Raw genomic sequence first — 60,948 nt, forward strand, 5'->3', positions numbered from 1 at the left:
AAACCTGCTCCAGAGCGCTCAGGACCTCAGACTGGGGCGAAGGTTCACCTTACATCAGGACAATGACCCTAAGCACACAGCCAAGACAACGCAGGAGTGGCTTCGGGACAAGTCTCTGCATGTCTTGAGTGACTCAGCCAGAGCCCGGACTTGAACCCGATGGAACATCTCTGGAGAGACCTGAAAATAGCTGTGCAGCAACGCTTACCATCCAACCTGACAGTTTTGAGAGGATATGCAGAGAGGAATGGGAGAAACTCCCCAAATACAGGTGTGCCAAGCTTGTAGCGTCATACCCAAGAAGACTTGAGGCTGATATCGCTGCCAAAGGTGCATCAATAAAGTACGGAGTAAAGAATCTGAATACTAATGTAAATGAAATACTTACATTTTTCAGATTTTTTAAAATCTGTTTTTGCTTTGTCATTATGGGGAATTGTGCGTAGATTGATGAGGGGAAAAAACAATTCAATACATTTTAGAATAAGGCAGTAACGTAACAAAATGTGGAAAAAGTCAAGGGGTCTGAATACTTTCCAAATGCCCTGTATGCTAATATCATTACAGCATTATTTGAATAAAAACAAAAAACATGGTTTAAAGGACTTGAGGCACAGTTGTAAATTGTTGAACCTAGAGTCATTTAAAATGTCCTTTTGAATCTTTGCACGTGACAATTGATGATCTGAGTAGAGGGTACAACATGCGACCGCTTTGTGAAGAGACGCCAAGCTCAGAGACGCCAAGTTCAGGGCATAATGCCATTAACAAAGACATTCCCTGCTGTTTTTGGAAAACAGAGACAGATTGTGGGAGCTTCTTGCAGGTGCTTGTGATGATACCAGTATTGCAAAAGAAAATCCATGAAAAAAATGAAAACACGAAGCAGGCCAAACTCTTTGGTCATTTAAAAACCTGATGTACGGTATATAAAACATTGTGTGCTATCGCTTGGAAAATAAATAAATGTGACTCTCGATGACAACATAATGACGTTTGTTTCCAACATTAGGGTTGTTTTCCTAAAGAAGTTACATCTGCTTCGTGTTTTGTTCCCTTGCCACAATACTAACGAGCATCGTGGTACTGGTATCGTCCCGGCCCTAGTGCTTGCTAGCATGCAACAATGTTGTTGCACATGAAGGGTCGGGCTCAGTTCATCCTGATTTGACATTGTCACTCACGGTCATGGAGCTGGGGGTTTGAATTCTTGATGTAGGCTGAGAACTTGGAGAACACGTCTAGGCCGGCTGTGTTAGACTCAGGGCTCCTGGATGCCAGGCGTGGGTACCTGTTGAGGGGGTGGCGGAGGCACAAAACATTTCAGTCAGTTAGGTATCACGAAGAAAACATATTGTCTTCCGAGAGGAACATAAAAAACGAATGTTAAATACATAAAGTATCAAAAGCCTTCATGCAAGTACAGTACATAAACGAACAACATACTCTACAGAGGCAAACAACAGATACAAATGATTCTTCAACACAACAATGGCACATGTAACATAGACCTGGAAGGGTATGAAACGTTGCTTGATACAAGTAGCAACATAACTGTCTGGTGGTATGATCAGAGGATGGATAGAAGGATAAAATGATGGAAGGAGTGATTACTTTGGAGGGGACAGGTTCTCCTCCAGGAACTCTTCTATCTTGTTGGTGTCGGTTTTCACCTCCGTCCCGTAGAGCAGGAAGGGGGGCTGAGCGCCAGGGGCCAGGTCCTTAAGGATGTCTGGTTTCCTATCAAGAGACAGAAAATGACAGAGGAAGAAACAGGAATGCTCTTTAATTATTTGTTACTTTTATTTCTTATTTTTTGTTGTATTTTTCTTAAAACTGCATTGTCGGTTAAGGGCTTGTAAGTAAGCATTTCACTGTAAGGTCTACACCTGTTGTATTCGGCGAGTGTGACAAATAAAATTGGATTTGATTTGAAACAATGACAGAATTAGAGGGAGTAAGAAAGAGGTAGAAGGTGGAGACATATGAGCGTATGTGAAAAATTCATACGTTTGTGACAAAAAAAGGGTTAAGTCCTACTATACTGAACAAAAATATAAAACGCAACATGCAACAATTTCAAAGATTTTACTGAGTTACAGTTCATATAAGGAAATCAGTCAAATTAAATAAATTCATTAGGCCCTAATCTGTGGATTTCACATGACTGGGCAGCGGTGCAGCCACCCCCTGGGGAGCCAGGCCCAGCCAATCAGAATGAGTTTCTCCCCACAAAAGGGTTTTATTGCAGTCAGAAATACTCCTCAGCCCCCCATCACAAGGTGCACCTGTGTAATGATCATGTTGTTCAATCAGCTTCTTGATATGCCACACCAGTCAGGTGGATGGATTATATTGGCAAAGGAGAAATGCTCCTTATCAGGGATGTAAGCAAATTTGTGCATAAAATGTTAAAGAAAATAAGCTTTTTATGGAACATTCCCCGATTTTTTTATTTTAGCTCATGAAACATGGAACCAACATGTTACATGTTTCGTTTATATTTTTGTTTAGTGTAGAAATGAGTTTACATGGGTACAAGATGGTGTATAAAGACAGATAGTAGCTTAGACATGTGCAAATGTAATAGAAATGTATATGTAATAGAAATACAGATTGATAGGTATTAGACCTCTTCATGTCCACGGTGGTGACGTTGAAAGTGACTCCTTTAAGCCACAGCACCATGAAGAGACGCTGAGAGAATGGACAGTTGCCAATGCTCTGGCCATCACTGCCTGCCTAGAATGGGATAGAAGTCCTTATATTATGGTCATTCATCCGAACAAGAAGATCATATACTACCGAAGATCGATAGGGGAAGTCAAACAGGGATCACATGGTTCTAGATTAATTCTAAACATAAATATGGGCAACACTATAAAGTTGCCTACATAAGCAAAATGATTTGGAATTGTACATAGCTTAGATGTAACATGTAAGGTGAGTGAGAATGGAAGTGACAATAATGTGTGTAGTTTAAATGTTTTCATAGGAGGAATTAAACTGTTTTAGTCAAATATACAATGCAATGTGTGAAAGAGTAGGGCCTGTGGGTCTCTTGAAATTTGAATGGTGAGAAAATGGACAAGAAGTCAGCATTTTAAGCTGCTACCACAAGGACATCTTTCATACATGAAAAAAAAAAAACTACACATCTACATATTCACAGAGAAATCATTATAGGTCATGGACCATGAAAGCAGGAAACAATATTCACTATTTTTATATTGGATAATTTCCTCAGAATGACCACACCCCTGGTGTCACGCCCTGACCTTTGCGAGCCTTTTTATGTCTCTATTTGATTTGGTCAGGGTGTGATTTGGGGTGGGGATTCTATGTTCTTTAGTTCTATTATTTGTATTTCTATGTTTTGGCCGGGTAGGGTTCTCAATCAAGGACAGCTGTCTATCGTTGTCTCTGATTGAGAACCATACTTAGGTAGCCCTTTTCCCCACCTGTCTTTGTTTGTTGGCACTATAGCATTTAGCTTCACGGTTGTTTTGGATTGTTTATGTCGGCGTCATATGAAATAAAGGAATATGTACGCTCACCACGCTGCACCTTGGTCCTCTTCATTCAACAGCCGTGACACCTGGGCTGCTCTGGCCAGTTTACTAAATATAGATTTAAGGAGCCTATATGGCATATGTATTAATGTACATTTAATAAGATTCGTACATTTTCTGGCCATTCAACTGAAGTGCCAAATGGAGTACATCAATAAGCATAGTTTCTGTTAATAAATAGCCCAATGTAATTCTATCTTATTAAATATAGGCTATTGCCTGCTATGAAAGCCATTAGGCCTTCTCTAGGCATTCCGTCTTCGAACAAATTCCGCGAAGGACCAGTGACAACTAGTGACAACCTTCTCACCGATAGGTAATCTTGTTTTAGAAATGCTTGGGCTATTATGATGTTTCAGTAAAATAGATGACACCGTAGACTACCACATAGTGACATGTTGATAGCGTAATGTAATGGCGCATTGTTTACAAAGTAACGTGTCCAAGATATGATTATGCATATCAGAGCAGAATGGATTTTGAGCTTACCTTAACAAAAAGTTCAACTTGAAGTCTATCTTCGTCACTCATCTTTTTGTTTCAAGTGTTGCCGCTGGAACTGGAAGACCTAAAGGTGACGCAGGGCAGTTTAGTTTTGGGAGGGGAAACACCTGTCAATGTGCAGTCTTACACACATTTTTTTTTATAGGCCTATTAGGTTAATTTCAATAATAAACAGAAAACCGATGTCAACCAAGGGCTTGGCCGCACTATCTGCTATGACAGACATATTCTGTAGCTTATATAAACGAATACAAACAAGCATCAGAAAATACGGTCTTACTGTAAACCGTTATGACTTAATAGCAACCTTCCAAGAGATTTTGTTGAGTAAGAATGTAGTCTAAATTGTAACAAATGTATAATTTCCTTACCTCGCTCACGTTATGTGTGGGACTTGCAGTAAACGTCTTGTCAGTTTCCCCTCCCTCTGTGTTGCTCGCTACACGCTCATTCCTCCATTTCCTGGTGGTGGAAGGTCCCCGTACAAGCCAATACTCAACTAGCAACAAGTGATGTTTAATACTCCGTTGTTAACCTAGCCGACGCAACTGAACTCCGCCGATTGTGTGTGTACGCGAGAGAGACGTGGAAAAGAGAGGGGCTAAGAAGGGAAGGTGTAATTACATTTCCCCGACAATTAGTCTATAGTAGGACATCTATGCAATTTGGCTTATGAAATTAAAAAAAATAAGCCTACACAACGTGGAAGGAATTGCACCTGTACTAGCCCAAAGGCCGGCAGACCGCGATATTGAGTCGTTTCATCTTGTAATGCAGCCTACTTACTGTACATGAAGATATTTAAATGTCGGTTGTCTGCTCATCGGGTCAGGCACTCAAGCGTCAGTGATAAGCTTATGTAACAGACCTTTGGAAGTGTTGTGTGACACTTAATCAGGTGTTCTGGTGTATTCCTTTTCTGAAATGTGTCATTATGTAGGTAGACAATTATCTACATATTTTCATATTTGACGAATTCAATTTCCTGGAATATTGTGATATCATGACAATTAGGTGGGTTTATTCATATTTATATGCTCTGCGCCAGAAGGGTATAAAACACAAGCTACTATATATAATACCATTGTTATCACATGATGTGTACATAACATTACATTCCTCAGGGGAAACAGATGCTGTGTTTAAATCTTGCCTTTGAGATCAATGAGAGCTGCTTATATATATTGAAGTGCTCATAATGAAAAATGTATATGTAGGTGTTTGCTGTGGTAGAACCCCACTGAATCCGAAATCAAACCCACCAGTCATCTGAATGAAGTACTATTTTCTGGACATTTGACAGCATCGGGCCTAGTCGTGGATTCATCAATGTGCTGTCGTCTCTCTCATGCACTTGATGGCGCTATTGGTTTGAAAGTGAGTTGTAGGGAAACAGGGTGGAGAAAGATTCCATCAGCCTGTCTGCCAGCTGAGTTTGGCTGCCAAAGCTGCTAATGGTGTCAGGGTGGAATCTCCTACTGTACAAGACACATTAACGTAGGCTAATGTGAATAGACACCCAAATGATGCACACTGACACTAGCTTGATGTCCACACACTGGCTCAACCCTTACCCTAGCCATAACCTAACCCTAGATGTTTCATAAGTTTGTCTTTTATTTATTTGACCATTTGCTCAGTTACAGTTTCTTATGTTTGACAGATTGGCAGCCTCCAAACTAAAGCAGTATTTGTTCAACTTATTATCATGCAAACATCCATTATTGTTTCAGCATTTTGACCAAACAGTACATTCTCAATAAAATGTCTGAATATAAAAGTGTAGACGACACTATTGTGTCAACAATGAAAAACAGCTCCTTTTATTTCCGTTTTGTGACACGACTTAATGAATTTATTATTCAGAATAATATTACAGCATTGGTATATGTGTTCAGTAGAGTAGTGTAAAGGCACTTCAAGTTGTTGCATATCATAGTTGCAAGTATTATTCATTTGATAAATGTTATTAAAGTAGATGAGGAGTTTAAAAACAATTCTGAGCTCACGGTGCCAAACCTAGTTAATAGAGGATGGAGACAAAGTAGTCTGAAACCTGTTTAAACAGTGTGGAACAGGTTTAAACAGTGTGAACAGAAGTGTAACAGGTTTAAACAATACTGTGAACAGAAGTCATTTTTTGTCACCGGATATCCAGTCTAAACGCCCCAGGCCATCAGGGCGGCGCTGAGGGCTACAGTCACAGAGACCTGGACGGAGCTGGCCCCGTTACACAGGTCTGTCTGGCAGCATGAGAAGCTGCTCGTGATACCAGCACCAATGATGGTTGCAGTGAAGGTCTTGCCACACAGGTCTGTGTCCAGACAACCACGGGTGTGGAGTTTCAGAGCCCCAGTGGCATTGAAATCTAGATGGAATGAGATGTTGGACAAAACATTAGGAACACCTCTTTCCATGACACAGACTGACCAGGTGAATCCAGGTGAAAGCTATGATCCCTTATTCATGTCACTTGTTAAATCCACTTCAATCAGTGTAGATGAAGGGGAGGACTCAGTTGCACTGATACATTTGAGACATGGATTGTGTTATGTGTGCCATTTAGAGGGCAAGACAAAAGATTTAAGTGCCTTTTAACAGGGTATGGTAGTAGGTGCCAGGCACACTAGTTTGAGTGTGTCAAGAACTGCAACGCTGCTGGATTTTTCATGCTCGACAGTTTCAAGTGTGTATCAAGAATGGTCTACCACCCAAAGGACATCCAGCCAACTTGACACAACTGTGGGAAGCATTAGAGTCAACATGGGCCAGCATCCCTTTGGAAGGCTTTCGACACCTTGTAGAGTCCATGCCCCAACGAATTGAGGCTGTCCTGAGGGCAAAAGTGGGTGCAACTCAATATTATGAAGGTGTTCCTAATGTTTTGTACACCCAGTGAATGCTAATTCATTGCACATTCACAAGTTTTTGTGTACAGGTTTCCTTACTTGCTTCTCCGGTGAAGCAGTTGAGAGTGGAGTTGTCACACACCATGTTTGTGGGAAGGAAACATGTCCCAAAGATCCCCACACTGCACTGCTTACAGGTCAAGGACTGGGCTGTGGAACATGGAGGAGAGGCAAGAGAAGTTGATGAATCATGTGCAGTTCAACACAATACAATACAATACGACACAAACAATGATACAGTAGGTAGATAGGAGAACCTGACTGAACGTCATGAGTGGCATCAGAATGAAAGAAGACAGGTTGACGTCATACCTATAACTCACTCAGCAATTCACAATAAAAAGCTGAAACGTACATGTTTAGACATTCACAGTATGTATAGGTATTAGGTATATACATGAAAATGAGTGGTCGGTTGTATACTGTGTAAATTGATGTTGTACACACAGCGCAGCCCTGAAACTAGAAGTGTGTTTAGTGGCTTCTCTTATCTACACGTTTGCCAATTAAATGTGGTTCAGTCATTACAATAGAGTCAATATCCTCTTATTAGTGAAGGTGCTGCTACCACAGGAGAATAAACTTGTCATACAGTATAAGAACGTTCTCGGTACCCATGGAAAATATCCATCATTTTTACTGGTAATCAGACTAAAACAATAGAAAGCACTCTCAGGTTCTTCAAACTCCTTTGTTGGATACAGAATATGTGACATGCATCCCACGGATGTCTACCACCACATCATATTACAACTTTATAGCCTTAGAAAATAAAAGGTACCTAGTACAGAATTTACGAAAAACCTGAACTAATCAAATCACAACCTATTACTGTATCTGTCTTTGAATATTGCCATAGGAACAGATGAAGCTGATGTGACTTACCCACTGCTATGAAGACCACCAGGACAGTCAGCGCAATCAAAATATTACTCTTCATCTTCTTGTAGGAGGGTAGTGTTTGTTGTTGTCAATAGGAGGCCTAATCGCAGAATGTACTCACTTTATAGAGACTGGAAAGAATGGGGAAATGTCCAGTTTCCTGCTAAAGGTGTGATGCAGATGGAGACTAGAATGAAGTAGAGCAGGTTTTAATGCCTTCCATGAGGGTGCTAAGAGGACATTTGCCTGAAAAGAAGTCTGGAATGCAGACAGTATCTTATCATTTACATCACATTGGATTGCTCAGTCAAAAAGTGGATTTAATTGAACATCTTTGTTTGATTATCTGTTCAATCCTTTCACACACACAAAAATACATCATGTAGTGTCTCGTAGTAGCAGATTTTTTTGAAAGTGTATTTAGTATGATTATTTATTACACATGGGATACATAGAAAGGTTATCTTTGTAAAAGAGTACAGGGGTACATACTCAATGGGGAAACTCACTACGTATGATGATGATAATTAATAGTGACATGGTTGAGAAGAAATTATTCCACTAAAAAGTGAATAGTCACTCAGACGTGTTCCAAATGTAAATACAGTAAAGTGCATACATTGATTAACTGTTCATACCGATGCTGTAGTAGGACGTTGTGTATTCTAGGCCCTAGAAGTTCGGGTGGGACTGTGTAGGACCTCACTGAAGCCCCAGGCCCACGGCACGCCACTGATTTCAGAGCATAATTTGTAAACGTTTCAACTGCATTCAATTATTACTTTTTTCAATTCTACAAAAAATGCACACCCATCAAAATTAAGTTATCGTTCTTCTCTTTCTTGTGATGTACAGTGCCTTCGGAAAGTATTCAGACCCCTTTACCTTTTCCACATTTTGTTACGTTACAGCCTTATTCTAAAATGGCTTAAATATTTTTTTAAATCATCAATCTACACACAATTCCCCATAATGACAAAGCGAAAAAAGGTTTTTAGAAATTGTTGCGTATTTAGTAAAAATTAAAAAGAGAAATACCTTATTTACATAAGTATTCAGACCCTTTGCTATGAGACTCGAAATTGAGCTCGGGTACATCCTATTTCAATTGATCATCCTTGAGATATTTCTACAACTTGATTGGAGTCCACCTGTGGTAAATTAAATTGATTGGACATGATTTGGAAAGGCACACTCCTGTCTATATAAGGTCCCACAGTTGACTGTGCAAGTCAGAGCAAAAACCAAGCCATGAGGTCAAAGGAATTGTCCGCAGAGCTCCGAGACAGAATTGTGTTGATGCACAGATCTGGGGAAGGGTACCAAAACGTTTCTGCAGCATTGAAGGTCCCCAAGAACACAGTGGCCCGCCAAACTAACCAATCGGGGGAGAAGGGCCATGGCCAGGGAGGTGACCAAGATCCTGATGGTCACTCTGACAGAGCTCTAGAGTTCTTCTGTGGAGATGGGAGAACCTTCCAGAAGGACAACTATCTCTGCAGCACTCCACCAAACAGGCCTTTATGGTAGAGTGGCCAGACGGAAGCCACTCCTCAGTACAAGGCACATGACAGCCCGCTTGGAGTTTGCCAAAAGACACCTAAAGACTCTCAGACCATGAGAAACAAGATTCTCTGGTCTGATGAGACCAAGATTGAACTCTTTGGCCTGAATTCCAAGCGTCACGTCTGAAGGAAACCTGGCACCATCCCTATGGTGAAGCATTGTGGTGGCAGCATCATGCTGTGGGGATGTTTTTCAGCGGCAGGGACTGGGAGACTAGTCAGGACAGAGGCAAATATGAACAGAGCAAAGTACAGAGAGATCTTTGAAGAAAACCTGCTCCAGAGTGCTCAGGACCTCAGACTGGGGCGAAGGTTCACCTGGCTTCGTGACAATTCTCTGAATGTCCTTGAGTGTCCCAGCCAGAGCCCGGACTTGAACCCGATGGCACATCTCTGGAGAGAACCGGAAAATAGCTGTGCGGCGACATTCCCCGTCCAACCTGATAGAGCTTGAGAGGATCTGCAAAGAAAAATGGGAGAAACTCCCCAAATGTAGGTGTGCCAAGCTTCTAGCATCATACCTAAGAGGACTCAATGCTGTAATCACTGCCAAAGGTGCTTCAACAAAGTACTGAGCAAAGGGTCTGAATACTTATGTAAATGTAATATTTCCGGTTTTTATTTGTAAAAATTAGCAAACATTTCTAAGAACCTGTTTTTGCTTCGTCATTATGGGGTATTATGTGTAGATTGATGAGGAGAAAAAACAACCAGTCTTGCTTTAGAGCTCTAATAACATGAGGTAGATTGGTCCTACTACTGTGTGTCAATTTGTTACATTTACACACACTATTCATTACAGCAATGCATCTGAAATTTAGCCATACACATCAACAACCATGGCTTTATATAATAACAGAAAGATATGCACCCCACTACAACATGTGTAGCCTGTAGCCGTAGCTGCCATTGGCCTATTCTTTTTAATTTAACCTTTATTTAACCAGTTAGGCCAGTTGAGAACAAGTTCTCATTTACAACTGCATCCTGGCCAAGATAAAGCATAGCAATTCGACACATACAACAACACAGAGTTACACATGGGATAAACAAACGTACAGTCAATAACACAATAGAAAAGTCTATATACAGTGTTTGTGCAAATGAAGTAAGATTAGGGAGGTAAGGCAATAAATAGGCCATAGTGGCGAAATAATTACAATTTATCAATTAAACACTGGAGTGGTAGATGTGCAGAAGATGAATGTGCAAGTAGAGATACTGGCGTGCAAAGGAGCAAAATAAATAAATAACAATATGGGGATGAGTTAGTTGGGTGGGCTATTTACAGATGGGCTATGTACAGGTGCAATGATCTGTAAGCTGCTCTGACAGCTGGTGCTTAAAGTTAGTGAGGGAGATATGAGTCTCCAGCTTCAGTGATTTTTGCAATTCGTTCCAGTTATTGGCAGCAGAGAACTGGAAGGAAAGGCGGCCAAACGAGGAGTTGGCTTTGGGGTTGACCAGTGAAATATACATGCTGGAGCGCGTGCTACTGGTGGGTGCTGCTATGGTAACCAGTGAGCTGATATAAGGCGGGGCTTTACCTAGCAAAGACTTATAGATGACCTGGAGCCAGTGGGTTTGGCGACGAATATGAAGTGAGGGCCAGCCAACGAGAGCATACAGGTCGCAGTGGTGGGTAGTATATGGGGCTTTGGTGACAAAACGGACGGCACTGTGATAGACTGCATCCAATTTGCTGAGTAGAGTGTTGGAGGCTATTTTGTAAATGACATCGCCGAAGTCAAGGATCAGTAGGATAGTCAGTTTTACAAGGGTAGAAGTGAAGGATGTTTTGTTGCGAAATAGGAAGCTGATTCTAGATTTAATTTTGGATTGGAGATGCTTAATGTGTGAGTCTGGAAGGAGAGTTTACAGTCTAACCAGACACCTAGGTATTTGTAGTTGTCCACATATTCTATGCCAGAACTGCCCAGAGTAGTGATGCTAGATAAGCGGGCAGCTGCGGGCAGCGATCGGTTGAAGAGCATGCATTTAGTTTTACTTGCATTTGCACGGAAGGAGAGTTGTATGGCATTGAAGCTCGTCTGGAGGTTTGTTAAAACAGTGTCCAGAGAAGGGCCAGAAGTATACAGAATGGTGTCATCTGCGTAGAGGTGGATCATAGAATCACCAGCAGCAAAAGCTACATCATTGATGTATACAGAGAAAATAGTCGGCCCGAGAATTGAACCCTGTGGCACCCCCATAGAGACTGCAGGCCCTCCGATTTGACACACTGAACTCTGTCTGAGAAGTAGTTGGTGAACCAGGCGAGGCAGTCATTTGAGAAACCAAGGCTATTGAGTCTGCCGATAAGAATGTGGTGATTGACAGAGTCTAAAGCATTGGCCAGGTCAATGAATATGGCTTCACAGTATTGTCTTTTATCGATGGCGGTCATGATATCGTTTAGGACCTTGAGCGTGGCTGAGGTGCACCCATGACCAGCTCGGAAATCAGATTGCATAGCGGAGAAGGTACGGTGGCATTCGAAATGGTCGGTGATCTGTTTGTTAACTTGTTATGGCTGCAGGGGGCGTATTGAATAACTGGAAAGAGGTGCCCATTTTCAAACGGCCTCGTACTCAATTCTTGCTCGTACAATATGCATATTATTATTACTATTGGATGGAAAACACTCTCTAGTTTCTAAAACCGTTTGAATTACTTCTCTAAGTGAAACAGAACTCTTTTTACAGACCATTTCCTATCCGGAAGTGAGATTTCCAAAAGCGATGTCTCTCTTCAAGAGCTTGTCTATAAAAGGGCATGTCACTTAGGACTGTAGAAACACGTCATACACCTTCCCCTGGGTGTCATGCGGAAGTGAGAGCAGAAATGACTTGATTATCTCGTTCTGGGATTGAATACAACCTCTTGGAGTGAGAAGTGCGCCATAATTTTTTTTTGGAAGGCGCGAAGTTGGATCTGGAGTCGCCTCCTGGAAAACCGTCGTTATAGGTGAATATGATCTCCGGCTTCGATTTTATTTGATACATGTCACAATATCATCCTAAAGTATGTTTTTTCAATATAGTTTAATTATATTATTGAAATTTATTCTGGACTTTAGACGTGATGCGTCGCAAGAATTTGTTCAAGAAGGAGCGGTTAGCACCGCACGGCCAGTGTGCTTGCTAATTCAAGAGGGAAATAGTTCGTTCTGGATCCAAATAAAGACGGTTCTGAACAAAGGACCCCTTGGAGAACATTCTGATGGAAGATCAACAAAGATAAGGACCCAATTTGGGATACTATTTCATATATCTGTCGAACTGTGCTATCGCTACCGTTTGACTAGAATCAATGCTGCTGTGTGTTAGCTATTGTAGTAAGCTAATATAACGATATATTGTGTTTTCGCTGTAAAACACTTCAAAAATCGGAAATATTGGCTGTATTCACAAGATCTTTGTCTTTCATTAGCTATCCACCATATATTTTTCTGAAATGTTTTATGATGAGTAATTAGGTAGTTGACGTTGGTGTCTGTATTTTCTCTGGCTACTCCCGTGCGATTTCTGACTGTAGCTATGATGGTGGCTATGATGGTAGCAGTAATGTAAAACTGATTTATAGCTAAAATATGCACATTTTTCGAACAAAACATAGATTTATTGTGTAACATGTTATAGGACTGTCATCTGAGGGAGTTTTTTCTAGGTTTTAGGTTGGTTCTAGGTTAGTTAGGTTAGCTTTGTGCATGCTACTTGCATGCTACCGTTGCTGTGAAAAATGTCTGTCTGTCTTTTGTATTTGGTGGTGAGCTAACATAAATATATGTGGTGTTTTCGCTGTAAAACATTTTAAAAATCGGAAATATTGGCTGTATTCACAAGATATTTGTCTTTCATTTGCTATCCACCATATATTTCTCTGAAATGTTTTATGATGTGTAATTAGGTAGTTGACGTTGGTGTCTGTATTTTCTCTGGCTACTCCCGTGCGATTTCTGACTGTAGCTATGATGGTAGCAGTAATGTAAAACTGATTTATAGCTAAAATATGCACATTTTTTGAACAAAACATAGATTTATTGTGTAACATGTTATAGGACTGTCATCTGAGGGAGTTTTTTCTAGGTTATTTAGGTTGGTTCTAGGTTAGTTAGGTTGGCTTGTGCATGCTACCTGCATCCTACTTGTGCTGTGAAAAATGTCTGTCCTCTTTTTTATTTGGTGGTGAACTAACATAAATATATGTGGTGTTTTCTCTGTAAAACATTTTAAAAATCGGACATGTTGGCTGGATTCACAAGATGTTTATCTTTCAAATGCTGTATTGGACTTGTTAATGTGTGAAAGTTAAATATTAAAAAAAAATTGATTTTGAATTTCGCGCCCTGCACTTGAGCTGGATGTTGTCATAGGTGTACCGGCGTCGGGCTTGCAGCCATAGGCTTTCAAAGACCTTGGAAAGGCAGAGTAGGATGATATAGGTCTGTAACAGTTTGGGTCTAGAGTGTCTCCCCCTTTGAAGAGGAGGATGACCACGGCAGCTTTCCAATCTTTGGGGATCTCAGACGATACGAAAGAGAGGTTGCACAGACTAGTAATAGGGGTTGCAACAATCGTGGCGGATAATTTTAGAAAGAGAGGGTCCAGATTGTCTAGCCCAGCTAATTTGTAGAGGTCCAGATTTTTTCAGCTCTTTCAGAACATCAGCTGTCTGGATTTGGATGAAGGAGAAATGGGGGAGGCTTGGGAAAGTTGCTGTGGGGGGGGGGTGCAGAGCTGTTGACCGGGGTAGGGGTAGCCAGGTGGAAAGCATGGCCAGCCGTAGAAAAACGCTTATTGAAATTCTCGATTATCGTAGATGTATTGGTTGTGACAGTGTTTCCTAGCCTCAGTGCAGTGGGCAGCTGGGAGGAGGTGCTCTTATTCTCCATGGACTTTACAGTGTCCCAGAACTTTTGGGAGTTTGTGCTACAGGATGCAAATTTCTGTTTGAAAAAGCTAGCCTTTGCTTTCCTAACAGCCTGTGTATATTGGTTCCTAACTTCCCTGAAAAGTTGCATATCGCGTGGGCTATTCGATGCTAATGCAGTATGCCACAGGATGTTTTTGTGCTGGTCAAGGGCAGTCAGGTCTGGGGTGAACCAAGAGCTATATCTGTTCTTAGTTCTACATTTTTTGAACGGGGCATGCTTATTTAAGATGGTGAGGAAAGCACTTTTAAAGAATAACCAGGCATCCTCTACTGACGGAATGAGGTCAATATCCTTCCAGGATACCCGGGCCAGGTTGATTAGAAAGGCCTGCTCGCTCAAGTGTTTTAGGGAGCGTTTGACAGTGATGAGGGGTGGTTGTTTGACCGCACACCAATACCGACGCAGGCAATGAGGCAGTGATCGCTGAGATCCTGGTTGAAGACGACAGCAAAGGTGTATTTAGAGGGCAGGTTGGTCAGGTTGATATCTATAAGGGTGCCCGTGTTTATGGATTTAGGGTTGTACCTGGTAGGTTCCATGATAATTTGTGTGAGATTGAGGGCATCTAGCTTAGATTGTAGGACGGCCGGGGTGTTAAGCATATCCCAGTTTAGGTCGCCTAACAGTACAAACTCTGAAGATAAATGGGGGGAGATTAATTCACATATGGTGTCCAGGGCACAGCTGGGGGCTGAGGGGGGTCTATAACAAGCGGCAATAGTGAGAACTTATTTCTGGAAAGGTGGATTTTTAAAATTAGAAGCTCGAACTGTTTGGGCACAGACCTGGATAGCATGACAGAACACTGCAGGCTGTCTCTGCAGTAGATTGCAACTCCACCCCCTTTGGCAGGTCTATCTTGGCGGAAAATGTTGTAGTTGGGGATGGAAATTTCAGAATTTTTGGTGGCCTTCCTAATGGCTTAGTAATTGGTGGAGTACAGGACCTTGTGCATTTCAGGTAAAATAACAACTCAATGTTTATATCCCAGGACAAATTAGCTAGCAACAGCAAGCTAGCTAAATAGGACATATTAGCTAGCAAGTGCAAGCTACCTAGCTAAATTGCCATAAATGTTTAATGCTTTTCGACCTGTCCCCAAATTAATATAATTGGTTCAGAGTTTGTTTTGATATTTTAACCTGCGTGTCGTGATCGCGTTTGGTGCGGGGGGGGCAAAATACATTTATGCACGATGGCGCACGCACGCAGCCGGTTTGGGTTCCGTGTTAGGTCAGCGGCAATTACGTTTGTTTCACCTTATGGCATTCCACCCGCCGCCCTTCACTTCTAAGGCATCTCCACCATTTGTCCAGTACGCGATTCGCGCATTTACTTGGATCAGGGATGGGCAAGTGCCCCCTTTTGTAAGCCCGCGGATCAATTTTACCCCCAAAATTATAAATACAAAATTATTCTAATAATACTTTTGAAACTCAGTCGGGGTCGGGGTGTTGAGAGTTAGAATAGTAGAATACATGTAACCAATGTGAAATGGCTAGCTAGTTAGCTAGTTACATACACACGGTGCAATTTCGAAATTTGCTTGTTCATCAGCAATTTTTCTGTTGTTATGTCAGTCAGTCAGTCACTCAATGAGCCCATATCAGCTAAATTGTTTTAGATTGGTAAATTAGTCTATCCGGCAATCTAGGGCCCCCATTGATTTTGTTAGTCACTCTCGTTAAGATATCATATTAGAAACTGTAAGCATTTCCCTCCACCCTATGTCAAAATGTGTTGAATTGAATGAAATTAAATGTAAAACTGCTAATTTTTCTCTCCTCCCCATGGCAAAACTGGTAGAATTGCATGAAATGAGTTATACAATTTCAAAATGTTCTCTCCGTCAAAATGTGTAGAATTGTAGCAAACTTGCTTTAAAACTAAAATAATTAGATTTGCTGTCAAGAGGAGGGTCCAACAAAATTTCACTTAGGCTAGGGACTCCCTTTATTGAGGAGAGGGGCTCAACTCATTCACCACTCAACCTGGCTGTCTCCAAGAGACACTGTGTGATTGGATACTTGTAACCCACTCATATTCTCATAGAACCAGGGTTACGCAACTTTGGCCCTTGGATTTTTCTTTGCCTCCCAAACCATCTTCCTCACTGTGCATCCAATACCAGGCAAGTTTACCACTGTTAGGGACAGATCGAAATTTACTGTGGGGAGGAGTGGTCCAAAATAGGGGAGTTTTTTTTTGCTCTGGGGAGGTTTTGTTGTTTTTGGGGAGGGGCACAGGGGAGGGTAGTGCGTTTTTTCTCTGGTTTACATTTGCTTTTCTGCTTGTATTTTCCCTATAAACAATGGCTTGACTTACTTTTGATATTATCCTAATACAGTTTAGAAACGTTTGTGAAGGTTTAGTATGGTGTTACTATTATTAAGCTTTAGCTACTGCAGGTCTATGATATAAAGGCAGTGCGCCCAGGCGCTCCAACTGACTCGAGGCGGGGAAAACTGTTTCAGGCCTATCAGACTTACTCCTTTAATCTAACAATATAATGCTTACCTTTAAGCAAAATATTTGGATTGAAAATGAACTAAATAGCCTCCTTCTGTACGTCTACAGTATATCTGTCAGATGCAGTAGCCATCTGACATAAAGAAATGCATGTCGGTGTCGTAACATGCCACCGGCATCTCTCTATCTCTCTGGGGTAAGGCCTAAGCTTCTCTTCCTTTATATGGGCTATATGTCACGCCCTGACCATAGAGAGCCCTTGGTTCTCTATGGTGTAGTAGGTCAGGGCGTGACTAGGGGGTGTTCTAGTTCAATATTTCTATGTTGGTGTTTTGTAGGGTTCCCAATTAGAGGCAGCTGGTAATCGTTGCTTCTAATTGGGATTGTAGTATCCTTAAAGGCTTCTTAGAATTACGACTCATGAGACTTACGTACTGTTTAGTATTTAATTGTAACTTAGATTTACATTATCTATGCACCTGGCTTAAACTACCTGAAGCTTTCTTAATCATAGTTATATAGGCAGACATAGGAAATAGCTACGGATAGCGGGAAGCAAACCCCCGTCTTGAGTCAATACTGCCATCTATTGGTAAATATAAATATACCAGGTTACTACAGGGATCATATTTAGGTAGCCATTTCTCCCACTTGTGTTTGTGGGATATTGTTTGGTTTTGTGCTTGTTGCACCACGTAGTCACGGTTTGTTGCTGGTTTATTGTTTTGTTGAAGAAGTTTCACTGTAATTAAATATGTGGAACTCAACACACGCTGCGCCTTGGTTCGTTTCGTACAACAATCGTGACACTATATATATATTTATTAAAATGTTAATATCATACAGTGGACACCTACGCCTATAGGCCTATCTATGCATGCAATGCCCTCATACATGTAGTGCTCAAATCTCTAACAGCTGAACCATGAGTTGGACAATTATTGTTTTAGGAAAGTAGCCTAAAAACCAACAGAAAAAAATAGGCTATAAAGTTTTGCTACACAAGGAATAGTGTTCTTGTAATTTGTTATAGGCTGTGAAGGTAAATGTGGTTAATTTGGCCAATATCCATCGTTTATTCATGGCGCTGGCTGCACCAGGTCGAATCTGAATGCATATGGATGTCCAGTAGATTTTTCTCAAATGTAAATTAAAATCTTCCCTGTCATGTTTTCCGGCGCCAAATTTTCCGAAACGAAACTCTGAAACGGCATATTGTTATCATGAAGATTTTAGAATATTTGCATGAAAATCTGTCACCAATTGGATGGAAACCTAGTTCGTGCGCTAGTCCAGTGTCACTTTGATTATGCCTGCAGATCATGGTTCACCAGCAGCTCCAAATATCTAAAGAATAAGCTACCAGCCAAACAAGATTGTAAGAATTGTACTTTAACCTCTCTGGGATATTCGGGACACTAGCGTCCCACCTCAACAACAGCCAGTGAAATTGCAGGGCACCAAATTCAAAACAACAGAAATCCCATAATTAAAATTCCTCAAACATACAAGTATTTTACACCATTTTAAAGATAAACTTGTCATAAATCCAGCCACAGTGTCCGATTTCAAAAAGGCTTTACGATGAAAGCACACCAAACGATTATGTTAGGTCAGCACCTAGTCACAGAAAAACACAGCTATTTTTCCAGCCAAAGAGAGGAGTCACAAAAAGCAGAAATAGAGATAAAATGAATCACTAACCTTCGATGATCTTCATCAGATGACACTCATAGGACTTCATGTTACACAATACATGTATGTTTTGTTCGATAAAGTTCATATTTATATCCAAAAATCAAGTTTACATTGGCGTGTTATATTCAGTAGTTCCAAAACATCCAGTGATTTTGCAGAGAGCCACATAAATTTAGAGAAATACTCATAATAAACATTGCTAAAAGATACAAGTGTTATGCATGGAATTTTAGATCCACTTCTCCTTAATGCAACCGCTGTGTCAGATTTCAAAAAAACTTTACGGAAAAAGCACACCATGCAATAATCTGAGTACGGCGCTCAGACACAAAAACAAGCCATACAGATACCCGCCATGTTGTGAGTCAACAGAAGTCAGAAATAGCATTATAAATATTCACTTACCTTTGATGATCTTCATCAGAATGCACTCCCAGGAATCCCAGTTCCACAATAAATGTTTGTTTTGTTCGATAAAGTCCATCATTTATGTCCAAATACCTCCTTTTTGTTTGTGCGTTTAGTACACAAATCCAAACTCAGGAGGCGCAGGCAAGTCCAGGCGAAAGTTCAGACGATAAGTCATACTACAGTTCGTGGAAACATGTCAAACGAAGTATAGAATCAATCTTTAGGATGTTTTTATCATAAATCTTCAATAATGTTTCAACCAGAGAATTCCTTTGTCTGTAGAAATGCAATGGAATGCAGCTAACTCTCACAGGAGCTCGCGAGACTGAGCTCGTGGCACTCTGCCAGACCCCTGACTCAAACAGCTCTCATTCCCCCCTCCTTCACAGTAGAAGCATCAAACAAGGTTCTAAAGACTGATGACATCTAGTGGAAGTCTTAGGAAGTGCAATATGACCCCATAGACACTGTATATTCGATGTGCAATGACTTGAAAAACTACAAACCTCAGATTTCCCACTTCCTGGTCGGATTTTTTCTTAGGTTTTTGCCTGCCATATGAGTTCTGTTATACTCAGAGACATCATTCAAACAGTTTTAGAAACTTCATAGTGTTTTCTATCCAAATATAATAATTATATGCATATTCTAGCTTTTAGGACTGAGTAGCAGGCAGTTTACTCTGGGCACCTTTTTATCCAAGCTACTCAATACTGCCCCCCTGTCCCAAAGAAGTTCTCTTAACCTTTTCTCAATACAGGGGGTGCTGTTTCCACTTTGGAAAATATCGTCTCCAAATTAAACTGCCTCATACTCAATTCTTGCTCGTACAATATGCATATTATTATTACTATTGGATAGAAAGCAATCTCTAGTTTCTAAAACCGTTTGAATTATGTCTGTGGGTGAACCAGAACTCTTTCTACAGCGAAAATCATGACAGGACATGCGAAGGTCTGAAAACTAGGCTCTGATCTCGGATCAGTTTAAAGCTCTGTGTGTGCCCTATGGATCGAAATGAACTGCACCCGCCTTCCCCTGGATGTCAGTAACCAATGAGAAGTGGAATGGTGTTTCTACGTATTTCTCAGAGCTTATAAAAGGGCAAGGAACGAGGTGCGCTCTCTTTTCGACTTCCGCCATTACGCAACGCAAGACCTCAGGATACCATTTTGAAACGCTCAGTTATCGGCCTTAGATATGTCCGTCTGTAATTTAATTCGGTATAGGTGTTAGAAACATCATAACGAATTTATTTGAAACCGATTTATATCAGTTTATGCGAGTATATTGCTATTTTCGGAATTTTCGTAGTATTGCGTTTGAGGATTTGGACATGTGTGTGCCACGTAGCTACTGTTAGCTGCTAGTTCCGAAGTTGAAGTGGACGTTTTACAACAAAGCAACGATTATTTTGGACAAAAGGACACCTTGCCCAAGATTTTGATGGAAGCTCGTCCAAAAGTAAGAGCTATTTATGATTTTATTCCGTATTTATGTGGAAAAATGTAAACGCATTTTTCGGCCATTATTGCGGCACTAGTCTGGCTGCAACGCACACTGTATGTCTAGTAACGTTAATTTTAAAAATCAGCGGTTGCATCAATAACCAATGCATCTTTCATTAGCTGTCCAACCTGTATTGTTTTGGTCAATCTAATCGATAAATAATCGTAAACTTAGGTGCCCTTCCAAGATGGCGCCGGCCAGAATGCATGCCATGTTTTGACTGATTACATAGCATAACCACGATTTGTGATGCTAAATATGCAAATTTTCGAACAAACTCTATATGCATTGTGTAATATGATGTTACAGGACTGTCATCTGAAGAATTCTGAGAAGGTTAGTGAAAAAATTTATATATTTTGGTGGTGATAACGTTATCGCGCTTTTTGCCTGGAATCAATGCTGGGGTGATGTTAGCTCATGTGGTATGCTAATATAACGATATATTGTGTTTTCGCTGTAAAACACTTAGAAAATCTGAAATATTGTCTGGATTCACAAGATGTTGGGCTTTCATTTGCTGTACGCTGTGTATTTTTCAGAAATGTTTTAAGATGAGTAATTAGGTAATACACGTTGCTCTCTGTAGTTATTCTAGTCGCTTTGGGTGAGTTTTGTGATGGTGGCTGCAATGGTAAACTGTGATTTATACCTGAAAAATTCACATTTTTCTAAAAAAACATATGCTATACCATAAATATGTTATCAGACTGTCATCTTATGAAGTTCTTTCTTGGTTAGTGGCTATATATATCTTTATTTAGTCGAAATTGTGATAGCTGCCCATGCAGGAAAAAACTGGTGGAGTAAAAAAAGTTGTGTCTTTTGCTATCGTGGTTAGCTAATAGATTTACATATTGTGTCTTCCCTGTAAAACATTTTAAAAATCAGAAATGATGGCTGGATTCACAAGATCTGTATCTTTCATCTGGTGTCTTGGACTTGTGATTTAATGATATTTAGATGCTAGTATTTACTTGTGACGCTATGCTAGTCAGCTTTTTTACTGTGGGGGGTGCTCCCGGATCCAGGATGAGTACCAAGTAAAAGTTAACTCTGTTTCTTGAACTGCATTGTTGGTTAAGGGCTAGTAAGTAAGCATTTCACAGTAAGGTCTACACCTGTTGTATTCGGCGCATGTGACAAATACAATTTGATCCAACGAGACTCCAGCTATAAATCCTTTGGCAGGTGCCCTGCTCCGAAGTTCAATTGTATCCGCTCAAGTTGGACTTCGGCTGCATATTTTCCGCCATTTTCTTCAAATCTGAAAACGTTGTGAAGCCACGGCCATTTTCTGAATTGCGTTATGGGCCCTAAAAGCACGGAAATAGTATCCACTGCTTGTATACTTTGTATTTTGGCGAATGTTGTATGACATCCGGGAACTTTTGGCATACTAACTATATTCATATTATGACCAATAAGCATACTCTACATACTTAATTTACGTCACAAATAGTATTGTTAGTGTGGTTAGTATGAGTATTTGTACACAGCTTCGGTTTATATTGCTAGTACTCTATGGATTGAGATGATGGTTAATTCTTTAGCTAGCTAGCTGGCTACATGTCTAAACAAAAGGCCCCAAGTTAAAGTGTACTGTTAGCTCGCCTGCTAATGTTATGTGCATGATCTGTGTTGTAATACTATCTCAAAAAGCCATTTCCATTGCTAGTTATAGCCTAATGTTAGCTAGCTAATTAATATTAAATGTAGCTGGTTAGCTTTAACTAGCTTTGACAATCGGTTTTTGTATTGCTAGTACTCTATGGGTTAAAGTGGTTAACTGCCCCTTCATACTCATCTGGAGATAGAGATGAAAAAATGCTCAATCTATGTAATTGTATACTGTATGTATTTACGTAAAAATAGGGACCACAATGGAAATAAGTCCCTGACTTTAATGTGCAATACCGGTCACTTTGTATATGTATGTATGTATATGTATAATATATGTATTTTTTTTAACTGACAAATAAAATCAATCAATCAATCCAAACTGTGCAGCGACCAATTGATGAATGGAAAGAGACATCTGTTACAAAACACCAAAAAGTTTAATGACATTCATAGACTGTCGAGTCAAGGCTTCGATACTGGGTAAGCCTACAAGGTAGGGAGATACGTACAGTTGAAGTCAGAAGTTTACATACACTTAGTTTGGAGTCATTAAAACTCGTTTTTAACCACTCCACAAATTTCTTGTTAACAAACTATAGTTTTGGCAAGTCGGTTAGGACATCTACTTTGTGCATGACACAAGTCATTTTTACAACAATTGTTTACAGACAGATTATTTCACTTATAATTCACTGCATCACAATTCCAGTGGGTCAGAAGTTTACATACACTAAGTTGACTGTGCCTTTAAACAGCTTGGAAAATTCCAGAAAATGGTATCATGGCTTTAGAAGCTTCTGATAGGCTAATTGACATAATTTTTGTCACTTGGAGGTGTACCTGTGGATGTATTTCAAGGCCTACCTTCAAACTCAGTGCCTCTTTGCTTGACATCATGGGAAAATCAAAAGAAATCAGCCAAGCCCTCAGAAAATCAGTCAAGACCTTCCTTCTTTTCACTGTCAATTAGGTTAGTATTGTGGAGTAACTACAATGTTGTTGATCCATCCTCGGTTTTCTCCTATCACAGCCATTAAACTCAGTAAATGTTTTATACTCACCATTGGCCTCATGTTGAAATCCCTGAGTGGTTTCCTTCCTCTCCGGCAACTGAGTTAGGAAGGACACCTGTATTTTTGTAGTGACTGGGTGTATTGATACACCATCCAAAGTGCAATTAATAACTTCACCATGCTCAAAGGGGATATTCAATGGCTGCTTTTTACTTATTTTTTACACATCTACCAATAGGTGCCCTTCTTCAATGCGAGGCATTGGAAAACATCCTTGGTCTTTGTGGTTAAATCTGTGTTACAGATTCACCTCGACTGAGGTAGTCATTCAACAATCATGTTAAACACTATTATTGAACATAGAGTGAGTCCATGCAATGTATTATGTGACTACGCCTGAACTTATTTAGGCTTGCCATAACAAAGGGCTTGAATACTTACTGACTCAAGATATTTCAGCTTTTTATTTTTACTGAATTTGTAAAAAATTGGAAAAACACAACTCCACTTTGACATTATGGGGTATTGTGTGTAGGCCAGTGACAAAAAATGTCAATTTAATCCACTTTAACTTCAGGCTGCAACACAACAAAATGTGGAAAAAAGTCAATGGGTGTGAATACTTTCTGAAGGCACTGTACATTACATTTTAGCAATTTAGCAGACATTCTTGAAGTAATATGGCTACAGGTTCTCCTGCCTCATCTAAAGTGTATTCTGTTGCTATAGACCACCAAGTGCTAACAGTCAGTATCTGGATAATATGTGTTAAATGCTTGATAATGTACAGTGTGTGATTTCAACAGAGGTATATTTTCTGGGTTACTTAAATATTGACTGGCTTTCATCAAGCTGTCCACTCAAGAAATAGGTTCAAACTGTAACCAGTGCCTGCAACCTGATTCAGGTTATCAGTCAACCTACCAGGGTATTCACAAACAGCACATGAATTAAATCATCAACATGTATTGATCACATCTTTACTAATGCTGCAGAAATTTGCTTGAAAGCAGTATCCAGATCCATTGGATGTAGTGATCACAATATAGTAGCCATATCTAGAAAAACCCAAGATCCAAAAGCTGGGCCTAATATAGTGTATAAGAGGTCACACCTGAAGTTTCGTAATGATTCCTATGTTGATGATGTAAAGAATATTTGTTGGTCCGTGGTGTGTAATGAGGAGCAACCAGATGTTGCACTTGATGCATTTATGAAATGTCTTATTCCAGTTACTAATAAGCATGCACCCATTAAGAAAATGACTGTAAAAATGGTTAAATCCCTGTGAATTGATGAGTAATTTAAAAATTCAGCCATGTCACCCGTGATACAAGTCAGTATTCGACATTCATCCATGTCTGAGGACGTCGGGAGGTGACGTGGAAACTGGCGACTAGGTGCAACAGTGAGTAAGTATCTGCCTCTGATTCCGAAGGTTGCAAGTTCAAATCCAGCGAAATAAAAACATTTTTTAAATGTTTTATTTAAGCCTATCGCAAACCTTAACCCTTAAGTCCTTGCCTAACCTTAAAGATTTCGCTTTAATGTCTAAACTTAACCCTAACCTAAAACACTTAGAACTTATTAATGCCTAAACTTAACCTTAAACACAAAATTTGACGTTTGCAACAACTTCGAAATTTGATGTTTGAGAAAAATGGATGAGGGACAAGGAAAAGGGAATGGCAAATAAGTCTGGCTGCACAGCTGATCGTCAAACATACTGTAAATTGAGAAATCATGGGAATAAACTAAACAAAAGAAGAAACTGTACTATGAAACAAAGATAAATTATATAAAGAATGATCTTAAAAAGCTTTGGAGCTCCTTAAATTATATTTTGGGCAAAAAGGCAAACCCAGCCCCATCCTTAATTGAAACAGATGGCTCATTCATCTCAAACCCCACTTATATTGCCAACTATGTTGATATCACAAGTTTACTGGAGAACTGAGACGAAGTAGAGACTCTGGACAGGGTGGATAAGGTTTAATTAAAAGCAATTTATTCAGAGGTAAAGATATCTGAAATAGCGTGCACGGACCCTTTCATCAAGCTCAAATGGAACTATCCGAAAGAAGCCCAGATAACAGAGTGCATAGACATTTTATACAAAGATAGAAAGTAGGTTGAGTCTGGAAGTTCTTGTCCTCTGGTTGGTCCTGATGAGTTGGGCGAGGTCCCCTTCAGGCTAGTATCACTGTCTCATTGGCTCTGAGTAGATTTCTTTGTCTTCAGAAATGTTCAGCTAAAACAGGAGATTAGGTGTGTGCGTAGATGTTCCTATTTTGACATTTCTGTGTGTCTCTGTGAAATGTTCAGACTGAAGAGGAGATTTTGTGTGTGCGTAGATGTTCCTGTCTTATCAGTGTTTATGAAAGGTTTGCTTCAGCCCTCTGTCCTTGAGTATGTGTGTGTCTCAGTATCTCGTGATATGCAGTACCAGGCACCCTTTTCTTATCAGTCTTTATGAAAAGCCTGTGTCAGCCATCTGTCTCTGGGTGTGTGTGTGTCTCAGTATCTGCTTATGAGTTTGTGAGAAACCCTGTTTGGAAAGAAGTTAGTTATAACAATGTAATAGCAAATATGCTTGTGTTGTAATAAATGATATTTATTACAACTACTTTAATCATTTTTTATTGGCAAGATTAGCAAACGTAGGCATGACATGCCAAAAACAAACTCTGAACCTACACATCCATGCATAACTGACCAAATAATGAAAGACAAGCACTGTAATTTTGAATTCTGTAAAGTGAGTGTGGATGAGGAGAAAAAAGTATTGTTGTCTATGAACAATGACAAGCCACCTGGGTCTGACAACTTGGACGGAAAATGACTGAGGATGATAGCAGACTATATTGCCACTCCTATTGGCCTATTGGCTTCAATCTAAGCCTACAGGAAAGTGTGTACCCTCAGGCCTGGAGTGAAGCAAAAGTCATTACACTACCCAAGAACATCAGAGCACACCTTTTCGGCTTAAACAGCTGAACAATCAGCCTGCTACCAACCCTTAGTAAACTTCTTTAAAAAAAATTGTTAGACCAGATACAATGCTATTTCACAGTAAACAAATTAAAGGAAAAATTCACACAAAACCACTCATTCCTTTAATTTACAGTGTTAAATAACGCTAATATGTGAAAACAATATTTTTTGTGAACAAATGTTTTATTTTGGCGTTATAATAATGTTGTGGAAATCTGTTGCAGCTCAGGTCGACGACAAAATACACAATGCAATTGTCTCTCTATGGGCTGGCTAGCTAGCTAGCAAATGTAGCTACATACAATAATACCAAACACAATATCAGCATGTAATGTAACTAGTTAGCTGTAAAATCGCTAAAATATGATCAATGGCTCATTCGAGAGAAGACGACCTCCCGAGTTATAACATCGGTCAGTACTGAAATCTGACATGTATGACAGACATTTTCACCATCTAAAAGTTGGATTCTTTTTTACTTCCAGAGTAGTGACAGCAACTTTATCACAGTGCTACGTCATACCGTCCGGATTTCTACCTGCTTGAATGCCAATAACTCAGATATACATGAAATGACCTAGGGAATCGACAGAACATCATTAGAGGTCGACCGATTAATCGGAATGGTCGATTAATAAGGGCCGATTTCAAGTTTTCATAACAATCGGTAATCGACATTTTTGGACACGGATCATGGCCGATTACATTGCACTCCACGAAGAGACTGCGTGGCAGGCTAACTACATGTTATGCGAGTGCAGCAAGAAGCCAAGGTAAGGTGCTAGCTAGCATTAAACGTATCTTATAAAAAACAATCAATCTTAACATAATCACTAGTTAACTACACATGGTTGATGATATTACTAGTTTATCTAGCTTGTCCTGCGTTGCATATAATCGATGCGGTGCCTGTTAATTTATTATTGAATCATAGCCTACTTCGCCAAACAGGTGATTTAACAAGCGCATTCGAATATTCGAAAAAAAAGCACTGTCGTTGCACCAATGTGTACCTGTCACGACTTCTGCCGAAGTCGTTGCCTCTCCTTGTTCGGGTGGTGCTCGGCGGTCGACGTCACCGGTCTTCTAGCCATCATCGATCCATTTTTCATTTTCCATTGGTTTTGTCTTGTCTTCCCACACACCTGTTTTCAATCCCATCCATTACCTGTTGTGTATTTAACCCTCTGTTTCCCCTCATGTCTTTGTCAGAGATTGTTTATTGTTAGTGTTGTGTTTATGTGTATAGGTGCGCGACGGGTCTTCGTACCCATATTTGTTTATGTTCTTTTCTTATGAGTGTTATGGAGCATGTTACTGGGACATTCATTAAAAGACTCCATTTTACACTCCGTTTGACTCTCCTGCGCCTGACTTCCCTGCCACCTATACACGCGACTCTGACAGTACCTAACCATAAACATCAACGCCTTTCTTAAATCATTACGCAAGTATATATTTTTAAACCTGCATATTTAGTTAATATTGTCTGCTAACATGAAATTCTTTTAAGTAGGGAAATTGTGTCACTTCTCTTGCGTTCTGTGCAACAGAGTCATGGTATATTTTTTATTTATTTATTTCACCTTTATTTAACCTTTATATGCAGCAGTTTGGCTCGTTGCGAACTGTGAAGACTATTTCTTCCTAACAAAGACAGCCAACTTCGCCAAACGGGGGATGATTTAACAAAAGCGCATTTGCCTTTCTTAAAATCAATGCACAGAAGTATATATTTTTAAACCTGTATATTTAGTTAAAAGAAATTCTAGTTAGCAGGCAATATTAAACTAGGGAAATTGTGTCACTTCTCTTGCGTTCATTGCATGCAGAGTCAGGGTATATGCAACAGTTTGGGCCGCCTGGCTCGTTGCGAACTAATTTGCCAGAATTTTACGTAATTATGACATAACATTGAAGGTTGTGCAATGTAACAGGAATATTTAGACTTATGGATGCCACCCGTTAGATAAAATACGTAACGGTTCCGTATGTCACTGAAAGAATAAACGTTTTATTTTCGAAATTATAGTTTCCAGATTTGACCATATTAATGACCGAAGGCTCGTATTTCTGTGTGTTATTATGTTATAATTAAGTCTATGATTTGATATTTGATAGAGCAGTCTGACTGAGCGGTGGTAGGCAGCAGCAAGCTCGTAAGCATTCATTCAAACAGCACTTTCGTGCGCTTGCCAGCAGCTCTTCGCTGTGCTTCAAGCATTGCACTGTTTATGACTTCAAGCATATCAACTCCCGAGATTAGGCTGGTGTAACCGATGTGAAATGGCTAGCTAGTTAGCGGGGTGCGCGCTAATAGCGTTTCAAACGTCACTCGCTCTGAGACTTGGAGTAGTTGTTCCCCTTGCTCTGCATGGGTAACGCTGCTTCGAGGGTGGCTGTTGTCGATGTGTTCCTGGTTCGAGCCCAGGTAGGAGCGAGGAGAGGGACGGAAGCTATACTGTTACACTGGCAATACTAAAGTGCCTATAAGAACATCCAATAGTCAAAGGTATATGAAATACAAATGGTATAGAGAGAAATAGTCCTGTAATTCCTATAATAACCTCAACCTAAAATGTCTTACCTGGGAATATTTAAGACTCATGTTAAAAGGAACCACCAGCTTTCATATGTTCTGATGTTCTGAGCAAGGAACTTAAACGTTAGCTTTCTTACATGGCACATATTGCACTTTTACTTTCTTCTCCAACACTTTGTTTTTGCATTATTTAAACCAAATTGAACATGTTTCATTATTTATTTGAGGCTAAATTGATTTGATTGATGTATTATATTAAGTTAAAATAAAAGTGTTCATTCAGTATTGTTGTAATTGTCATTATTACAAATAAATAACGGAATTTAAAATAATAAAAAATCGGCCGATTAATCGTGTCAGCTTTTTTGGTCCTCCAATAATCGGTATCGGTATCGGCGTTGAAAAATCATAATCGGTCGACCACTAAACATCACTCAGAGATGCACAAAAACAATATAACATTCAAAATGGGTGAACCTGGGCAGGGATTCCTTTAACAACTGACTTTCAGCATGCTGTTATGGGATTTTTATGAATAATGACTAAATTATGTATACATTTAACTTAGAACTATAACTAAACAGAATACTACTATGTTACTGTATGGATGTATGAATCTTATTATAATCATAATACTGAATATAATGTGTGTAGTTTTAGTCAAGAATTAGAACAAGGACTTTCTGTTCCTTGTTAGAAACAAATGGAGCTATCGTCAGACCGGCTGGAATGCTGTGTTCCTTACAGGACATTCTGTCCCCACCCAGGGAGGGAAGAGACCTTGGGCTTGTAGTAGATTGTATAACAGGTGGCAGACAATGTATGGCAGGAAGACTTGTGAACTATATTGTCATTGTTTCTGAGAGGAGGAGGGACATTTATGACAAAATGTGAGGTATATAGACCAATGTACAGGAAATGATAGGCAGAACGTTCCCGTAAATAAATATTTGACTATTGTAGACTGGGCCTCTGTTTGTTTTTATTTCTATCAGTATCTTACAAATCCTCATATAGCAGACTGAGTAATTTAATTGAATTGGTTAAAGAATATGAGAATTTAATTATCCTAACAATGCTTATAGGGAAGGGCATTCAACATCTACAGCACTTACAAAAATGACTGATGATTGGCTGAAATTGATAAGAAGATTGTGGGAGGAGTTTTGTTAGACTTCAGTGCAGATTTAGAGATTATTGATTATAATCTGCTGCTGGAAAAAATGTATGTGTAATGGCTTTACACCCCCTGCTATATCGTGGATTGAGTTACCTGTCTAACAGAACACAGAGGGTGATCTTTAATGGAAGCCTCTCCAACATAATCCAGGTAGAGTTGGACATTCCGAGGGCTGTTGTCTAGGCCCCTTACTTTTTTCAATCTTTACTAACGACCTGCCTCTGGCACTGAGTAAAACCTGTGTGTCTATCAAATCAAATCAAATGTATTTATATAGCCCTTCTTACATCAGCTGATATCTCAAAGTGCTGTACAGAAACCCAGCCTAAAACCCCAAACAGCAAGCAATGCAGGTGTAGAAGCACGGTGGCTAGGAAAAACTCCCTAGAAAGGCCAAAACCTAGGAAGAAACCTAGAGAGGAACCAGGCTATGAGGGGTGGCCAGTCCTCTTCTGGCTGTGCCGGGTGGAGATTATAACAGAACATGGCCAAGATGTGAAATGTTCATAAATAACCAGCATGGTCAAATAATAATAATCACAGTAGTTATCGCGGGTGCAGCAAGTCAGCACCTCAGGAGTAGATGTCAGTTGGCTTTTCATAGCCGATCATTAAGAGTATCTCTACCGCTCCTGCGGTCTCTAGAGAGTTGAAAACAGCAGGTCTGGGACAGATAGCACGTCCGGTGAACAGGTCAGGGTTCCATAGCCGCAGGCAGAACAGTTGAAACTGGAGCAGCAGCACGGCCAGGTGGACTGGGGACAGCAAGGAGTCATCATGCCAGGTAGTCCTGAGACAAAGCCCTGCCTCCAGCTGTTTGCTTAGAAATTCTAGGGACAATTAGGAAGCCTGCATCTTGTGACCGTAGCGTACGTGTAGGTATGTACGGCAGGACCAAATCGGACAGATAGGTAGGAGCAAGCCCATGTAATGATTTGTAGGTTAGCAGTAAAACCTTAAAACCTTGAAATCAGTCTATGTATGCTGATGACTCAACATTATACACGTCTGCTACCACAGCAAGTGAAATCACTCTAACACTTAACAAAGAGCTGCAGTCAGTTTCAGAATCGGTAACAAGTAGTAAGCTGTACAGAATGGGTAACAAGTTGTACAAAATATTTAAAAAACTCAAAGCATTGTGTTTGGGACAAATCACTCACTAAACCCTAACCCTCAACTAAATCTCGTAATGAATAATGTGGAAATTTAGCAAATTGAGGAGACTAAACTGCTTGGAGTAACCCTGGATTGTAAACTGTCATGGTCAAAACATATTGATACAACAGTAGCTAAGATGGGGAGAGGTCTGCCAGTAATAAGTAATAAAGCGCTGCTTTCTTGACATTGCTATCAACAAAACAAGTCCTAAAAGCCCAAGTTTTTTTGCAACTGGACTACTGCCCAGTCATATGGTCAAGTGTCAGAAAGAGGTTGGCAAATTACATTTGGCCCAGAACAGAGCAGCACAGCTGGCCCTTAAATGTACACACAGGGCTGACATCAGCGACATGCATGTCAGTCTCTCCTGGCTCAAAGTAGAGAGATTGACTGCGTCACTTCTTGTCTTTTGAAAGGTTTTGACATGTTGAAAGCACCAAGCTGTCTGTTCAGACAACTAGCACACAGCTCAGACACCCATGCATATCCCACAAGACATGTCACCAGGGGTCTCTTCACAGTCCCCAAGTTCAGAGACTTTGGGAAACACACAGTACTGCACAGAGCCATGTCTACATGGAACTTTATTCCACATCAAGTAACTCATGCAAGCAGTAAAATCAGATTTAAAAAACAGATAAGACTACACCTTATGGAACAACGCAGACTGTGAAGAAAAACACACACACATACATTGTAATATTGTTGTGTTATACATTTTGTAATGTAGATATGTAGTGGTGTAATAATGTCATATGATGTACTGTTTTATTTTTGTTTTTGTGTGATGTAACTGCCTTAATTTGTTTGGACCCCAGGAAGAGTAGCTGCTGCCTAGGCAGCAACTTGTGGAGATCCCTAATAAATACAATACTCTTATCTAAAGCGACTTACAGAAGCAATAAGGGTTAAGTGAATTGCTCAAGGGCACACAGACAGAATTTTCATCTAGTCGGCTCTGGGATTCGAACCAGTGACCTTTCTGTTAGGCTACCTGCCGCCCACCAATATAGACATTTAGGTGCAAAAAAATGGAAATTGAAAGTGATCTGGTGCAGTGAACAAGTGACTTTGTGTATTTGTTTGTTGTACTCAGTCAATTGTAAATGTACTTCGAGTTTTGAAACATGATTCATTTTGATGATCTGTTTAGATTTTTATGCTTAGAGTTGGGGAAATGTACCACGTGAAAATTGCACCAAAGTGAGTGATTTGTTTTTATTGCAAAACTTCTGATAATTCAAAACAGCAAAAAACGAAATATTGCTTTCCATTATTTTCATTACATAATACAAGCGCCACACATTATTGTAGTAACTTAAGCTTAATTAGAACAAAGAAAAACACATATGGAAGATTTAAGAATTCAATGTTACAGCTTCAACAATACACTGATCGACTTCCACAACAATAATTATCTTAACATTCAGGAACAGAAACTGTGTGAAAACAAAGTGAGTGTCTTTAATGCATTCTGAGACATGTACTTCTCTCTGCAAAATTTGAGGTGATAACTAAAACGCCCTTGATTATGGATACTCAGTGCATTACTCTGATAGGAGGCAAAGAACTTGAGAGGATGATGTGACAGCATAGCATCAAAACATGAGAAAAACAAGTCAAGCCGGTTTAAAACATGCAGTGTGAATGAAACAAACTGTTGTCAAACCGGTTTAAGAAAACATTTCATGATGTATAAACAGACTAGGATTGGTCTTTATTTCAGGCTGGAGGATGTAAAGTCTTTATTCCGATGTAGGGGCTGTCTTCTGGTTCTTAGGAATCAGAATGTGTCTTCTAGTTGTTCTAGTACAGCATGCTGCCCCACACGGAGGCCACCAGAGCGGCACCGAGGGCTGCGGTGACAGAGAGCTTGGCAGAGGTTGCGCCGCTGATTGTGATTGGGTTACACTTGTTGGTGTCACAGCAGGCCGTGACAGTGGTGTAGGAAACAGCCAGGAGGGTGCCGTTGGTGTTGGTGGTGTTGCACTTAGCATTCTCCAGACAGCCTTGGGTGTTGAAGCCTTGGAAAGCAGTGAGAGAGGGGAAGGCTAGAGAGAGAGAAAAGATATGAGGGTTAGAATAATAATGAACCTGATTCTCTGTGTGTGTGTGTGTGTGTGTGTGTGTGTGTGTGTGTGTGTGTGTGTGTGTGTGTGTGTGTGTGTGTGTGTGTGTGTGTGTGTGTGTGTGTGTGTGTGTGTGTGTGTGTGTGTGTGTGTGTGTGTGTGTGTGTGGGGCAGGGATGGGCAACTGGCGAAATTGGCACCCCTTTTGTAGGCTCGCAGATCAATTTCCAGTTGGGGTCTCAACTTACTGTTGTCAGTCACTCAATTAACCATGTCAACTAACAATTTTTAAATTGGTAAATTAGGGGCTATTCCCATTGATGGAAGTTTAAGGAGAGGAAGAGATTTCAATTGACATAATATGTGCATAAGCTTTCAATTTACATTATGTCCTTGCCTTACCTTTCGTTGTGGCTGGCAACGTGACATTCTTTCTCTGCAGCTCCAAACAGTAAATATCAGTTTACTTGTAGCCACTATCTAGTTAGCTCTAGTTAAGATCTAGTTAGCTATAGTTAAGATCTAGTTAGCTCTAGTTAAGATCTAGTAATGGGATTTTCAGTTATTTTTACTGACTCTGATCTTTGACTCATTTGAGTTAGTAGCACGTAGGATTCATGATTCTACAGGCCTCTTGTTCACATCTCGTTCACCATAGGGGGCACGCAGGAAACCCACCGGCAAAAATGAATGGAACAATCGAAAAAGAGGCATGATTCTACAAGCCTCTCGTTCACACGTCCATAGCGGGCTAATTGGATCTTTCATTTGTTACTAAAATGAACGAGTCACTCAGAAAAAAAACGAATCATGACTCTCGAGTCAGTAAAAACAGTCGCTCAAAAATAACGAATCATTCGCAAACTGCGGTGCGCCCAGAAGAATGTACCGCCACTAAGTTGATACTTTCTCTTGTCTGGGTGCTAAAATGTTTTTTATTTCAATAAATAATGTGATTGGAGGTGCAACCAAATCTCCCTTAGTAGCTCTGGCTACTGATATAACGCATTTAGTTGAGAGAGTTAAATTGTTTAACTGCACAAATGGAGTGATTGCACAAATCAGTTGACTGCTTGTGTGGGTATGGAGACCTGCGAGCCAATGTGGCCCCTCATTAAGAGTTCCTATTTTTTGTGGCACCCAGTTTCCCATCCCTGGTGTAGGGGGATGGGGAGTTTCTACCAAGCACGTTGTTCAGGTGAGCTGAATGAGAGGAGGGGATGGGGTGGGATGGTGTTTGAGGAGGAGTTGAGTACTTACTAGCTCTTCCAGTGAAGCAGCTACTTGTGTTGGTTGTGCAGACCTGTTCAGCAGCATTTAGGCAAATGCCCATCAGGCCCACATCGCATTTGTTACATGTCAGCGACTCCGCTGAAACACAGCGTTGGGTGGGGTTAAACAATCAGATCACATGGCTTCACACACAACACACAATGGCTGAGTGAGAGAGGAAACATGACAATGTTTCAATGAGGTTGTAAATACATCTGCCAGTACAGAATAAACAGGGGGCATGTTTGTGTAAGGTTGTGTTTCATAACTGAAGACCTCAGATGATTTGACGTGTGGTCATAGACATCTGAGCCCTTTGGACCACACCCTTGTTTGGTGTGCTATACACTACCACAGCAGTACAGGTATGTGGCCTTTATCATACATAATAATTCAGATTCACTGAAATGGCATTTCATTACATCATAGACATTACATGAATCATACAGAATTGTAATTCGCGATCATCACTGCTGTCTACTACATCATTCTCTGTAGGATTGTGAATGAAGACCCCCTGACCAAATGTTAACTCCTACAGAGTAGGTCTCTACAAAGTTTCTGTAGCAATTTCTCTGACCAGTCAATTAACAATCACCTAGCAGTGTATTCAAAAGCATAGGGAAAGTGCTCTCTACCTTCTACACTCACGTCCCTGCTGTTGAATGCGCCGCTAGCTAATGCTTACAGTTTCTACTAGCATTGCTACATGCTTGAAAGAACACTAGCCAGGAGATGCTGGACATTGCTACATAACTAGACTACAAACTCAAAAACTTTACAAATGAAACAACAACCCGAAGCCGAAAATAAACACCAAAAAGTGCCTGTAATAAAGTAGACTATCCTTTAGACTGAATAGAACGGACACGTATCATAAAACCTATGGATGAGAATTGTTGCAGGAACAAACCTGTAGCTAAATTGACCCTGTCATGATAACAATTGAAATACAATATTGTCCAAGCAAATTGCATCCTCAGTTTTGTTTGTGAGCGAGTGGCGTTGACGATTAATTAGACTCACCTAGCATAAAAGATGCAACAACTGCAAGGATTCCAAAAACGATTTTGTTCATCTTGACAGACGTGATGAGTTGAGATTTGATCGCAAAAAGAATCCTTTTCAAACGTCTTATTTAGCAAAACCAACTGGTAAAGCCTGGGTCAAAGACATGGGATTTTATACTGTCAGAATTGGTTTGGTGGGTGAAAGGAGGAGGGGGGAAATGGAGTTCGACCGGTTTTCGGTCATCCTCTGAAAGGTGTGAATGTTTAGAATGAGAGGTTTACTCATGTAAGTGGTTGAGGAGGGAGCAGGTGGTGGGATGGGCGGAAGGAGGGAAATTTCTGATTTACAGTATCTAGGTGTCACTGAATTCCTCTGTTATTCAAACAAAGCCCAGGTATGTCATCGCACAGCAACTGGTGCCAGGTTAACCTTATACAAGCCAACTGACTGAATATCACCTGAGATTGTCCTTTCATATCAGGTGATAGTCACACTCAGGTGATGATGAGGTGAAAGTATACTATCGAATATACACTGTGCAACTCAGCAGGAAGAGTGGTTCACAAGAGAGAATCCACTCAGGGGTGTTTATCAAAAACATGAAACTTATAGGCCTAACAGATACCATTCAATCATTGTGCATTTCAAACTGGTCACAGAAGTATATTTTAAGATGCAGCTAAAACAAATAGGATGCTCTACCACTATACAACAGGGCAACAAGGAAGGTTTGTTTGACACCGGATAGTACACTAAAGAATGTCCAAGCTTCGAAAAACCCAGCTTGTGAATAATTCAAATTTCTTAGCTACACAGTGCCTTAAGAAAGTATTCATACCCCTTGACTTTTGCCACATTTTGTTGTGTTACAGCCTGAATTCAAAATGGATTAAATAGATTTCTGTTCTCACAAATACAGAAATATCTCATTTACATAATATTCACACGCCTTGAGTCAATACATGTTAGAATCATCTTTGGCAGTCTTTCTGTGTAAGTTTCTAAGAGTTTTGCACACTTGGATTGTACAATATTTGCACATTATTCTTTTAAAAAATTCTTAAAGTGGACTGTAAAATCTTGACCTCCATATTGGCTAAATGGCTGGAGGCAGTGTGTAAAGCGTCTGTGTGTAGCTGGTGAGATGAGTCAGGCGCAGGACAGCAGATATGAGTAATGAAAGCAATTTTACTCAACAATATCACAATACACGTCGTATAAATACAAGGACACAAATACGGACCGCAATACAATAAGCAATTACTCACAAACAAACATGGGGAAACAGAGGGTTAAATAATGAACAAGTAATTAGGGGATTGAAACCAGGTGTGTAAGACAAAGACAAAACAAATGGAAAATGAAAAGTGGATCGTCGATGGCTAGAAGGCCGGTGACGTCGACCACCGAACGCCACCCGAACAAGGAGAGGGACCGACTTCTTGTGATTACAACAATAATACATCCAGATCAAATAGGTTTCATTACTGGTCGTCACCTACCTGACAACATATGTAGATGCCATTCCCCAAACAGTGCCATGCATGGCATTGGCATTGGATGCTAAAAAAGGCATTTGATTGGGTGTCATGGTCTTTTCTCTTCAGAACATTTGAAACATTTGGATTTGGTTCCTTATTGTATTAACCCATCAGAGTCTAAGCCATGTCTAAGCCAGGGGGGCCACATACCTGTACTGCTGTGGTAGTGTATAGCACACCAAACAAGGGTGTGAGCCAAAGGGCTCAGATGTCTATGACCACACATGAAATCATCTGAGGTCTTCAGTCATGAAACACAACCTTACACAAAGATGCCCCCTGTTTATTCTGTACTGGCAGATGTATTTACAACCTCCTATGTGTCGAACAGAAACAAACAATTAACATTTCATCATTGTCATGTTTCCTCTCTCACTCAGCCATTGTGTGTTGTGTGTGAAGCCATGTGATCTGATTGTTTAACCCCACCCAACGCTGTGTTTCAGCGGAGTCGCTGACGTGTAACAAATGCGATGTGGGCCTGATGGGCGTTTGCCTAAATGCTGCTGATCAGGTCTGCACAACCAACACAAGTAGCTGCTTCACTGGAAGAGCTAGTAAGTACTCAACTCCTCCTCAAACACCATCCCACCCCATCCCCTCCTCTCATTCAGCTCACCTGAACAACGTGCTTGGTAGAAACTCCCCATCCCCCTACACCAGGGATGGGCAACTGGGTGCCACAAAAAATCGGAACTCTTAATGAGGGGCCACATTGGCTCGCAGGTCTCCATACCCACACAAGCAGTCAACTGATTTGTGCAATCACTCCATTTGTGCAGTTAAACAATTTAACTCTCTCAACTAAATGCGTTATATCAGTAGCCAGAGCTACTAAGGGAGATTTGGTTGCACCTCCCATCACATTATTTATTTAAAAAAAAAAAACATTTTAGCACCCAGACAAAAGAAAGTATCAACGTAGTGGCAGTACATTCTTCTGGGCGCACCGCAGTTTGCGAATGATTCGTTATTTTTGAGCGACTGTTTTTACTGACTCGAGAGTCACGATTCGTTTTTTCTGAGTGACTCGTTCATTTTAGTCGTTTGGGGGGCTGAAGTTATATTGTGCTTATCATCCTCACGGCAGTCAAGCAATGCATTCCGCCAAGAGTCGTTCACAATCTTGTCCGGTTGCGGCCACAAATAGACCTTGTTTGAAATGTATCACGAAAGAATCTTATGTGTATGCCTAGCAATCAACAAATGCAATTAAAAAAAAATTTTTTTACAGGTCTCAGTAACAAATGAAAGCTCCAATTAGCCCGCTATGGACGTGTGAACGAGAGGCTTGTAGAACCATGCCTCTTTTTCGATTGTTCCATTCATTTTTACCGGTGGGGTTCCTGCGTGCCCCCTATGGTGAACGAGATGTGAACAAGAGGCCTGTAGAATCATGAATCCTACGTGCTACTAACTCAAATTAACTAAATGAGTCAAAGATCAGAGTCAGTAAAAATAACTGAAAATCCCATTACTATATCTTAACTAGAGCTAATTAGATCTTAACTAGAGCTAACTAGATAGTGGCTACAAGTAAACTGATATTTACTGTTTGGAGCTGCAGAGAAAGAATGTCACGTTGCCAGCCACAACGAAAGGTAAGGCAAGGACATAATGTAAATTGAAAGCTTATGCACATATTATGTCAATTGAAATCTCTTCCTCTCCTTAAACTTCCATCAATGGGAATAGCCCCTAATTTACCAATCTAAAAATTGTTAGTTGACATGGTTAAATGAGAGAGAAGCACATGTCTCAGAATGCATTAAAGACACAAATTTTGTTTTCACACAGTTTCTGTTCATGAATGTTAAGATACATATTGTTGTGGAAGTCGATCAGTGTATTGTTGAAGCTGTAACATTGAATTCTTAAACCTTCCATAGGCATTTATTTTATGTATCCTTAAGTTACTACAATCATGTGTGGTGCATGTATTATGGAATTAAAATAAAGAAAATCCTAGAAAGGAATCTTTCTTTTTTTGCTGTTTTGAATTATCAAAAGTTTTGTAATATATCTTTTTTTGAATCACTCACTTTGGTGCAATTTTCATGTGGTACATTTTCCCAACTCTTAGCATAAAAATCTAAACAGATCATCAAAATGAATCATGTTTCAAAACTCTTTACAATTGACTGAGTACAACAAACAAATACACAAAGTCACTTGTTCACTCCACCAGATTACTTTCAATTTGCAAGTGGGTCTAAAAGGGCGGCAGGTAGTGGGCGGCAGGTAGCCTAACGGAAATGTTGCTGGTTCGAATCCCAGAGCCGACTAGGTGTTAAATCCATCGATGTGCCCTTGAGCAATTCACTTAACCCTTATTGCTTCTGTAAGTCGCTTTAGATAAGAGTATTGTATTTATTAGGGATCTCCACTAGTTTCTGCCAAGGCAGCAGCTACTCTTCCTAGGGTCAAAAATAAGTAAGGCAATTACATCACACAAAAACAAAACAGTACATCATATAACATTATTACACCACCACATATCTACATTACAAAATGTATAGCACAACAATATATGTGTGTGCATGTGTGTTTGCGTATTTCTTCACAGTCCGCGTTGCACGAGTTACTTGATGTGGATTAGAGTCTAAGGGGGGTCTACTAAACTATATGTCATTGTTTTAAGGTCATACCAAGGATCATTAATTGATTTTGAAGACCTCTTGAATTATTAAAAATGCTATTAGCCAAGTAGTTCCCAAACATTTTGGGGTACTGTACCTTTAAAACACCTGCTAATAGTACACCCTCATGCTCATGCGATTCCTAAATTAGGTGTACATTTGACAGAAACGTGGTTTACGCACCCAGTCAAGTTTTGCAGACTTGTTTTCAATGTCAGGGAAGTAGAAGTTGAACTTTCTGTTGGGTTTGGATAAATGTGAACTTGCTATCTGCACCATAGGAGCTCTGCCAACATCACCTGTACAAAAAGGTACTGTAGGTGGCAAGCTGCTGGAAACAACTTATATCCCCATTTTCACATTTCCTCTCCCAGAGTTTGATCTTCTTCATGAATCCACACACTGTGTCATACATGTTAAGAATGTGTGTCTCTTTACCTTGCAGAGTTAGATACATTCACCTTCTGCTACCATTTCTGTCAAGCCGTCTACGCATACAGTTTGATGCATACAATGTATGCACCACACAGAAAGCACTGCAACCAATGTTCCCTCTAAACTGGGTGTGCGCATTAGCCTCGAGACTGCCTTGCAGAAGTATCAGCCCACAGAAAGAAACAAGAGATTGAATTTCACTCAACGTTCTCGCACTGTGGTCACCAACCTGTCAAATGGCAATCGACTGGTCGATCTCCAAGGCATTCCTAGACGATTGCCAAACATTTCTGTAAAAAACCCAACGATAAAGCAACACGCCGGGTAGGCAAACTTGACATAGTGCACATTTTGAACCATTTCATGTGTCTGAAAGTACAAACTCTGCATTCCCGGCAGGCCCAGAGAGCAAATCAAGTGCACTATAGGCCTACTGCTGGCCAACCGGATGGCTCAGATGACCATGTCTGCAATAAAGTACAAGGCAGTCTCGAAGGCTAAAGCTACAGCAAAGTTAAGAGAAACTGTCAATGAATACAGTGAAGAGATGCTGTTTTTATGAGTGAGTTCATGTTTAAGTTCTTACTCAGCAATGTCAACACTTTGTATTCAACACTTTTTTTAAGCCATAAATTCCTATTTCCACTCAGCGCTACAACAAGCACTGCAGCAGTAATGAATGAGTAGGAAAGTGTAACTATAGGCTTGCGTTGTTGTTAGCGGCTTGGGTCTTTTTGAAAATAGAGGAATATTTAACTTTCTCTGATTATAGGAGTTACAACATGAATTTGTGCATGAGGCAGAAATAATGCGTTGCGACTCGAGTTTCTCCATCAGCTGGAGGGAGACTGTGTCCTTTTTTGGTCAGTGGAGGAAAGGGAGAGCATAGGGATGTTGAGAGACTGACCCTCAGTCTGCTGCTCTCTCTCCCCGCTGAGACTGTCCATCAGATGCAGGCATCATCAACCCTGTAAAATAAAGATAAAGCAAATTTGAATGTATGCTCACTCAGCTGTGCCTCACAAGTCATACAACAGATCTATTACTGGTGTGATAACATAGCCTATCTCAAATTTTGAAATATATATATTTTTTAAATGGCCCAAACAAGAAAGCATTAGCAGGGCAATTCAAGCAAAGCCAATATAGGGTGATAATGTATTGCACCTATAGCTTACTGCACAAACCTCATTGCTACAGTACTGTTTTTAATTGGTTAATGTTGCATAGTTGTACGTTTTTTTTTGTCATGTAAAAAAAAAAAAAAAATCGGAGTGGTAGATCTCGGCTTGTATTTTGCCTCAAAGTGATCTTTGCGCCAGAGGGGATGGCTGACGTTTTATGGGCTCTTAACCAATCGTGCTATTTTGTTTGTTTTTTCACATTGTTTGTAACTTATTTTGTACATAATGTTGCTGCTACCGTCTCTTATGATCGAAAAGAGCTTCTGGACATCAGAACAGCGATTACTCACCTTGAACTGGACACATTTTGTTTCTTTAATGAGTCATTTTGTTTCTTAAATCCGTTTTACGTAATTTCTAACAGCATGTTAAATGTGCAACCGGGGGGGGGGGGGGGGGGGGGGAACGCTTGAGACCACTTTTACTCCACACACAGAGATGCATACAAAGCTCTCCCTCGCCCTCCATTTAGCAAATCTGACCATATCCTCCTGATTCCTGCTAAAATTAAAGCAGGAAGCACCAGTGACTCAGTCAGTAAAAAAGTGGTCAGATGAAGCAGATGCAAAGCTATAGACTGGAATATGTTCCGGGATTCTTCCGATGGCATTGAGGAGTACACCACATCAGTCACTGGCTTCATCAATAAGTGCATCGATGACGTCGTCCCGACAGTGACTGTACGTACATACCCAAAACAGATGTCATGGATTATAGGCAACAACCGCACTGAGCTAAAGGGTAGAACTGCCGCTTTCAAAGAGCGGGGACTCAGACTACAAAGGGAAGCACAGCCGAGAGCTGCCCAGTGACACGAGCCTACCAGACGAGCTAAATTACTTCTATGCTCGCTTCGAAGCAAGTAACACTGAAACATGCATGAGAGCATCAGCTGTTCCGGACAACTGTGTGATCACGCTCTCCGCAGCCGATGTGAGTAAGATCTTTAAACAGGTCAACATTCACAAGGCCGCAGGGCCAGACGGATTCTGAGAACGTGTACTCCGTAACGTGTACTCCGTAAAAAAAACATTACTTATCCAACAGCTACACCTTGTGGTAGAAAAATAAACTACATTTTACATGCAATTAATATGACACTCAGGAAATGGTTCAACTAATGACACATTTTAATCCAAGCTTTCATACAAAAATCAAACTAACTGTCACATTACTTTTACACTTTTACAGAACGTGTACTCCGAGCATGCACTGACCAACTGGCAAGTATCTTCACTAACATTTTCAACCTCTCCCTGTCAGAGTCTGAAATACCAACATGTTTCAAGCAGACCACCATAGTCCCTGTGCCCAAGAACACTAAGGTAACCTGCCTAGATGACTACTGACCCATAGCACTCACTTCTGTAGCCATGAAATGCTTTGAAAGGCTGGTCATGGCTCGCATCAACACCATTATCCCAGAAACCCTAGACCCACTCCAATTTGCATACCGCTCAAACAGATCCACAAATGATGCAATCTTTATTGCACTCCATACTACCCTTTCACACCTGGACAAAAGGAACACCCATGTGAGAATGCTATTCATTGACGACATCTCAGCGTTCAACACCATAGTGCCCTCAAAGCTCATCACTAAACTAAAGACCCTGGGACGAAACACATTCTCATCGACGGGGCTGTATTGGAGCAGGTTGAGAGCTTCAAGTTCCTTGGCGTCCACATCACCAACAAACTAACATGGTCCAAGCTCACCAAGACAGTCGTGAGGAGGGCCCAACAAAACCTATTCCCCCTCCGGAGACTGAAAATATTTGGCATAGGTCCTCAGAGCATCAAAAGGTTCTACAGCTGCACCATCAAGAGCATCCTGACGGGTTGCATCACTGCCCGGTATGGCAACTGCTTGGCCTCCGACCGCAAGGCACTGCAGAGGGTAGTGCGTACGGCCCAGTACATCACTGGTGTCAAGCTTCCTGCCATCCAGGACATCTATACCAGGCGGTGTCAGAGGAAGGCCCTAAAAAACTCCAAAGACTCCAGCCACCCTAGTCAAGACTGTTCTCTCTGCTACTGCACGGCAAGTGGTACCGGAGGTCCAAGAGGCTTCTAAATAGCTTATACCCCAAGCCTCCACTGATGTACATGTAGGTAGAGTTATGTGACTATGCATAGATAATAGAGAGTAGCAGCAGTGTATTATCTATGCATAGTCACATAACTCTACCTACATGTACATCAGTGGAGGCTGCTGAGGGGAGGACCACTCATAATAATGGCTGGAATGGAGTCAATGGAATCAACCACATGGAAACCACGTGTTTGATGCCATTTACTCCATTCCAGACATAATTATGAGCAATCCTCCCATCAGCAGCCTCCACTGATGTACATATTACCTTAACTAACCGGTGCCCCCGCACATTGACTCTGTACCGGTACCCCTTATATAAAGCCTCGTTATTGATATTTTACTGCTGCTCTTTGTTTGTTACTTAATATTTTTTTTTGTGTGGTATTTTTCTCAAAACTGCATTGTTGGTTAAAAGGGCTTGTAAGTAAGCATTGCTCAGTAAGGTCTACCTGTTGTATTCGGCCATGTGACAAATAAAATTTGATTTGACTCAGAAAAGGTTGGAGACCACTGTTCTAGAGTTTTCCCTGGTAACACTATCAATGTTTCCCTTTACTGTGGTAATTGTGACCGAATCAACATAATATTAGCCACTTTCAATGCAACATACCGAAACAAAACAAACTACGCAAACAAATTATTTTGTTGTAGGTAGAACTTATTGGAGTAGGATTCTATTGCATAGACACACACTACTCAGCCCTTACTCTACACAGACCAGTGCGACATAAACAATCAGAGCTGCAGTAGGCCTATGTAAATAGACCATTGCCATATATGGATTTGTGCCATTTACTTTGAGCTGGACTGTGTTTACAGCATGAGCGGTCGTGAATAGATGCGCTTGTTTCGAGATCAATGTGAAAGCTGCATGTAGCCAAGTGTGCACATTTTGTTCATATCCTTTGCTAGTCAGTGAGTTATTAGCCCAGTTATGATTTACTCCTACAAGATCACAAAACTTGTAAATTTCTAGACATCTTTGAAAACCGAGTCAGGTAAAGAGCTTGTTTTTGTCTTAAAGGAGCAGTGTTGAATTTTGAGACAGGCTTGAATAAGTTAAGTAGCCAATAGGCAGAGAGTAGCATAATTTGTCTGATTCTCTGTAATAATGATATGGGAATAATAATGCATTTTATTTTGTAAAGTGGTTTCTTGCATAAAACACAATAACATTTGAAGGACAAGATGATAAACAGGTTAATGTCAAGCCCTGCATGTATTTTGGAATGTAGGCCAACATTGAACACCCCACATTATCTGCTACTGTAGGCTGAATGATCTCAACAGCTATTTCTATGTCAAAATGTTATGGGATGCATTTTCTACATTGTTTTTGATGGTAGGCCGCTTTGGTAGGCCTACATTTGATTGAATAGCCACAGTAGCCCACATGACCACTGTTAAAATTATACTTTAGAGGGTACAGCCTCAGTGTTCACAGTAAACACGCACTGGAAGTTACACAGAATTTTCACAATGTTCAAGTTTGCGCTCAGCAAACCTGAAATTTGCTCAGTTCCCAAAAAATGTAGAGGGTCTTCAGTGCATCAGCTGCTGTCTTTGTAACGCTCGTCAGAAGAAGTGGACCAAGGTGCAGCGTGGTACATGTTCATGCTTCTTTATTTAAATCCGAACACCAAACAAAACAGCAAAAGAACACCGAACGTCACGTTCTGAATGCTACACAGAGCTAACAAAAAAAACAACATCCCACAACCTAAGGTGGCAAAACAGGCTGCCTAAGTATGATTCCCAATCAGAGACAACGATAGACAGCTGTCCCTGATTGAGAACCATACCCGGCCAAAACATAGAAACACAAAACATAGAAATAAAGAACATAGAATGCCCACCCAAATCACACCCTGACCAAACCAAATAGAGACATAAAAAGGCTCTAAGGTCAGGGCGTGACAGTCTTTTCAATCATAGTTTCTGGGAGGATATCAGCAGCAGACACTCTAGTGCAGAGCAAAGGATCACGTGTACTTGACACAAACAGAGAACAAACCATTGAGGTAATGGGTGTGTCGGCAGAGGCCAGGTAGACAGAGCAATGCACATGCACTGAAACTAAAGTTTAAAAAAGTAGGCCTATGCAGTGCCTTCGGAAAGTGTTCAGATCACTTGACTTTTTCCACATTACAGCCTTATTCTAAAATTGGTTAAATAAAAATAAAAAATCTGCAATCTACACACAATACCCCATAATGACAAAGCGAAAACAGTTTGACATTTTTGCAAATGTATTAAAAATAAAAACAAATACTTTACTTACATAAGTATTCAGACCCTTTGCTACGAGACTCGAAATTGAGCTCAGGTGCATCCTGTTCCTATTGAGCGACCGTGAGATGTTTCTACAACTTGATTGGAGTCCACCTGTGGTAAATTCAATTGATTGGACATGATTTGGAAAAGCATACACCTGTCTATATAAGCTCCCACAGTTGACAGTGCATGTCAGAGCAAAAACCAAGCCATGAGGTTGAAGGAATTGTCCGTAGAGCTCCGAGACAGGATTGTGTCAAGGCACAGATTTGGGGAAGTGTACAAAAAAAATGTCTGTAGCATTGAAGGTCCACAAGAAGACAGTGGCCTCCATCATTCTTAAATGGAAGATGTTTGGAACCATCAAGACTCTTCCTAAAGCTGGCCGCCTGGCCAAACCGAGCAATTGGGGGAGAAAGGCCTTGGTCAGGGAGGTGACCAAGAACCTGATGGTCACTCTGACAGAACTCTAGAGTTCCTCTGTAGATTTGAGAGAACCTTCCAGAAGGACAACCATCTCTGCAGCACTCCACCAATCAGGCCTTTATGGTAGAGTGGCCAGACGGAAGCCACTCTTCAGTAAAAAGCCAATTTTCAGCCCGATTGGAGTTTTCCAAAAGGCACCTAAAGACTCTCAGACCATGAGAAACAAGATTCTCTGGTCTGATGAAACCAAGACTTAAAACTCTTTGGCCTGAATGCCAAGCGTCACATCTGGAGGAAACCTGGCATCATCCCCACGGTGAAGCATGGTGGTGGCAGCATCGTGCTATGGGGAGGTTTTTCAGTGGCAGGGACTGGGAGACTAGGCAGGATCAAGGCAAAGATGAACAGAGCAAAGTACAGAGAACCTTGATGGAAACCTGCTCCAGAGTGCTCAGGACCTTAGACTGGGGGAGATGGTTCACCTTTCAACAGGACAACAACCCTAAGCACACAGCCAAGACAATGCAGGAGTGGCTTCGGGACAAGTCTCTGAATGTCCTTGAGTGGCCCAGCCAGAGCCCAGACTTAATCTCCGGAGAGACCTGAAAATAGCTATGCAGCAACACTCCCCGTCCAACCTGGCAGAGCTGGAGAGAATCTGTAGAGAAGAATGGGAAAAACTCATACCCAAGAAGACTATGCTGTAATCGCTGCCAAAGGTGCTTCAACAAAGTACTGAGTAAAGGGTATGAATACTTGTGTAAATGGGATATTTCAACAACAAAAAATTAAAAGCTTTGCTTTGTCATTATGGTTTTTAGATTGATGAGGGGGAAAAACTATTTAATCAATTTTAGAATAAGGCTGTAACGTAACAAAATGTGGAAAGTCAAGGGGTCTGAATACTTTCCGAAGGCACTGTAAATATAAAATAACTAGAGATGTCACCAGTGGCCTCAGTAAATGTTTTTCTTCCCATTAAGATAAAATATAGAATCTCCCAGGTACCCCCTGGAGACTGCCCACGTACCCCGAGGGGTTGGGAAACACTATTAGCCCATACGCATGGACGTTCGGAAGCTTCACACGATTTTGTGAGAAGACCGATTTTCAGGACGTCTCATGGTCTGACAAAACCGCTCTAGCTTTGTCACCTTTCACCAGATGCGGAAGTGCGACATAGGCGGACGTGGTGGCTTGAGATCCAATGCAACAAAAAAATATCTACCTTAAAACCCTTTAGAACACATAGACGGTCTTTCTCTAATGTACTATAGCGGCCGCGACCTGCCTTGTTTTTCTAACAATGTGTCAATATCGCAAAATGAACTTGCTAACAACCTGTTGTCGTATTCGCGTGGCTGTTGTCATCAACCAGAAACAGGTGTGTTGAGAACTCGATCTGGAGGAATTACAAGCGCTTATTTCAGGGAGCGCTCGGTAAGCCACGCCCCAGTGGGCAGAGCTAGGCATGTTGGACTGGAACACGTTTTAATATGATATAAAGCCTCTTATTTTAAAAGTCCGCCATGGTTCTGTTTAGCCTAGTTATGCTAATATATTTGCAGTTAATAAGTCAAATATCTTTGAGTAGTTAACATGGAAACAACGAGTCCCAGGCAGTTCACAATAGAACATAAATAATTTATTAGGCTACCTAAATTATTGGGATCATCAGGTTACCACAAGGCTTTGGAATACATAGGGCTCGTTGACAAAACAGACCATGGGACGCCTTTTCCAATGAAGGTCTGTGGTCGGTCTGTGTAAATAATGTGTTTATATTAGACAGGTTGATAGCAGTGAATCTATTCATTTACTCTGATAATATTTGTAAGTAGAAGCCATATCAGCCAGAGTAACTAATTGTTCTCACTTTCATAGAATATTAAGATTTGTTTGCCTGACTGTGGGGCTCTTTACCTGAATTAGTAGGATTTTCTTGTGATCACAACATAACTACTTATTTTGCTCAAATAAAGATATAATTAAATTGTTTTCGTGGGCCTGGCTGAGAATAGAACATTCAGTTTTCTGCCTGAGTGTGGCGCTGTTCACTGCAATTTTCTGGATTCTCTTGCGACCAGAACAAAACTACTTTTACTCAACTAGAGATTGAAATTAAAGATAGTAATCGACGCTGGTATGTTTCCCTGTTTACTACTCAAAGATATTTTACTTAAGTAAAAGACGAAATTAACTGCAATACACTGGTCTCAAATATATTTGTTAGTTAGCATAACTAGGCTACACAGAACAATGGCGGCGCCACTTTAGCTTTTCACTGTGAAAAGTCGTGTCCGCTTCGGCGCCGTCATTTTGAGTAATTGTATTTAACCAAATTCTTATTTACAGTGACCGCCAAAACCCGGACGATGCTGGGCCAATTGTGCGCCGCCCTATGGGACTCCAAATCACGGCCGGATGTGATGCAGCCTGTATTCGAACCAGGGACGCCTCTTTTACCGAGGCGCCACTCGGGAGCCCTGTAATGAAGCTAAAATGATTTTTTTTTACGTCAAATGACAGCATACCCTGTTTCTGGAGTGATGAGAACTCGATCGGGTGGAATACGACGATACGAGCAACGAATGAGGTTAATTTATTAAACATATTTGATACAAGTGATTATTTCAGAGAGCGCTCTGTAAGCCACGCCCCAGTGGGCAGAGCTAGGCATGTTGGACTGGAACACGTTTTAATAAGTTAAACCTGTGCTAATGTTGGTTGATGATTCGGACACGCACATTGAAAAGCGATGATGTCGAGGTGAGTGAAAAGTAAACGGCAGATATGTGTGAGGCTGCGAAACTTGGGGAATAGCTCGCAAATCATGTCATGATAACTTGGTTGGTGAAGGCGAGCACATCAGCGGTGGAGCTCGAATGATTGCTCTCTGTCTCATGGAAGTAGTTTAAGTGTTTAGCTGTATCTAGTTGGTGGTTTTGTTTCTACCGGTGTAATTCATATGGAAACGACCCAAGCTGCTTGCTATAGCTAGGTAGTTAGGCTGTCAGGTAATAAAAGTGGGCTGCGCTCACGAAGCGTCAACCTCAGTTGGCACTTCCACTAGCTAGCCAAACAGACATCCAGTTAACTGGCCACCGAAATGAAGCCAAGGCTAGAGTAATTCGTTTTTATCTGTTGGGCTTGGTGTGCTAGGTGCAGATATTCATAGACTATACATACATTGCCTCGTTTTCCTATTATGACAGCATAGCTGTCGTTAGAGTAGTAGCCCGCGGAGTGGAGCTCATGATGAGTTGGCTATGTGTTTTCATTGCCAGCTAACAAGTTGTTTTGTTCAGTTTCTACCGATGCATTTCATTTGGAAACTGTCCCAGCTTTATAACTAATCAGCTAACATTGGCTAACTCTGGATGGAGAGGGAAAGAGATCCGTATCACACAATAAGGAACCCCCTTATTAGGAAGAGTGTATGGCTGAAAGAGGAAGGAAGAGCGAAATAGTGAGAGATTATGTTCCTGACCCACAATTGTATTTTTGTCGCTCCTCTCATCGCCGTCTTTTACTCTGTTCCTCTAGGTCAGTGAAAGTGAGGGAAGTGATGTGGAGAGTCAGGGCTCAACAGCAAAAAGCAGGGAGTTAGAGATGAGTGGAGAGTAAAGAGGTGGAGGGAGAGGGCGAAGCAGAGGAGGAAGAGTGTGCTCTCCGCACACCGGAGAGGGGAGCCTACATTTCCATGGAGTGTCTGCCCCAAGTCCCACCATTCACCCTTGTACCACACAGCCTGGGCCTAAAGTGAAAGTGGCTGGGGTTTGTGTTTAAAGTTGTACAACTATATATCTTTTGAAGAGCTTGTAATGGATTACAACAAGAAAATAGGTGGGGTTGACCATCTTGACCAATTTAGAAGCTATATCTATGTTGGATGCACAGGCAGAAAATAGTGGAAGTATGTGTTTTGGGGGATGCTCAACATTGCCATGGTAAATGCATACATTGTGTGGGGGACCCTGCAAAGGCCCCTTCCCAGAAACCGCAGGCGCTGGTCCCTGAAGGCATTCAAAATGCAGTTTGTCCATTCACTTTGTGATATGGTTACAGTGGCAGGAAGAGGGGAGACAAGACTGATACCAGGGCGTGTGGACTGAGTTGTAACTCATTTGAAAGCAGGTGAAGTTTGAAGGGCGCATGAGGCGGTGTGCATCCGGCGTGGACGCAGGGCAAAGAGTGGGAGTTGTGTAGAAACTCCTTTGGGTGCTCTATGTGTTCTGTGCCAATTTGCAGGATGGGGCAGTGATTCCAGAAGTTCCATGACATTTAGGCAAATGCAAACACTAAAGTGAGTGAAATATGAATTTGTTCTACACCGTCTCTGAACAGTTGTTTTGTATCTAATACTTCTTGTGTTCACTGAATTGTTGTCAAAGTAGGCTACTATTTCTACATTGTGTCATGCCTGGTCTGTACTAAGTCTTGAGAGAGGTTACCTGCATTTGAAATGGTCTCTCGTTTATTTTTTACATTGTTACAGAATAAAGAATCGTTCTCAAATAGCCTACTTTGTGGGTTTTGAAATACTTCCTGAATATTGTCCTCTGGTCACGTTTTTGATATTTTTATTTATATGTAAATAATATTTCCAAGTTTAAGTTACATTTTGAGTGAGTAATTTACCACAATTTAAATACTCTATGGTTTTTCTTCTTTTGAGTGTCGATCGTTGTTTGATAGTGTATTTACACAATGGAAGGCAATGAGTGTTATTCCTTGACACGAACGTCAGAGGAAGTGCTCTTTAACTTGTAATTGTCATTTGTTCTTGATCTGTGTCTGGTTTGAAAATGAGCTTTACTTAAATTCTCAGTAATCTAGAATTCAATTGGGGTCTAAAGGGTTAAACTAACATCCAACAGCAGAGTGGAGGTCAATTATAAGAACATGCATAATAGAAACATCTAATTAAGATTAAAGCAAGATCAATTTGTGGACAGATAGTAATGACCAACTGAACAACATGGAGATTCATTGGGACTAGGGTTTGATTCTGATCAATGACCCCTTCCTTTTTATGGACTGTAGCCTACATGTATATATTAACTGATTCCTTCAAAGTATGTACAGTACACATCCCAACCCACTCGGGTGTGTTAAATCTTGCTAGTGTCACTTTGTGTTTGTTATATTTCTCTTGTATATATATTTGTTGCTTTAGGTTACGTGTCTGATTTTTCAATAACAATCAGTGCAGTACCTGTATGTTGGAATTGAATACAAAATAAGTTTAAAAAGAAATTACATCTTCAAGTTGATCATTGCGAGAAACTAATGGCAAGACTTAAATGGCTAAGCCAATTTAAGTCAAAACTGTAACAAGTCCACTTAGGAATATTCAATGTCGTCTTGGTAAGCTACTCCAGTGTATATTTGGCCTTGTCTTTTAGGTTATTGTCCTGCTGAAAGGTGAATTTGTCTCCCAGTGTCTGTTGGAAAGCAGACTGACCAAGGGTTTCCTCAGATTTTTCCTGTGCTTAGCTCTATTCTGCTTCTTTTTATCTGAAAAACTCCCCAGACCTTGCTGATGACAAGCATACCCATAACATAATGCAACAACCCCATGCTTAAAAATATGAAGAGTAGTACTCGGTGATGTGTTGTTGGATATGCCCCAAATATGCTGCTTTGTATTCAGGACAAAGTTAATTTCTTTGCCACAGTTTTGCTTTATTGCAAACAGGATGCATAAAAAAAAATAAAAAAAGTACAGGTGAACTTGTGGATACGCTTTGTCTGTGTCCAGTATGAAGGAAGTTCACGAACTAGCGTTAGCGCAATGACGAAGTCTATGGGTATCTACTGCTAGATGTCCAGTCATTGCGCTAACGCTAGTTAGCACTGGCTCGCAAAACTACTTCCTTCATACTGGACACAGAGACATAAAAATTATATCCACAAGTTAATCTGACTCTGGGGAAGTGAAGAAAGTGCGTCATTGCCAAATCCTGAAATATCTCTTTAAACTCTGCTTAAGTCACCATTGGCCTCATGGTGAAATCCCAGAGCAGTTTTCTTCCTCTCCGGCAACTGACTTAGGAAGGACGCCTGTATCTTTGTAATGACACACCATCAAGTGTAATTAATACTTCACCATGCTCAAAGGGATATACAATAGCAGGCATTTTGTTAATCCATCTACCAATAGTCACCCTTCTTCGCAAGGTATTGGAAAACCTCCAAGGCTTTTGTGCTTGAAATTCACTGCGAGAATGAGGGTCCTTACAAATATGTGTGTGGTGTACAGAGATGAGGTAGTCATTCAGAAATCATGTTAAACTCTTATTTCATACAGAGTTCATGCAACTTGTGACTTAAGCACATTTCTACTCCTAAAGTATTTAGGCTTGCCATAACAAAGGGGTTGAATACTTACTCAGGACATTTCCGTTTTAGCATTTTATTAATTTGTCAAAATAATTAAACATAGGGGCCTCCCGGGTGGCGCAGTGGTCTAGGGCACTGCATCGCAGCGCTAGCTGCGCCACCAGAGTCTCTGGGTTCGCGCCCAGGCTCTGTCGCAGCCGGCCGCGACCGGGAGGTCCGTGGGGCGACGCACAATTGGCCTAGCGTCGTCCTGGTTAGGGAGGGTTTGGCCGGTAGGGATGTCCTTGTCTCATCGCACTCCAGCGACTCCTGTGGCGGGCCGGGCGCAGTGAGCGCTAACCAAGGGGGCCAGGTGCACGGTGTTTCCTCCGACACATTGGTGCAGCTGGCTTCCGGGTTGGAGGCGCGCTGTGTTAAGAAGCAGTGCGGCTTGGTTGGGTTGTGCTTCGGAGGACGCGTGGCTTTCGACCTTCGTCTCTCCTGAACCCGTACGGGAGTTGTAGTGATGAGACAGGATAGTAATTACTAGCGATTGGATTCCACGAAAATTGGGGAGAAAAGGGGGTAAAATTTAAAAATATATATAATAATAATAATAATAATTAAACATAAGTCCACTTTGACATTATTTTAAAACTATTTCACCTTTATTTAACCAGGTAGGCCAGTTGCGAACACGTTCTTGTTTACAACTGCGCCCTGGCCAAGATAAGGCAAAGCAGTGCTACAGAGTTACACATGGGATAAACAGTCAATAACGCAATAGAAAAATCTATATACAGTGTGTGCAAATGTAGTAAGATTAGGGAGGTAAGGGAAAAAAATAGGCCATAGTGGTGAAATAATTACAATTTAGCATTAACACTGGAGTGATAGATGTGCAAGTAGAGATACTGGGCTGCAAAGGAGCAAAAAATAAATATGGGGATGAGGTAGTTGGGTGGGCTATTTACAGTTGGGCTGTGTACAGGTGCAATGATCGGTAAGCTGCTCTGACAGCTGATGCTTAAAGTTAGTGAGGGGGTTATGAGTCTCCAGCTTCAGATTTTTGCAATTTGTTCCAGTCATTGGCATCAGAGAACTGGAAGGAAAGGCGGCCAAAGGAAGTGTTGGCTTTGGGGATGACTAGTGAAATATACCTGCTGGAGCGCGAGGCTACGGGTGGGTGCTGCTATGGTGACCAGTGAGCTGAGATAAGGCGGGGCTTTACATAGCAAAGACTTATAGATGACCTGGAGCCAGTGGGTTTGGCGATGAATATGACGCGAGGGCCAGCCAACGAGAGCATACAGGTCGCAGTGGTGGGTAGTATATGGGGCTTTGGTGACAAAATAGATGGCACTGTGATAGCAAACTGGATGTAGTCTGAGTAGAGTGTTAGAGGCTATTTTGTAAATGACGTCGCCAAAGTAAAGGATGGGTAGGATAGTCAGTTTTCCAAGGGTATGTTTGGCAGCATGAGTAAAGGTTTTTTTGCTAAATAGGAAGCTGATTCTAGATTTAATTTTGGATTGGAGATGCTTGATGTGAGTCTACAGTCAAACCAGACACCTAGGTGTTTGTAGTTGTCCACATATTCTAAGTCAGAACCATCCAGAGTAGTGATGCTAGTCGGGCGGGCAGCGATCAGTTGAAGAGCATGTATTTAGTTTTACTTGCATTTAAGAGGCGTTGAGGCCACGGAAGTAGTGTTGTATGGCATTAAAGCTCGTCTGGAGGTTTGTTAACAGTGTCCAAAGAAGGGCCAGAAGTATATAGGATGGTGTCTGCGTAGAGGTGGATCAGAGAATCACCAGCAGCAAGAGCGACATCATGGATGTATACAGAGAAAAGAGTCAGACTGAGAATTGAACCCTGTGGCACCCCCAGAGACTGCCAGAGGTCAGGACAACAGGCCCTCCGATTTGACACACTGAACTCTGAGAAGTAGCTGGTGAACCAGGCGAGGCAGTCATTTGAGAAGCCAAGGCTTTTGAGTCTGCCGATAAGAATGCGGTGATTGACAGAGTCGAAAGCCTTGGCCAGGTCGATGAAGACGGCTGCACAGTACTGTCTTATCGATGGCGGTTATGATATCGTTTAGGACCTTGGGTCTGGGTGAAGGAGTGATGTGGGTTGGGGGCAAGTTGCTGCAGGGGGTGCTGAGATATTGGCCGGGGTAGCCAGGTGGAAAGCATGGCCAGCCGTAGAAAAATGCTTATTGAAATGATCGATTATCGTAGATTTATCGGTGGTGACTGTTTCCTATCCGCAGTGCAGTGGGCAGCTGGGAGGAGGTGCTCTTATTCTCCATGGACTTTAATGTCCCAAAACGTCTTGGAATTAGTGCTACAGGAAACAAATTTATGTTTGAAAAAGCTAGCCTTAGCTTTCCTAACTGACTGAGTATATTGGTTCCTGACTTCCCTGAATTATTGTGTGTAGATTGAGGATTATTTTTGAAACAATCCATTTTAGAATAATGCTGTAACGTTACAAAATGTGTAAAAAGTAAAGGGATCTGAATACATTTTCCGAAGACACTGTATGTGGATGATTTATAATTCCAGGCACATTTTAAAAGCTAGGCTATTGATTATAGACCTAATTAAGTTGATTTTCTCTCTCCTCAATTTTCTATGACAATTAGGCTAACACCTTGCCCAAACCGGCTGCGCGCGTGCGCTATCATGCATACATTTATTTTGCCCCCCCACACAACACGATCACGACACGCAGGTTAAAATATCAAAACAAACTCTGAACCAATGACTTTAATTTGGGGACAGGTCGAAAAGCATTAAACATGTATGGTAATTTAGCTAGTTAGCTTGCACTTGCTAGCTAACGTTAATTTGTCCTATTTAGCTAGCTTGCTGTTGCTAGCTAATTTGTCCTGGGATATAAACATTGAGTTGTTATTTTACCTGAAATGCACAAGGATCTCTACTCCGACAATTAATCCACACATAAAACGGCCAACCGAATCGTTTCTAGTCATCTCTCCTCCTTCCAGGCTTTTTCATCGTTTAAATTATATGGTGATCGCATCTAAACTTTCATTGTATTACCACGACTACCGGCAAAACAGTCCGTCTTTCTATCACCCACGTGGGTATAACCAATGAGGAGATGGCACGTGGGTACCTGCTTCTATAAACCAATGAGGAGATGGGAGAGGCAGGACTTGCAGCACGATCTGCGTCAGAAATAGGAATGAGTTCTATTTTAGCCCTTGGCGTCGCAGACGCTCGTTGGCGCAATAATTGAATAACATGGATTTCTACATTTATTTTGCGACGCTCGCGCACGCGACGTGTCCGGTCTGGTCAGCATGTAAGGCTGTTTCCTCGTCGCTTCTGCTGCCGCCGCTGCATTGTTCTCAATCCCAATATGCTGGTTAATTTTGCTATTATGCACATACCAACATAGGGAAAGGCACCAGTTCTACGGCGCACTGACGATTATGTTTCAGAACCGTGGACCGTATCCAACGTGAGAGACGGCGCATTTGTTATAAAATAGTGTTTTATTATTGCACTATTATTTTTACATAATATAACCATATACCATTTCAGTATCACATTTCTTAGTGATGGACTGTGCTATCCCCGTGTCCTCCAATGAATTAGACCACTGAGACATGTGCGAATGTGACCGGTGTCTTGTCCACCATGAAGAAAAATAAATAAATAGCTGACTGCTCGACTAAAGAATTCTCGGTAGACCGACAGCCTATCAACCAAACAACCGACCAGTCGACTAAAAGGGGTCAGCCTTAATTATCTTACAAAAACGAATTTGTTGCAGAAAACGTCTCGCAAGTTTATGGCAAATTTGATGCAAACTAACATATTGGGCCACAAAATGTTGCTAGAAGTTTGAAAACGTTTGCCAACAAATCAAATGTTATTTGTCACATACACATGTTTAGCAGATGTTATTGCGAGTGTAGCAAAATGTTTGTGTTTCTAGCTCCAACTGTGCAGTAATATCTACAGTACATAATTTTCACGTCATAGTCAACATAGCTACTAGAACTAACCCGCTACAATCATGCAGTACAGTATATTCAGCAGCAACCCGTTTAAACGGTTACACCGGGGGGCCCCAGTGGCAAAGAGGTCCAGTGTTGGATAGCCATAGCCAGCTAGCTAACATCTCTGTTTGAGCCAGTTATTTGAGTAGGCTAAACTAGCTAGCTGCATTTGACACTAGCGAAGTAAGTGAAAGTGAAACAAAGTATACTACGAAATATAGCTCTCTCCCTTCTCCTTAATTTTGGAAGAAATAATTTAACTGTTCAACTATTGTCTTTCTGAGTCAACTACTCACCACATTTTATGCGCTGCAGTGCTATCTAGATGTAGCTTTCGGTACTAGATTCATTCATTCTCTGATCCTTTGATTGGGTGGACAAGATGTCAGTTCATGCTACACGAGCTCTGATAGGCTGGAGGACTTCCTCCGGGAAGTTGTCATAATTACTGTGTAAGTCTATGGAAGGGAGTGAGAACCACGAGCCACCTAGTTTGCGTACATTGACTTTAATACAAAGAGGAGGACATAAGCTAGCTGACCCCCGGCTACACCCTGGTGCTATCCTACAGAGTGCTGCTGAGGCTACTGTAGATCTTCATTGCAAAACAGTGTATTTTAAGAAATTATTTGGTGACTTGAATATACACTGCTCAAAAAAATACTGCTTAAACAACACAATGTAACTCCAAGTCATTCACACTTCTGTGAAATCAAACTGTCCACTTAGGAGGGCCGTAGGAGGGCAACAACCCAGCAGCAGGACCGCTACCTCCGCCTTTGCAAGGAGGAGCACTGCCAGAGCCCTACAAAATGACCTCCAGCAGGCTACAAATTTTGCAGGGCCCTGGCAGTGCTCCTCCTGCTCAAAGGCGGAGGTAGTGGTCCTGCTGCTGGGTTGTTGCCCTCCTACGTTCTCCTCCACGTCTCCTGATGTACTGGCCTGTCTCCTGGTAGCGCCTCCATGCTCTGGACACTACGCTGACAGACACAGCAAACCTTCTTGCCACAGCTCGCATTGATGTGCCATCCTGGATGAGCTGCACTACCTGAGCCACTTGTGTGGGTTGTAGACTCCGTCTCATGCTACCACTAGAGTGAGAGCACCGCCAGCATTCAAAAGTGACCAAAACATCAGCCAGGAAGCATAGGAACTGAGAAGTGGTCTGTGGTCATCACCTCCAGAATCACTCCTTTATTGAGGGTGTCTTGCTAATTGCCTTTAATTTCCACCTTTTGTCTATTCCATTTGCACAACAGCATGTGAAATTTATTGTCAATCAGTGTTGCTTCCTAAGTGGACAGTTTGATTTCACAGAAGTGTGATTGACTTGGAGTTACATTGTGTTGATTAAGTGTTCCCTTTATTTTTTTGAGCAGTGTATTTAGTATAGTTATCTGTTTTTAATGTGTCACTTTTATTTTTCTGAAATTTACTGAGGAGGATGATCCTCCCCTTCCTCCTCTGAGGAGCCTTCACTGCTAGCTAGCAATGTTTCTAACATCTCTTTATTCTGTACTTAAATGCAGAGGTCAAGGCCAATGGACAGCTTTGTAAAGGATACGCTGAATGAGTGTAACCTGGCCTTTTTGATTCCAAAGTTTGAGGGTTAGTAAAATGGATAAATTCTCTTTTGAGAGTGAGGGGACAGAGCTTTTGTGGGGGGGTAACGCAGATTTTCATTGATCCTGTGTAAAACAGCATCTCCATCTTCCACATTATCATCGATAACCAATAGTACAACCTTAGTAGAATCTTGAAAGACTTAACTTCACAGGAGCTTCTTAGAACAATGAAGCAACTTTATGACACTGCTCCCTTTAGACATAACAAAAAGCTGTTTTCCTGACTCAATTTTCAAAGATGGCTAGAAATGTACATATGTTGTGCTCTTGTAGGACGCAGTCACTCCAACATTACTGACTACAAGTTATATATAACTGGGCTAACACTAACTAGCAAAGAATATGAATAAATGTGCACGAGTGGCTACATGCAGCTCTTGATTTGATTTCAAAATGAATGGCACAAATCCATGTATGGCAATGGTCTATTTGCATATAGGCCTACTGCAGCTCTGATTGGTTATGGCGCACCAGTCTGTGTAGGGGAATACCTGTCAATGCAATAGAATCCTACTCTGATACGCTCTGCCTATAACAAGATCTCTTGAATAGTTTGTTTTGTTTCGGTATAATGCATTGAAAGTGGATAATTGTGTTTGTTCGATCGCAATTCCAACAGTAAAGGCAAACATTGATAGTGTTAACTAACGAGAAGTTCAATCTTGTGCGTCTTTGCGCAGGCTGAGCTTTTGTTTCTGCATGGCAGTCCCGGGGAGCTGCACGCCTGCATGCAGTTTAGAGGGAATATTGGCTTTGACCACACTGGTCTTGAAAGGAGGCTGTTTGTTAATGCAATATTCACTCATAAATTGTGCGACAGGGTTCTCTCAATGTTTTTTTTCCCCCCTCGGGTTGAGACGTCTCATTGTTTGGATTTGAAAACCCAACCATTGTAATAAAAGGGGGCGGTGCTAGGCCGCTGTGTTTGAGCACCGTTTGAGTGAGAGACACAGAGGAGAGCCAACCAGTAAAAGCACAGCCCCCTTCATTATCGACTCATTGTGCCGACAACATCAAAGAGCCATTCCAGACTGAGGTCAGGATGACTTTGAGAGTTAGGTGTTAGAGCAATGATTAACTGCAATGGAAAAGTAATTGTTTGTCTGCTTTACTACAGATTGTTCAGGACTTCTCTATTTGAAACCCGGACTGCTCGGTGAAGCTCACTGAACTGGATCGGGGTCTTCAAGGACCAAAAATGTTGCTTCGCCAGCTGAGAAAAGCAGGCCCAAGATCTTCTCTTCAAAGTGCAGGTATAGTTTGAAAGAACCATGCTGGTGGTGCCAGATGCTCATTCATTTTTGCCTGAAACGATCAGGTTAATCACTAAATATTTCTCTCCAGATGCACAAGGTGATATCCCTTTGACACTTCTGCCAGTGGTCCTCCCACACCAGTCTACAAGATTGGCAGGAAGACATTCCGACCCAGCTTCTAAGAGACCAGAAAGTCCTTCATTGACTTGCAGCCTGTAAATTTAAATAGTGGATAGGCATAGGGAGATGGATGGGGAAATTAGATGATAGCGTTTGTAAGCCTTGAATGAACAGAACACCATTCCAATATCTGTTATGCAGAACTGCACACTCCAAGATATTGTTGTGTAAATGAACCTATAGATACTGTAGGCAGGGCCTGAGTATGGTACAGCCCATTACTCATATGTTAAATTGCCTACTTATAACCCGACAACGGCTGTATTTATTTAAAAAATATATATAATTCTATAAACATTTTGAATGTGCTTGGTTGGTCACTTTTAACATACTTCCATGGTGTCTTAATTAATTAAATACACTTTCATCTAAATTAAAAATGTTAGTATGAATAGATAATGTACCTCATGATTATCAGCTGAAATTATCAGCCTTTCTTAACTCGCTCTGCTTTTAAGATGCTGATGATAAGCTGTTGCGTACCGTTTTTGTTTGAACAATAGTAGGAGAAAAAGAAAACCAAATGAAGTTTCATCAACTGCCCATGGACCAGGTTAGAAGAACCTCATGGTTTCTGGTAATTACGCTGTGATGATTATGATGGAAAGCTGTGAGCTCCTGTTACTCAATACATGTGTGTTCAAAGTACTTCATCGCCGGTAACACTTGTTTGTATCTAACTAGCTATGTGTATTGCACAAAGCTTGCTAGTTAGCTTGTAGTAAGGACTAGTGCGCTGTATCCATACAAATAACAACTATAATATTCTTCTGCATTTGGATATTTATGCAAACATGTAGATTCCACCAAGTAGGTGTAGATAATGCCATAAGCCAATTTGGTAGGGTTGTCTCCCCAGCTGGTCTCCGGGAAGTTGAAAGGACATTAAAACACCATTTAAAATTTTGCTACATAAGACCGAATTGAGCCGGTCGGTCACATATAGGCAAAAAATCTACTTTTCTAATTACCTAGACCGTTCAAAGGCAGGCAAAGACTGGAAGTAGTTACGCGACGTATCTAAAACTAGCGAATTAGATTGAGATTAACTTCTCTCACTAGCCAGCCAGATAACATAAGCTAACCGTCAAAAAAGCTAGGGGTAAACAAACAGTGACTTAAGTATAATGTGACCGCTTACTGTCAGTGTTGGCAGGTCGGGTAACACATTAGCGTGGCAGAATAAGTATCATGCAAATCATTTGTTGTGACAGCCAAGTATGTTAATAACGACACATGAGGCTGCTGAAAATGTTTATTGAAATGACAAAAAAATTGTCAGTAGTTTGCTGAAGATGCCACCATAGTTTGGCTAATTACATGGGAGTAATGAGTACCCTACTGCTGTACCCTAATCGGGGTGTGGTCACGTTAAGTCACACCTCCGTGTGTATCTATGAGCCTCCGCCCCAAATTGAATGGAAGATGTAGGTATCAAACAGGGATTGTGTGTTTTATATTTTCTTAAATGGCTATATAGTATACAAAATAAATTGTGAGTGGCATTGTCAGTGTGCCTCCATGCTTTGCACAAGTCATCATATTCTAAAATCTAACAGGTTGGGACCAACATGGTTGAGTACCTGCACCAGGCGGAGGTGTCCAGA

At 41.0% G+C, this 60,948-nt stretch overlaps 2 protein-coding genes and 1 long non-coding RNA gene across 5 annotated transcripts in view; 1 reads left to right on the forward strand and 2 right to left on the reverse strand.

Annotated features, from left to right (window-relative positions):
* LOC139554464 (chloride intracellular channel protein 1-like) overlaps window positions 1-4,583 on the reverse strand; it is a 9,760-nt gene extending 5,177 nt beyond the window's left edge. Inside the window, exons 1-6 of one of the 3 annotated variants that reach the window (XM_071367275.1) lie at window positions 4,448-4,566; window positions 4,062-4,140; window positions 3,558-3,641; window positions 2,633-2,742; window positions 1,615-1,740; window positions 1,185-1,291 (exon numbers count right to left, since the gene is read on the reverse strand). In XM_071367275.1, coding sequence (XP_071223376.1) covers window positions 1,185-1,291; window positions 1,615-1,740; window positions 2,633-2,688 — 289 coding nt within the window. In that variant the 5' untranslated portion in view covers window positions 2,689-2,742; window positions 3,558-3,641; window positions 4,062-4,140; window positions 4,448-4,566. Of the gene's footprint in view, window positions 1-1,184; window positions 1,292-1,614; window positions 1,741-2,632; window positions 2,743-3,557; window positions 3,642-4,061; window positions 4,141-4,447 lie in introns of all 3 variants that reach the window. The other 2 variants (XM_071367273.1, XM_071367274.1) reach the window with 2 other exon arrangements.
* A 1,314-nt stretch (window positions 4,584-5,897) lies between these two features.
* On the reverse strand, window positions 5,898-8,013 carry LOC139554468 (ly-6/neurotoxin-like protein 1). Its single transcript, XM_071367280.1, has 3 exons — window positions 7,871-8,013; window positions 7,025-7,135; window positions 5,898-6,444 (listed from the first exon to the last, which is right to left on the reverse strand). Exons 1-3 carry the CDS (start codon window positions 7,923-7,925, stop codon window positions 6,236-6,238), a joined length of 375 nt encoding a protein of 124 aa, XP_071223381.1. The 5' UTR covers window positions 7,926-8,013; the 3' UTR covers window positions 5,898-6,235.
* Window positions 8,014-48,355: 40,342 nt separating this feature from the next.
* LOC139554469 (uncharacterized) lies at window positions 48,356-59,721 on the forward strand. The gene is made up of 3 exons (XR_011670846.1): window positions 48,356-48,686; window positions 59,023-59,158; window positions 59,250-59,721. It is a non-coding gene; the product is annotated as an uncharacterized lncRNA (long non-coding RNA).
* The last annotated feature ends 1,227 nt before the right edge of the window (window positions 59,722-60,948 follow it).

This window comes from Salvelinus alpinus, chromosome 26 (assembly GCF_045679555.1).
Source record: "Salvelinus alpinus chromosome 26, SLU_Salpinus.1, whole genome shotgun sequence".
Taxonomy (NCBI): Eukaryota; Metazoa; Chordata; class Actinopteri; order Salmoniformes; family Salmonidae; genus Salvelinus; species Salvelinus alpinus.

What these genes read in the sequence shown, in the direction of transcription:
- LOC139554468 (XM_071367280.1), bottom strand. Translation starts at nt 7,925, where the DNA reads ATGAAGAGTAATATTTTGATTGCGCTGACTGTCCTGGTGGTCTTCATA. An exon ending in GGTGGTCTTCATAGCAGTGG is followed by an intron (nt 7,136 to 7,870) that starts GTAAGTCACATC and finishes CATGTTCCACAG; the next exon opens with CCCAGTCCTTGACCTGTAAG. An exon ending in CTGCTTCACCGGAGAAGCAA is followed by an intron (nt 6,445 to 7,024) that starts GTAAGGAAACCT and finishes CATTCCATCTAG; the next exon opens with ATTTCAATGCCACTGGGGCT.